General features: G+C 44.6%; 1 protein-coding gene across 2 annotated transcripts; it reads left to right on the top strand.

Moving 5' to 3' along the window:
- Window positions 1–13,874: 13,874 nt before the first annotated feature.
- On the top strand, window positions 13,875–42,450 carry EIF3L (eukaryotic translation initiation factor 3 subunit L). Of its 2 annotated transcripts, XM_040407104.1 has the most exons (15): window positions 13,875–13,995; window positions 14,201–14,249; window positions 16,196–16,406; window positions 18,908–18,987; window positions 19,302–19,363; window positions 19,444–19,513; window positions 21,655–21,728; window positions 21,849–22,020; window positions 23,145–23,299; window positions 28,283–28,453; window positions 28,537–28,670; window positions 32,337–32,510; window positions 32,759–32,948; window positions 34,029–34,109; window positions 42,293–42,450. In XM_040407104.1, exons 1-15 carry the CDS (start codon window positions 13,975–13,977, stop codon window positions 42,329–42,331), a joined length of 1,683 nt encoding a protein of 560 aa, XP_040263038.1. In that variant the 5' UTR covers window positions 13,875–13,974; the 3' UTR covers window positions 42,332–42,450. The 2 variants fall into 2 exon arrangements, with proteins under 2 accessions (XP_040263038.1, XP_040263039.1); XM_040407105.1 differs by lacking the exons at window positions 13,875–13,995; window positions 14,201–14,249; window positions 18,908–18,987 and having other exon boundaries at window positions 16,328–16,406.
- The last annotated feature ends 29,639 nt before the right edge of the window (window positions 42,451–72,089 follow it).

Raw genomic sequence — 72,089 nt, 5'->3', positions numbered from 1 at the left:
GTATAGAACCCCTGTTTATTTGAATAACATTTTTCCAGAAGTTTCCCCTGCATGTTGGAGGTGTGGTCACGTTTTTGGATCATATCTTCACATGTGGTGGGACTGTCCAACAGTAAGGTGTTTGTGGAACACACAGGTTTAATGAGACGCACAGGACTGAGGAAAAATTAGGACGAGGTGCTGCCAGTAAAAGAGGATCCGCCCTTCCTCTAAAGTGAATAAATAATGTTAAAAAATATACTGGGCACACTCACTTATGTAGAATCATATATTTTATTCAAGGACATGTAAGGTAAAGTAAAATCAATTATTTTAAAAAACACATATAAAATACAGTCAAGCAATATAAGAACACATGGATACAATAAAATATATAGATATAGAATAAATACTAGGACCAGTGGTGGATAGGCTAGGGATGGTAAAAAATCAGTCCATACGAAAATCAGAACAAATAGAAGTATAGCCCAGCTGGTGGCTTGAGCTAATATAGTGGCTAGCTTCACAAAGTACTATAAGGTTCACAGTCCTGATTCACTGCAAGAGGATAATGTAACTGTGGTACAACAGAATTCACTTAAGTGAGTATACTTGCGGCGTCCCGCTAATACTCACTGTTCCTTATGCGGTTCCTTATGCAGGTAAACTTGGAAACAAAATTGTCGTTATCAGCTGCTGCTGTAGCAACTGAAGGATACTGTGTCTTTTCTCTGTGCCCTTGCGATCCTCTGGCTGCCGCTCCGTAGTAGCAGGAAGCCGGTCAGCGCTGGGACTCAAGATGCTTTGCCCCTCGTCGGTATGTTATGCGACACACTCCTCGTGTGTTTGCGCTTGTAGGTCCCGGCGTATCAGGGGTTTAGTAAGGCACAGAGTTCTCAAAGACTTTGAATTGCCGCACGGCTCTGGATAGTTCAAGCACGTACTCCTTGGGGTTGTTCCGGGGGGCTCCTCACCAAACGCGTTTCGGGGTACTTGCCCCTTCTTCAGTGGCAAGTACCCCGAAACGCGTTTGGTGAGGAGCCCCCCGGAACAACCCCAAGGAGTACGTGCTTGAACTATCCAGAGCCGTGCGGCAATTCAAAGTCTTTGAGAACTCTGTGCCTTACTAAACCCCTGATACGCCGGGACCTACAAGCGCAAACACACGAGGAGTGTGTCGCATAACATACCGACGAGGGGCAAAGCATCTTGAGTCCCAGCGCTGACCGGCTTCCTGCTACTACGGAGCGGCAGCCAGAGGATCGCAAGGGCACAGAGAAAAGACACAGTATCCTTCAGTTGCTACAGCAGCAGCTGATAACGACAATTTTGTTTCCAAGTTTACCTGTATAAGGAACCGCATAAGGAACAGTGAGTATTAGCGGGACGCCGCAAGTATACTCACTTAAGTGAATTCTGTTGTACCACAGTTACATTATCCTCTTGCAGTGAATCAGGACTGTGAACCTTATAGTACTTTGTGAAGCTAGCCACTATATTAGCTCAAGCCACCAGCTGGGCTATACTTCTATTTGTTCTGATTTTCGTATGGACTGATTTTTTACCATCCCTAGCCTATCCACCACTGGTCCTAGTATTTATTCTATATCTATATATTTTATTGTATCCATGTGTTCTTATATTGCTTGACTGTATTTTATATGTGTTTTTTAAAATAATTGATTTTACTTTACCTTACATGTCCTTGAATAAAATATATGATTCTACATAAGTTTGTGGAACACAGTCTTTGAGTTCATATCAACTCTAGCATGTTATGATATAGATCCTTCTCCTAAGATGGCTTTATTATCGATAGGCCTTATAGACCTTCCTTATCACTATAGAGTCATTGCCAGTCATTTAATATTTGTTACTCGTTTGAAAATTGCTGCTTGCTGGAAATCTGGTACCCTTCCTAATATTAATAGAATATTTAGAACGCTTGATAATAATTGCTTATATGAGGGCCTGTGGGCATCGGCTAGGAACTCAAAGACTGTCTTTCTAAAAAATTGGGACGTTTGGCTAGCTAACAATAAATGCAACATTCCTCCTAATGCATCTATTAGATTGTGATCTTCTTTGCTCTCTAATCCGTTACCTGTATGCTAGTATAACTTCTAGTATTTATGTACCTGTTTTGACCTTTTCTATTTTTAGTATTACTTTATCTGTTTTATGAAGTGTAATTATCTACTTCATTAGTAGTTTTCACAAGTGCCTCAATTTTTCCACTATTACAACTTTGTACATGTGATTGAATCCATTCAATTGTAGCCTATTTTTGAAAATGTTAATAAAACTATTGTTCAAAAAAAAAAAAAAAAGAAATTTGCAATTTTTTTTAAAAAAATGGTAAATTTGGTATTTTTTTTATAAATAAAAATTTTTTTTTTTGACTACATTTTACCACTGTGATGAAGTACAATATGTGACGAAAAAACTGTCTCAGAATGGCCTAGATAAGTCAAAGCGTTTTAAAGTTATCAGCACTTAAACTGACACTGGTCAGATTTGCAAAAAATGGCCAAGTCCTTAAGGTGAAATAGGGCTGAGTCCTTAAGGGGTTAAGGACCAGTTCAGGTCTGAAGTCACTTTGTGAGGCTTACATAATAGAAACCACCCAAAAATGACCCCATTTTAGAAACTACACCCCTCAAGGTATACAAAACTGATTTTACAAACTTTGTTAACCCTTTAGGTGTTCCACAAGAATTAATGGAAAATGGAGATGAAATTTCAGAATTTCACTTTTTTGGTAGATTTTACATTTTAATCAATTTTTTCCAGTAGCAAAAGAAGGGTTAACAGCCAAATAAAAATCTATATTTATTAGCCTGATTCTGCGGTTTACAGAAACACCCCACATGTGATTGTAAACTGCTGTACGGGCACACGGCAGGGTGCAGTAGGAAAGGAACGCCATATGGTTTTTGGAAGGCAGATTTAGCTGAACTGGTTTTTAGATGCCATGTCCCATTTGAAGCCCCTCTGATGCACCCCTACAGTAGAAACTAAAAAAAGTGACCACATTTTGGAAACTTCGGGATAAGGTGCCAGTTTTATTGGTACTATTTTGGGGTACATATGATTTTTAATTGCTCTATATTACGTTTTTTTTGTGAGACAAATGGATGTTTTGGCACAATTTTTATTTTTATAGCATTTACCTGAGGGATTAGGTCAAGTGACTTTTTTATAGAGTAGATCATTACGAACGCGGCAATACCTAATATGTCTACTTTTTCTTATTTATTTAAGTTTTACACAATAATAGCATTGTAACCGAAATAATGATATTTTAGTGTATCCATAGTCTGAGAGCCATAGCTTTTTTATTTTTTGACCGATTCTCTTAGGTAGGATCTGATTTTTTGCGGGATGAGATGACAGTCTGATTGGTACCATTTTGGGGGGCATATGTCTTTTTGATCACTTGCTGTTGCAATTTTTGTGATGTAATGTGACAAAAATTGCTTTTTTTTTTTTTTTTTTACGGTGTTCACCTGAGGGGTTAGGTCATGTGATATTTGTATAGAGCTGGTTGTTACAGACGTGGCGATACCTAATATGTATATATTTTTTTAGGTATTTCACTTTAGCACAATAATAGCAGTTTTGAAACAAAAAAAAAACTAATTACGTACCGGTAATTCCCTTTTCATGAATCCTCCATGACGGCATACCATGAGAGATGACCCGCCTCCAACCAGGTAGGGACAGGAAGTATAAATTTGACTCTCCTCTGGCTCCGCCTCAGTGTCTTTCTGGATCGACAGCCTAGAGAGTGTTCTTTCGAATCTTTTCATTTATTCCTTTTTTTTTTTTTTGCACACCATCACCTATGTGTAGTCCTATCATCGCTACTTCTATATTATATATACATATATATTCTTAGATTCTTATATATTTCTTTTGATAAATGTATTAGGGCTAGACCAAGTGGCCGCCCTACAGATCTGTTCTAGTGAAGCATTAGCTTTTTCTGCCCAGGAGGCAGAAACTGATCTTGTAGAATGGGCTGTAAAGGCTTCAGGAGGTGATTTCCCTAGAGTTTTATATGAATCTAAAATAGCCGTTTTTATCCATCTGGAAACAGTATTTCTTGTCGCTCTCTGCCCCTTATTTGTACCAACAAACTGAACAAATAAAGCGTTCGTCTTTCTGAAGGTTTTCGTAGCTTCTAAATATATTAGAACTGCTCTGCGTACATCCAATTTATGAAACCTTTCCTCTCCTTCTGTTTTCGGGTCGTCACAAAACGAGGGAACCAATATTTCTTCTTGCCCTGCGAGCTGACGTAATTGCCACTAAGAACAGGGTTTTTAGCGTTATATACACTGTGTACAGAATTATTAGGCAAATGAGTATTTTGACCACATCATCCTCTTTATGCATGTTGTCTTACTCCAAGCTGTATAGGCTCGAAAGCCTACTACCAATTAAGCATATTAGGTGATGTGCATCTCTGTAATGAGAAGGGGTGTGGTCTAATGACATCAACACCCCCTATATTAGGTGTGCATAATTATTAGGCAACTTCATTTCCTTTGGCAAAATGGGTCAAAAGAAGGACTTGACAGGCTCAGAAAAGTCAAAAATTGTGAGATATCTTGCAGAGGGATGCAGCACTCTTAAAATTGCAAAGCTTCTGAAGCGTGATCATCGAACAATCAAGCGTTTCATTCAAAATAGTCAACAGAGAGTCGCAAGAAGCGTGTGGAAAAACCAAGGAGCAAAATAACTGCCCATGAACTGAGAAAAGTCAAGCGTGCAGCTGCCAAGATGCCACTTGCCACCAGTTTGGCCATATTTCAGAGCTGCAACATCACTCGAGTGCCCAAAAGCACAAGGTGTGCAATACTCAGAGACATGGCCAAGGTAAGAAAGGCTGAAAGACGACCACCACTGAACAAGACACACAAGCTGAAACGTCAAGACTGGGCCAAGAAATATCTCAAGACTGATTTTTCTAAGGTTTTATGGACTGATGAAATGAGAGTGAGTCTTGATGGGCCAGATGGATGGGCCCATGGCTGGATTGGTAAAGGGCAGAGAGCTCCAGTCCGACTCAGACGCCAGCAAGGTGGAGGTGGAGTACTGGTTTGGGCTGGTATCATCAAAGATGAGCTTGTGGGGCCTTTTCGGGTTGAGGATGGAGTCAAGCTCAACTCCCAGTCCTACTGCCAGTTTCTGGAAGACACCTTCTTCAAGCAGTGGTACAGGAAGAAGTCTGCATCCTTCAAGAAAAACATGATTTTCATGCAGGACAATGCTCCATCACACGCGTCCAAGTACTCCACAGCGTGGCTGGCAAGAAAGGGTATAAAAGAAGAAAATCTAATGACATGGCCTCCTTGTTCACCTGATCTGAACCGCATTGAGAACCTGTGGTCCATCATCAAATGTGAGATTTACAAGGAGGGAAAACAGTACACCTCTCTGAACAGTGTCTGGGAGGCTGTGGTTGCTGCTGCACGCAATGTTGATGGTGAACAGATCAAAACACTGACAGAATCCATGGATGGCAGGCTTTTAAATGTGTCCTTGCAAAGAAAGGTGGCTATATTGGTGACTGATTTGTTTTTGTTTTGTTTTTGAATGTCAGAAATGTATATTTGTGAATGTTGAGATGTTATATTGGTTTCACTGGTAAAAATAAATAATTGAAATGGGTATATATTTGTTTTTTGTTAAGTTGCCTAATAATTATGCACAGTAATAGTCACCTGCACACACAGATATCCCCCTAAAATAGCTAAAACTAAAAACTACTTCCAAAAATATTCAGCTTTGATATTAATGAGTTTTTTGGGCTTATTGAGAACATGGTTGTTGTTCAATAATAAAATTAATCCTCAAAAATACAACTTGCCTAATAATTCTGCACTCCCTGTATTTTACTGGGACATTTGACAAGGGTTTAAAAGGACTTTCTATTAGGCCTGATAAAACCACATTGAGATCCCAAGGGGGAATCGTGGATCTCAACGATGGTCTCAGTCTGTCTGCCCCTTTTAGGAATCTGGTAATCCAAGAATGATTGGCAATTTTCTCATCAAAAACTGCACTAAGAGCCGACAGGTGAACCCTTAGTGTATTGGGACGTAGACCTTTCTCCAGTCCGGATTGTAAAAAACCTAGAACTGAAAGAACGGAAAATTTTTCAGGAGATACTTTTTCTTTCATACACCAGGTATTAAAAGTTCTCCATACTTTACCATAGATTTTTGAGGTTATCTCCTTTCTACTGGCCGTCATAGTATTGATGACAGAATCTGACAAGCCTCTAGCTTTTAGAATCATCCTTTCAGGTTCCAGGCTGCCAAATGCAGCCTTTCCACCTCGGGATGGTGAACTGGTCCCTGCGACATTAAATCCTGATCCCAAGGAAGAATCCACGGACTCTGAATGGACATGATCTTTAACTGTGGATAACGTGAGCCTTGTCTTGCCGTATCTTTATCACTCGAGATATTAGTTGCAAAGGGGAAAAAGGCGTAAGCCAGATGAAAATCCCATTTTATTGATAAGGCATCTATCCCTTTATTTCCATCTTTTGGATTGAGGGAAAAAAAAGCGATTCACCTTTGCGTTTGCGGCTGACGCAAAGAGATCTATCTGGGGAACCCCCCACTTTTTTGTTATTTGGCGAAAAACTTGCTCCTTCAAACTCCATTCTGTTTGTATTATCTCGACCCTGCTTAGGAAGTCTGCTTTTACATTTAAGCTTCCTTTTAAATGGACTGATGAAAGGGATTTTATATTTTCTTCTGCCCAGGAAAAAAATATTTCTGTTATCTGGCTCATGAATTGGCTCCTTGTTCCACCGTGATGATTTAAGTATGCCACCACTGTTTCTCCTCCTCAAATGCGCCACCAGCTCCAGCATCACCTTCGTGAAGATCCTGGGGGCTGAGGTTATGCCAAACAGTAATACCTGGAATTGAAAATGGAGAAGATCTTTCCCCAAATAGACTGCTATCTGCAGGAATTTTTGAGACTGTTGGCATACCGGAATATGGTAATATGCGTCTCTTAGGTCTATGGAGGCCAAAAAGTCTCCCTTTTTTAGCAGATTCACAGTTGATCTTATCGTTTCCATTTTGAACCTGTTGTAGTCTATGAACTTGTTCAAGTTTTTTAGGTTTATTATTAACCGAAATTTGCCGTCTGGCTTTTTTACTAGAAATACGGTTGAATAATATCCCTGACCTTGTTGGGAAGGGGGAACCGGAATTATGGCCTTTTGAGCCAGCAACTTCCGAATCCCTTCTTCCAGATTTCCTTGAAGCACGGTTGTTCTTTGGACTGGAGTAATCCTGGAAATATTTGAGGGAGGAGGAAGACGGAACACAATTTTGTAGCCTTCTGATACTATATCTAAGACCCAAGGGTTTGTTGTAATCATTGCCCAATAGTCTAGAAAAAAGCTTAATCTTCCTCCTACCTGACATCTGGCATCATTGCTTTGACGATTCCGTATTCTTTGTAGTGAAGTATCCTCTACTCTTTTGTTTTTTTCCCCTTGACCAGCCAGAATCTCTATTCGTTTTCTTCGTTTGAAAGGGAGCTCCTTTTTTAACTTTCCGAAAGGGAAATTTCCTTTTCCCGGAGTCCCTGAGAAAGGTTTTCTTTGAGTCGGAAGCCTTTTCTAGGATAGATTCTAAATCCTCTCCAAATAACAAATTCCCATGAAAAGGCAATGTACATAATTTCAGTTTTGAACTGACCTCTCCAGACCAGGATTTTAACCAGAGAGAGCTCCTTGCTACGACCGCTAACCCAGTTGCCTTTGCGGCCATTCTGACTGATTCTGCAGTAGAATCAGACAGAAAATCCACAGCTTTAATTAATAGTGGAAAGGAATCTTTTAGACTATCATATGTATTCCCGTTTTTCAGCAAGGATTCTAATTGTATGAGCCATTTCTTTAAAGACCTGGATACTGATGTTGCAGCTAGGTTTGGTTTAAACAGGGCCGCACAAGCTTCCTATGTCTTTTTGAGAGTTTGATGCGTCTTTTTATCCATGGGATCCCTTAAAGATCCCATATCCTCAAACGGTAAGGCATTGGGACCTTTCACCAATTTGGATAGGGATACGTCTATCTTAGGACAAGTCGTTAATAGCTTCATCTTCACTAGTAAATGGAAACCGTCGTCTTATTGTTTTAGGAATGAACAATTTCCTATCCGGGGTCCTCCATTCTCTTTTAACTAGCTCATGCATATTTTTATGTACTGGAAACCCTCGGTTAGACCTCTGTTCAAAGCCACTAAACATTTCATCATGGACTGATCTGCGGACCTTTTCCTCAGAAAGATCCATAGTGGCCCTAACAGCTTTAATTAATTCTCTGGTATCCTCAGAGGAAAAAAGATAGTTTTTAAATTCTGAATCAGAACCAGAAGAGTCTCTGGAAGATAATTCTCCTGATTCCGAATCTTCATCTAAATCCGAATCAGAGGTTTTTGCTTTGATTAATTCTCTGGTATCCTCAGTCGCCTGTTTTGAGCAAGAAGGAAATACCGAGGGATCTGACATGGCAGAGCTGATTTCTTCCCTGATCGCATTTTTAAGTTCTTCTTTTAAAGACGGAACCAAATCTTTAGTAATATTGTCAGTACATTTTACACAAACTTTCCTAATATAGGAATCTGAAAGTTTTACAGAACAAATACTGCACTTTTTTGACCGCTGACTAGTTTTAACTTTCTGAGCAACCTCTTTCTCACTCTGCAAACATACAGAAAGAAAGAGAAACACATATGGGTTAATTACAGCATATACCGTTTAACCCTTGTCCCGGTAACGTTACTCACAAGTGTAGATCCCTGAGTGGTCTCCATAACTCCACTTGGATCCAACATGTTTAGGGTAGACAGCCACGCTTTTTCCCCCTTTTTAAATAACTTTTACCTTAAGACCTCAGATCAGAGGACGACCTCCGTCATAATCATGCGCGATTTTCAAATCTCCCGCCATGCGATCCACCGCCGGAAGTGCCCTCAGGCCCCGGACCGGAAGTAAGCCGTGGAACGCATCGTGCGCGTCCACTTCCGGTGACGACACTGTGAGCGCCAGCCATGCCGGATCGCAGTGTGGAGCTTGATGACTGACCGGAGAGACTCCATGAGTGTCCGGCCCCACGTGGACCTGTCTGCCCGCGCCTAGCAGCAGGTAAGAGACACATTCTCAGCACCCGTTACCCAACTAGGGCTCGGACTCTGCTGCCTCCTCACATGGTGATTTCTTCTTCCATTCTTTGTAGTCCGCGACCAAGCGAAAAACCTATCTCCTACCTGGAGGGACAGGAAGACACTGAGGAGGAGCCAGAGGAGAGTCAAATTTATACTTCCTGTCCCTCCAGGGCGGGTCATCTCTCATGGTATGCCATCATGGAGGATGAAAGGGAAAAATGATGTTTTAGTGTCTACATGTTCTGAGAGCTATAGTCTTTTTTATTTTTTGGGCAATTGTCTTAGGCAGGGGCCTATTTTTTGCAAGATGAGGTGACGGTTTTATTGATACCATTTTGTGGGACAAACGCCTTTTTGATCGCTTGGTGTTGCACTTTTTGTGATGTAAGGTGACAAAAATTGCTTTTTTTTTTACATTTTTTATTTTTATGGTGTTTATCGGACAGGGTGGATCTTAGTGGATATATTTATAGAGCCGGTCATTACGGACGCGGCGATACCTAATATGTGTGGGTTTTGTTTGTTTTTTCTGTTTTTTATTATAAATTTTTATAAATTTTATTAAAAACACTTTTTTTTCTTTACTTTATTTCTGATGTTCACTTTTGGGGGTCCGATCCCCTCTGCAATGCATTACAATACATCTGTATTGTAATCCATTGCCTGTTAGTCTATTACACCGAGTAATACACTAACAGGTTGCCTAGGAGACCCAGCCTGAGGCTGGATCTCCTCGGCTCCCGTAGAAGGCAGGTCCCGATGCCGTGTAAGGCATCGGGCAGCCTCTGCACGGGTTCGGGCTGCTTTATGATGCATCGGGTCCCCGCCACAGCAGCGCGGGGACTCAATGCGATCACTCACCCGACACAAACCCCTTCTAGATAAGATAAGATGCCCTTATTGTCACTGTACAATACAATGTACAATACAATGAAATGTTGTTTGGAGCAATCCTAGATGCCATGGACAGAGGAACAAGAACTGACATTTAAACTAAAGCATTACACTAGAAAAAACAAACAAACATTGCACTAGAAAGCATTACTATTCACAGTTCACAGCATATACTGTATATATATAGCAAGAGCAAAGTAGGAAGTGCTTATGAGTATACAGTACAGACCAAAAGTTTGGACACACCTTCTCATTCAAAGAGTTTTCTTTATTTTCATGACTATGAAGGCATCAAAACTATGAATTAACATATGTGGAATTATATACATAACAAACAAGTGTGAAACAACTGAAAATAGGTCATATTCTAGGTTCTTCAAAGTAGCCACCTTTTGCTTTGATTACTGCTTTGCACACTCTTGATGAGCTTCAAGAGGTAGTCCCCTGAAATGGTCTTCCAAAAGTCTTGAAGGAGTTCCCAGAGATGCTTAGCACTTGTTGGCCCTTTTGCCTTCACTCTGCGGTCCAGCTCACCCCAAACCATCTCGATTAGGTTCAGGTCCGGTGACTGTGGAGGCCAGGTCATCTGGCGCAGCACCCCATCACTCTCCTTCATGGTCAAATAGCCCTTACTTTCAAAGTTTTCCCAATTTTTCGGCTGACTGACTGACCTTCATTTCTTAAAGTAATGATGGCCACTAGTTTTTCTTTATTTAGCTGCTTTTTCCTGCCATAATACCAATTCTAACAGTCTATTCAGTAGGACTATCAGCTGTGTATCCACCTGACTTCTGCTCAATGCAACTGATGGTCCCAACCCCATTTATAAGGCAAGAAATCCCACTTATTAAACCTGACAGGGCACACCTGTGAAGTGAAAACCATTTCAGGGGACTACCTCTTGAAGCTCATCAAGAGAATGCCAAGAGTGTGCAAAGCAGTAATCAAAGCAAAAGGTGGCTACTTTGAAGAACCTAGAATATGACATATTTTCAGTTGTTTCACACTTGTTTGTTATGTATATAATTCCACATGTGGTAATTCATAGTTTTGATGCCTTCAGTGTGAATCTACAATTTTCATAGTCATGAAAATAAAGAAAACTCTTTGAATGAGAAGGTGTGTCCAAACTTTTGGTCTGTACTGTATATACACACTGATTCAGACACCACTGCAGACAAGAGATCATCATGGGTTCACGAATGCAGCAGTGTGGTAGTTTCTATCCTAGGAAGGGGCAATAGTCTCTGAGCATTTAAGAGACTGATTGCTTTGGGGTAAAAGCTGTTCTTCAGCCTAGTGGTGCGGGCATGTAGGGCTCTAAGACGCCTTCCAGAGGGTAGGGGAATGAAAAGGCTGTGGCCTGGGTGAGTTGGATCCCCGCAGATAATTCTATGTCCCGGTCAGTGCGGACCGCGGCATAGAAGGGGTTAATCCGCCGGCATCAGCTTTTACAGCGATGCCGGCGGATACAGCAGGGGCCCGGCTACCACGGACTGCCAGGCCCCTGCAATGCCCGTGCGATCACCATGATGTACTATTACATCAAATTAGGGGAACGCAGTGGTTCCCATGACGTAGTAGTACGTCAAAGGTCGGCAAGGGGTTAAAGATCTCGGACAAGCCCCTTAATTGTCTGAAATAAAAAAGGGTTACAACCACACATCATTGTTTAGTCAGTCTGTATTGTTAATGGCCGCATAGTACTCACAATACTGCACAGCCATTAAAGAAACCTGTCACACTAAACATGGTGTCTGAGCTGAAGGCAGCATGATATAGAGAAGAGGCTGAGCAGATTAATATATAGCAGGGATCAGCAACCTCCGACACTGTAACTGGTCTGAAACTACAACCCCCAGAATCCTCCTTTCACTTTTTTATAAATTAAAAGAACAGCAAAGTAAGTGTGAATGCTGGAAGTTGTAGTTTCATAGCAGCTGGAGTGCTGATCCCTGGTATATGAGAAAAGATTCAGAATAACAGAATTTCATTAATTTTAGTTCCTGCTCATTGTGGGCTTTGAGGTGAAGCAGGCGTCCTATCAGTGACTGACAGCTATCTCTGTGTTCACAGTCATAGAGAGAAGGCTGTCAATCACTGAAAGGACTGCCATGACACTACAACTCCCAGCATGCACCTTTTCCTACAAAACTATATATCAATCTGTTCAGCTCCTCCTGGTCTATAACATGGTGCCTGTCATTTATGATGCATTTTCATGGTGACAGGTTCCCTTTAACCCCTTCCCAACATCCGCTGTAAGGCTACGTCTACACGACGACAATAAGTCGCGCGACAGATAGGGCACAACTACACTGCAACATTTGTAGCGCAACATTTTTTATAATGGCAGTCTAGGGTGTCGCACTGCAACATGCTGCGACAGTCGCAGAAAAATCCATCTCGTCGTGTAGACGTAGCCTAATAATATAGCAGATAGGGGATCTTTAAAGATGGCGCCCTCACAGGAATGGAGCAAGCCCAATAGCAACTGAATGAAAATGTGACCAAGGCATCTGAGAGGCAGAAAACCTGGAAGCGTGCGCTTGCTGGGCAGGAACGCCTCCCTGGGTGGAGATCTGGAAAGGTATTCCACTGTAGTAATGAGCTTCTAAGTATACTTTCACACTAGCGTTTTTTGAGGATCCGTCATGGATCTGCAAAAACCCTCCCGTTACGATAATACAACCGCATGCATCTGTCATGATTGGATCTGGTTGTATTATGTCTTCTTTAGGCTACTTTCACACTAGCGTTCGGGTGTCCGCTTGTGAGCTCCGTTTGAAGGGGCTCACAAGCGGCCTCGAACGCATCCGTACTGCCCTAATGCATTCTGAGTGGACACGGATCCGCTCAGAATGCATCAGTCTGGCGGCGTTCAGCCTCCGCTCAGCAAACGGACACCTGAGCGCTGCTTGCAGCATTCGGGTGTCCGCCTGGCCGTGCGGAGGCAAACGGATCCGTCCAGACTTGCTATAAGTCAATGGGAACGGATCCGTTTGAATATGACACAATATGGCTCAATCTTCAAACGGATCCGTCCCCCATTGACTTTCAATGTAAAGTCTGGACGGATCCGTCTGAAGCTACTTTCACACTTAGAATTTTTTCTACAATATAATGCAGACGGATCCGTTCTGAACGGTAGTGTGAAAGTAACCTTAGCCATGATGGATCCGTCCTGAACACCATGGAAAGTTAATGGGGGACGGATCCGTTTTCTGTGTCCTAGCGATATGCCCCCAAGCCTAAGATGGTACAACCCCTTTAATGGCTCATGCACAGAGCAGTAGCCGTTTTCACAGTCTGCAAAACACGGTACGGGCCGAGAGCCTGACGCCATTTTTTTTTTACTTCTTCACAAATGTCCTATCCCTGTCTGCAAAACTGACAATAGGACATATTCTATTTTTATTTCTTTTTTGCTGGGCCGCAGAACGGACCCATGTGCTGTCCACATCTTTTGCAGCCACATTGAGATGAATGAGTCAAAAAAAAAAATGTGGATTTGATGCAGACCAAAACCGCGGTTGTGTACACAAGCCCTAAAGCAACTGAAACTAAGCCGATCCCACGTCAGAACGGTTTTCTGGACCGTCGTCATGATCTAGCGTACAAATAATACTACTACAGGCACGAAGATAACAACCACCAACATGTGCTAAACTCATAAACACGCGAGAACGGCATTAAGGCGCGCGACCACCAACAGCCAATCAACCGGAGGATAACAAAGAATCGCGAGATAGCAGGAACGTAAGAGCTGCGCTGATTGGATGAGCGCGGCGCCGGAAGAGCGTCACTTGTACGTCGCCGGAAGTTGCTCTCTCCTTTTCTGCCTGTACTCGCTGCAGTTGCCGGTAATCGGTCCGGGGAGACTGCAGAGCTCATCATGTCGTACGAGGAATTAGAGGTGAGTAGTTAGCGATGACCGTGCCTCAGCAGCCGGTGTATGGTGAAGGAGTCACACTTTGTAGGATGTTGCTGCGTCCATGCCTGGGCAATAGAGCGGACGAGCCCGGTGTGATGGTTCTCGTGAGAGCTGTCATCACCCCCCAGGCATTGTGTGGACGGATCGTTATAACTGACATGTGTCCCTCTGTTCTGTTCCTCTCTAGACCCCATATGATCCATACAGCTACCAGACAGACTTTGACACTCACACAGGTATGTGACCTCATCGCGCCAGGGAGCAGCTCTCGGTGGGTATAGTGGCCCTGGGCCACCGTGACAAGGCGTAGTCACTACACGGTGCCCAGGGCTGCGCCTGCTGATGGCGGGGGTATCGGGAGTCTGCCGATCATCGGGTATTGGAAACCTAATCGGTATTTCAGGCTGTGGACACTTTCAGATACATTCTTTACATTTTACTCATTTTGGGCTAAACATATTTTTCAATTGAATTTAATTTAAAGTTTTAAACAGTTTTTCCTATACAGCTTTCACTTTCCTTGCATCTGTAGACTGGCTCTCTATCTAACGGCCCATAAAACTCATTGTAGCGAAATTCTTATCAGTTTGATAAGAATTTAACTTGGAGGACCTTTCATCAGTATTAACTTAGGCTTCGTTCACATCACCGTTCAGCCTTTCCGTTCCCTAAACGGGGCAGGAGAATGGAAAGGCTGAACAGTGATGTGAGCGAAGCCTCAGGCTAATTATGGTATTACTTTGTAGGGCGGCCCCCACTGATGCCATGGATGTTTTTTTTTTTTTTTTTCCATTAGCCTATGTTAAAAACTGATGAAAGGTCCTCTTTAAATGAGTGTTTATGAGCTGTCAGGAGTTCAGGTGTACAGAGTAATCTGGATTCACAGTAAAGCAGAAGTAAACACCCCGCAGAGGCACTGAAAGTGAATTATTAATACAAATTTTAGCCCAAAATGAGTAGAATGCAAAAAATATATAAAAAATGTCCTGAAAGATGTACATAGCCAGGTGCTGGATTGTAAACTGTAGGATATTTTTCGTGGGATAGCCCCTTTAAGCCAAATTCTTATCAGTGTAGCAAGAATTGAGCTGTAATGAATATATTAGCTGTCAAGAGTTTTAAGAACAGGACTACAGACTGAGCAGGGCGCTTTGCTGAATGACAGGACTCGGGTTAATAGAAACGGACAGTCTGCAGATACTCTGCTAACCCCTGTAGTACAAGAACTGCTGGAGATTTTTAATAGACCTATTGAAAAAAAAAAAACTTTTAGCCCAAAATGCGTAGAATACAATAATAATAATAAAAAATTGCAGTCGAAAGTGTCTGTAGCCTTTGAGATAAGAAGTCTGTTTTACAATATGGCAATGCTGGAGGGTGTTAGGACATGTTCTATTTTTTTTGCGGAACCGCGGCACGGAAGTTCGGGGCCGCGCTCCGGAAATGCGGAGGCAGTGGAGAGCACATAGTGTGCTCTCCGCATCCCGTTCTGCCCCATTGAAAATGAATGGGTCCGTTCCCGATATTGCGGAACGGATGCAGACCCGTTTGCGGACATCTGAATGGACCCTTAGGGTGCGTTTGTATCTGCTTTACAAATCCTTCAGAGGAACAGCCTGATAGAATTGACCGGATCTGGCCTAGCTGGATAATGCCGGGCATTGCCGGATCCCCATTAACTTTAATAGGATCCAGCCTCTTTCCGGCAAAATGACATCTGTGCTCATAATACAAAAGTCACACTTAGGCCTCATGCACATGCAGTCCGCAAAATATGGAAACAGTTCATGTGCAGTCCTCGCTTTCTTTGCGGACCCCTTGTTTTCATTGAGTACGTTGTCCACAATTTGCAGACATATTGTATATTTTTGCGGAAGGGACATATAGCTGCAGAAAGGACACAGATGATCAGTGCGCTTTCTGCATCCGTATGTTCGTTCTGTAAAAAGTTAGAACATGTCCTGTACTTAGTTGTAAAATATGGACCCAGTGAAGTCGATGGGCCAGCAAACAATGCAGCATGCACAGTATCCATATTTTGCAGATCCACGGTTTGCAGACCCCAAAATACATACGGCTGTGTGCATGAGGCCTTACAGACATGTCATGCAGCAGTATTGGTATATTCTATTGGGTGTCTTTTTTAGTGGAAAAAACAGTGTTTTTTTGCCTACTGTCTCAGGTGACCCCAAGCAGGACCTGGCATATGAACGCCAGTATGAGCAGCAGACCTATCAAGTCATCCCTGAAGTGATTAAGAACTTTATCCAGTATTTCCACAAGACTGTGTCTGACCTGATTGATCAGAAGGTATATGAGCTCCAAGCCAGCAGAGTATCTAGTGATGTCATTGACCAGAAGGTTTACGAGATCCAAGATATCTATGAAAACAGGTAATGATGCTCTCGGCATGGAGGTCCCTATTGCAGATTATGCACAGGACATACTCATGTGCTCTTTGCAGCTACTACACTCTTGAGCTGAAATGCTAGAAATTGCCTTACTACATTTCCCTCAAGTCCAAATTTTTAATGTGTGCCTGGCAAATTTGCGTCCTGACTTAAAGGGAACCTGTCACCAGTTTTATGGTGTCCTAACTAAGGGCAACATAAATAACTGACTGATTCTCTTAGCACAATGCTGGGTCACTTTCTTTAATTGACCCAGTCAATCTGCCAACATCTTGTATTGAAAAGCTCCAGCTCATAATGATGAGTCCTGAATATTCATGAGCTCCTGACTCTCCCCGCTCACCTGCTGCTGATTGACAGTTATTTTCCATATGAATCAGCAGCAGGTGGACAGGGGAGTGGCTATAGCTCTGAATTAAAAAAACGCTGGACTTAATGACATCACGCTGGACTCAAATCAGCTCATTAGCATGCGGCATCTTTGTGTGTATATTATGAGGTAACCATCTGTCACACCAGTAAGTGAATACATCTAAGGTACTTTTTAGTAGTTAATGATTGTACACTGCTCAAAAAAATAAAGGGAACACACAAATAACACATCCTAGATCTGAATTAATTAAATATTCTTCTGAAATACTTTGTTCTTTACATGGTTGAATGTGCTGACAACAAAATCACACAAAAAAAAAAAATGGAAATCAAATTTTTTAACCCATGGAGGTCTGAATTTGGAGTCACCCTCAAAATTAAAGTGGAAAAACACACTACAGGCTGATCTAAATTTGATGTAATGTCCTTAAAACAAGTCAAAATGAGGCTCAGTAGTGTTTGTGGCCTGCACGTGCCTGTATGACCTCCCTACAACGCCTGTGCATGCTCCTGATGAGGTGGCGGACGGTCTCCTGAGGGATCTCCTCCCAGACCTGGACTAAAGCATCTGCCAACTCCTGGACAGTCTGTGGTGCAACGTGACGTTGGTGGATAGAGCGAGACGTGATGTCCCAGATGTGCTCAATTGGATTCAGGTCTGGGGAACGGGCGGGCCAGTCCATAGCATCAATGCCTTCGTCTTGCAGGAACTGCTGACACACTCCAGCCACATGAGGTCTAGCATTGTCTTGCATTAGGAGGAACCCAGGGCCAACCGCACCAGCATATGGTCTCACAAGGGGTCTGAGGATCTCATCTCTGTACCTAATGGCAGTCAGGCTACCTCTGGCGAGCACATGGAGGGCTGTGCGGCCCTCCAAAGAAATGCCACCCCACACCATTACTGACCCAATGCCAAACCGGTCATGCTGGAGGATGTTGCAGGCAGCAGAACGTTCTCCACGGCGTCTCCAGACTCTGTCACGTCTGTCACATGTGCTCAGTGTGAACCTGCTTTCATCTGTGAAGCGCACAGGGCGCCAGTGGCAAATTTGCCAATCTTGGTGTTTTCTGGCAAATGCCAAACGTCCTGCACGGTGTTGGGCTGTAAGCACAACCCCCAACTGTGGACGTCGGGCCCTCATATCACCCTCATGGAGTCTGTTTCTGACCATTTGAGCAGACACATGCATATTTGTGGCCTGCTGGAGGTCATTTTGCAGGGCTCTGGCAGTGCTCCTCCTGTTCCTCCTTGCACAAAGGCGGAGGTAGCGGTCCTGCTGCTGGGTTTTTGCCCTCTTACGGCCTCCTCCACGTCTCCTGATGTACTGGGCTGTCTCCTGGTAGCGCCTCCATGCTCTGGACACTACGCTGACAGACACAGCAAACCTTCTTGCCACAGCTCGCATTGATGTGCCATCCTGGATAAGCTGCACTACCTGAGCCACTTGTGTGGGTTGTAGACTCCGTCTCATGCTACCACTAGAGTGAAAGCACCGCCAGCATTCAAAAGTGACCAAAACATCAGCCAGGAAGCATAGGAACTGAGAAGTGGTCTGTGGTCACCACCTGCAGAACCACTCCTTTATTGGGGGTGTCTTGCTAATTGCCTAAAATTTCCACCTGTTGTCTATCCCATTTGCACAACAGCATGTGAAATTGATTGTCACTCAGTGTTGCTTCCTAAGTGGACAGTTTGATTTCACAGAAGTGTGATTGACTTGGAGTTACATTGTGTTTAAGTGTTCCCTTTATTTTTTTGAGCAGTGTATATAATTAGTTAGATTATAATCAAATATCCACATGACAGGTTCCCTTTAACTTTCTTCACCATTTAAAGAGAATGTTGTATGGCTTTTGCTATGTTCACCCCTCATTTGGGCTGTATGTTGGAAGTATTCCGTAACATATACCTCTAATGTATGCCACCGTATAGCCATACAGTCCCATATGTTGACTTAGTACCTTGACACTTTCGCCATCGATTTGGTTAATGGTGGGGGCAAAGTTTTCATTTGAATGTGGTTGTGAACATAACCTTTTACTGCCACAGGTTTCTCATGAGGGACATGTGAACAGAAAATTTAGAGAATTCTCTCTTCTCATTGCAGCTGGACAAAGTTAACTGAACGTTTCTTCAAGAATTCTCCATGGCCTGAAGCAGAAGCTATTGCTCCTCAAGTTGGGAATGGTAGGTGTGGGCATTTACTGAATGTTGTGAAGGTAGCTGCTCTCGTTTAGGGGCTGTAGTGTCCATGTCTTATCACAGTCCGGGAGATTTATAAAATCTAGTAGAAGGGAAAAGTGAAGCAGATGTCCATAGGTAGCACTAACTTTCTAAAGGGCCTTCAGTAAAAATGAACCCTGAGATTGGCTTAGTCCGTATAAGTAGCTTTTCCCTTGTGTTAGTTTTGATAAAAACATATTTCTGGCATTGTTCTAATTATAATTTGACCTTCTAAAATAGATGTGTGGCTGTTATGACCAGTTTCCTTCTCTTTTTAGATGCAGTGTTCTTGATTCTCTATAAGGAGCTATATTATAGACACATCTACGCCAAAGTTAGCGTAAGTATCTATTCTGCATGTCTATCAGTCTTGGTGTTTGATGTGATACAGTAACCCTGTGATTCTTGCGCTTCTTGTAGGGAGGACCCACACTGGAGCAGCGTTTTGAATCCTACTATAACTACTGCAATCTCTTCAACTACATTCTCAGTAAGTTTGTCTTGCCATTACTTAATGTTTGGGAATCTGTCACCAATTTTATGCTGCCATGGCATGTCTGAGTCCTCATGTTCCCGAGCTCCTGGCTCTCTTCGCCCCTCCATTGCACTGATTGACCCTTTTTCCCAATTCAATCAGCAGCAAGGGGAAGAGAAATCCAGGCGCCGGAAATGTTCAATACAAGATTTTAGAACATAAGCTCGGTCAGTTAACCTCTTAATGACTAAGCACTGCATGGATCCCCCGTGCAGCGGGAACCCGGCTCTCACATGAGAGCCGCGGCCCTGCTCTAGCAGCCCGAACCGGCAGGAGAGCCGATCCTGGCTGTTTAACACTTTACATGCCTCGGGCAATGGCGCCCGCCGCATGTAAAGCGTTGACAGAGGGAGTGGACTCCCTCGGTCTCGCATTTGCTGGGTGCCAATGTGTTTGAAGGCTACCTGGCATCTGTTGTAGGCCCTGGTCCCGGCTGTAGTAATTTCCAGCAGGCTGCACCCCTCTGGCGCAGCCTGCTGGTCAATGTTAAAATAGCATTGCTATTAAAATGCAATGCATTATAGGGATAATGCATTGCATTTTAAAAGCAATCAAAATACTGTCTGTTATAGTCCCCTTGTGGGACTATTAAGTGGTAAAGAAAAGAAAGAAAAAACATTTATTAAAAGAATTCCATTAAAAAAAATTACTTTTCTTTTTTCCATTGAAAATACGCTTTTCAATGAATAAATTTGCAAAAAAAAAAATCTTTCCCGTATATTTGGTATTGCCGCATCCGTAACGACCTGGACTACATAAATATCACATAAATTATCCCCTACGGTGAACGCGGGGGAAAAAACCCAGAATTGCTCATTTATTCTTAGTTGTCACTGAAAAAAACGTAATAACAAGTGATCAAAATGCGCCATTTACCCCAAAATGATACCAATGAAAAATACAAGCCTCCCACAAAAATTAAGCCCTCACGCAACTCCATAGAAAGAAAAATAAAAAAAAGTTATGGGTCTTGGGAAGCGGCAAAAACTTTTTTTTTCTTTAAAAAAAAAAGGGGGGGGGGGTTTTATTGCAAAAAAAGTTATAAAACTTAAAAAAACTATATGTATTTGGTATCACTGTAATCGTACTGACCCAGAGAATAAAGATATTATGTTATTTATACCGAAAAATTAACGCTGTAAAATGTATAACTTAAAAACGCAGTGGCAGTATTGCTGTTTTTCCCAACTCCCTCCCAGAAAGTTAATAAAAGTTAATCAGTTATATCTGCCCCAAAATGGCGCCATTAAAAACTACAACTTATCCCTCAAAAAACAAGCCCTCATACAACTATATAGATGGGGAAATTTTATTTTTATAGCTCTTGGAACGCAACGATGAAAAACTAAGGGGTTTAAGAAAGTAACCCAGCATTTTGCCAAGGGGATCTGTCGCTAGTTTAGGCTGCCCATAGGGCTACATAAAACTGGTCACAAATTCCCTTTAAAGGTGTATTCCCAACTCCATTTTATGGCATATCCACTGTATATGCCTTAAAGAGGGTATCCAATTTCAAGAACCCCCCCCCCCCTTCCCCCATGTGCTGGTCCCCGTGCCGCCGCTGCTGCTTCTCCCTGCACACGGATGAAAACATCCGCGGGGGGGGGGGGGGCGGCGGCTTCTCCCAGTGCCCGCCTGCCATTGGCTGCTCCCCCCCCCGACACCGGATATTTTCATCCGTGTGCAGGGAGAAGCAGGAGCGGCGTTGCAGGGACCAGGAGCAGTGCTGGCAGCGGGGTAAGTATATAACCGGTGAGGGGTCCGGCACGTGGGGGGTTTCTTGAAATTGGATAACCCCTTTAACTGTGATATGTGTAGGTTTCTTTATATCTCACAGAACTGAATGGAGATGGTTGTGCGCCACCTCTCCATTCATTCTTGGCTGTCTCTCCGGTGGGGTGGGATTTGGGAGACCTCTTCGAGACGTTTTTCATGTAGTTGCTGCTCAGAGATATGGCCTTCACCTATCACACACTTATGGTGGATATGCCATAAATGTGTGTATTGCCAGTAATCCTTTTAAAAAGCACACAACTGTCTTGTCTGAGGATTGTATTGCTGGTTTGCGTTTATTAACACTGGTGGCTTCCTTGTAGATGCAGATGGTCCAGCACCCCTGGAGCTGCCTAACCAGTGGCTGTGGGATATTATTGATGAATTCATTTACCAGGTATACAAATGTTTTTTTTCTGTGACCTTTTTTCTGCCGTGCCCTGCTTAGACTTTTCTGTGTTTGAACATACAATTGAGTTTAGTTTTTGGTTAAACCTCTTTGTACTTTTTGCTTTAGTTTCAGTCATTCAGCCAGTATCGGTGTAAGACTGCAAAGAAGTCAGAGGAAGAAATCGAATTCCTGCGTTCCAACCCCAAGATCTGGAACGTTCACAGCGTACTTAATGTGTTACATTCTCTAGTGGACAAATCCAACATTAACCGCCAGCTGGAGATTTATACTAGTGGAGGTGAGGAAACTAAAGTTTGCTTCATTTAGGGGTGGGACTAAAGGGATTCTGTCAGCAGTTTTGACCAGCGGCACTGTGGTGACAGCACTAGGTAGTGGTTGGGTAGCACGGTACAAACATACCTTTATCTCACCTGGAGTAGTGTAAATATGAAGTTTTATTCTGCTCCAGCAAGTGCCAGTGACTGCTGTAGTGGAGTAAAGGGGCGGGGCTGTGAAGCTGAAAAGAGCAGTGTGCGCTTCACAGTAAAGCTCCGCCTCCTTGGCACTTGCAGGAACAATCTGGCAGAATAAAACTTTTTCTCACTACCCCTGATAACAAAAGCTCCATAAAATGTATGTTTGTCCTGCTCTTCCCCAGGCCTTACCTAGTTCTGTCAGCAGTTTAGCATAGTCAAAACAGTTGTCAGCCTCTGTTTAATTGCAGAATGTCTTCTTTTGGATGGAACTGTCCATATTTGATGTCTTTGACTCATGTGCATATCATGGAAGGACTGAATCCTTAATGGTTTAAGGTACCATAGACAGCCTTTTAGTATTGGTGGGTTACCTGCTTAGACTTGGACCACTTAGGCCTGTGTTTTTGTTCTTGGACATTTTCATACATTATGAAGTTAGGGATGCTCAGCTTCATTGGCTCTGCATACATTCTTTTGTCTTACCTAACCTAAAGGGAAAATATCAATATGGCCTTAAAAGGCTTGTGTAGTGTCATGATATTGGTGACCTATGACATTAGGATAGGCTCTCAATATCAGACTAGTGGGATCCTGGCTCCAACGATCAGCTGAACGAAGAGGCCACAGTGTTCATGTGACAGATGCGTCTTCTTGAATGTTTACCTACATGCCCTAGATTGTAATGATGGTGCAGTGTAATTACAGCTGTTCGTCCCATTTAAGTTATAGCATGTGAATGCCGTGGCCGCCTCAGACAGCTGATAAATGGGGGTGTTGGACCCCCACTGATCTGATATTGACGACCTATCTTGAGCATATGTCATCAATAGAATGCTACTGAACAAAAGTCTCCTAACCAGCTATATTTTACATTCCACTGTGGGACTCTGTTACTCATACAGTCCGTCATGTGAAGATTTTTTTTTTATTATTCTCTCATCCTTAGGTGACCCTGAAAGTGTAGCTGGAGAATATGGGAGACATTCCCTATATAAGATGCTTGGATACTTCAGCTTGGTTGGACTGCTGCGTCTGCACTCGCTGCTTGGAGATTACTATCAGGCTATAAAAGTGTTGGAAAACATTGAACTTAACAAGAAGGTACCACCTGCCATTATTGTTTTAAGGATACATGACTATTGCCTGCAGAGAAAGTGAAGTCCAATTTGACAGCAACCCTATTATCTTTAAAGGGTATTTTTGGTTCTAATTATATTTTAAGTAATGACTCCCGCCTGCCTCCTGAAACAGAAGATTCATACTTACCTGCTTCATGCAGCACCAGTACTCTGTGCTTCCTCCACTCTCTCTCTCCATGTTCTGGTCCTGGCACTGTTTACGTGCGCTGCTCCAGCCAACGACTGGGGCATTACTTTAAATGTAATTATAACCGTAAAACTCCTTTTTAACTGTGGAAGTATGTTGTATTACATTTTATCTATCTGGTGTAATCCGCTTACATTTTGTTCGCCGTTTTAGACTTGCCCTTTCGGTACTTCTTTAGCTGTACTATAAGAATATGTTTAGGGATGAGCGAATCGACTTCGGATGAAACATCCGAACTCGATTCGTATAAGACTTCGTTCCAATACTGTACAGAGCAGGAGCTCTGTACAGTATTAGAATGTATTGGCTCTGATGAGCTGAAGTTATTGCTTTGAAGTCTCTCGAGACTCTGCGTAATAACATCATAAATTATCTTGTACTGTAAAAAACATTTCCCGAACTTGGATTCTCGCGAGATTTCGCGAAGCAATAACTTCAGCTCATCGGAGCCAATACATTCTAATACTGTATGGAGCTCCTGCTCTGTACAGTATTGGAACGAAGTTTTATGCGAATTCTCTCATCCTTAGTTATATTCATACGTGGAGATTTGTTGTAGTGGACGACTACTTTTTTTTTTTTTTTTCTGCAGTTGCAGAAACCTTTGGTACACATCTATTGTGAACATACTTAGTTGGCACATACTGTAGAGGTCTGTTTGCTGATGAAACTGGTGTTCAGTTAATTGATTATCTTGATATTTTGTACATTATTATGGATGGTCCCTGAGGTGGGACTTAGGGGCTGTTGCTGGAGTTCTATGTCTACACACTGTGGAAGCACTAAGTGAGTGCCGAAATGGGTTGTCCTTCTGTTAGCCAGAGTGCAGAGCCACAGCAGGTCTTTCTCTAGATTACAGTTTTTTAACCTATTTAAGCCAAGTTACCCCCTAGGGACACACAGTTCCCACTGCGTACCATCTCGAGCAAGCGCTCAGAGCCTCCATGCACAGTTCCATCAGATTTCACAGGAAGAATAAGGAAGCGTGCAGTAGTGGGGATGTTGACGCCTGTCGTGAAGAATCTGGTGCTGCATCATGGTTATTGATGGTGAAGTGATGCATGTGTTTATTTGCTGGAAGAAACAGAATCTGTATTTTGACCCACGCCCTACCTCTTCTCCTGACCCTATCTTGCCATGTGAGATCTCTGCCGCAGCTTTACCCTGACACCAGTTAGGTGAACACTGCATGCTACGCCAGCTTTACAGTTCCTGGCTCTGTGTCCCGAGCACCTGCCCACCTATCTCTTCGGCTGATTTTTCCAGCTAGAACACTGGGAAGCAAACAGGCGGTGCTGCAGTAGGGACAAGGATCCTACTGCGGCCTGTTTCCACCTCCTCCTATGAGCTATGGCTTCCTTCTAACACCGGAGAAAGCACATTCCAACAGGCAGTGCTTCCTCGATGGCACACACATTGCGGATTAGTATAGTATTGTCATGTCTGCAATGCTCCAAATCTTAATTTTTAGTCTAGGGGCAAAAGAATGAGAAGACATGACTCATGGTGGTATTTGAGTCTTCCCCTTCTGACCCCACACGGCAGAAGACTTATTTTATTAAAGGGGTTGTCCTGGTTCAGAGCTCTGCAGGCTAGGGCAGCACTAAAGCCTGCCCACCGCTGGGAGGAAGCCTCCGCCTAGCTAACACTATGGAGAGCCTGGTACGTCACCGGAACTGAATCGCACAGGGCAAAGGAGAGCATCGGAGCATGAAATGCTCTTATACTCATTTCAGCAGGGGCCAGAGGGGTAAAGATGGGGATATGTCCGGGTTCAGCTCTGAACAGGGACAACCCCTTTTAAGCAAAGACTTGGGTGCTACCCTTACAACCTAAAAATACAAATGAGCCAATAAGATTGGGACGTCAGTGCTCCAGACTAAAAAAAAAACCTAGTAGCCATTGGCTCCTGAACTGAAAAATTTAGGAGCCAAATCAAATCTTTAGTCGCCAAATCGAAACTGAATCAAAATTTTGCTATCTTGACAACGCTACGCTGATCAGATCGGCGTAGGGTTGTTTTGAAACCAAAATTTTGATTCGCTTTCGTCACCATAAAAAAGTATTGCGAAAAAAAAAAAAACACCAAAAAAAGCCGCGTGCATTTAGCATTTTATGAAACGTTCGGCCCATAATAGAACAGTCCTATGCTATTTTTTGGGGTGACAAGGTGACTAAAAAATGGCGAATGCTCACCGCATAGGAGATACTTTTTAATAATTTAATAGTTTGGACTTTTCGGACGCAGCGCTATGTAATATGTTTATTTAATGTTTATATATTTTATATGCAAAATTGGGAAAGGGGGGATTTAAACTTAATATTTTAGGGTACTTTCACACTAGCGTTTTTCTTTTCCGGCATAGAGTTCCCTCACAGGGGCTCAATACCGGAAAAGAACTGATCGGGCATATCGCCATGCATTCTGAATGGAGAGCAATCCGTTCAGGATGCATCAGGACGTCTTCAGTTCAGTCATTTTGACTGATCAGGCAAAAGATAAAACCACAGCATGCTACGGTTTTATCTCCGGCGAAAAAAACTGAAGACTTGCCTGAATGCCGGATCCAGCATTTTTCCCCATAGGAATGTATTAGTGCCGGATCCGGCATTCAGAATACCGGATTGCACCCGCACTAAATCCGGACCCATTCACTTCTATGGGGCTGTGCACATGAGCGGTGATTTTCACACATCACTTGTGCATTGCGTGAGAATCGCAGCATGCTCTATGTTGTGCGTTTTTCACGCAACGCAGGCCCCATAGAAGTTAATGGGGCTGCGTGAAAATCGCAATCAAGTGCGGATGCGGTGCGATTTTCACGCACGGTTGCTAGGAGATGATTGGGATGGAGACCCGATTATTATTTTCCCTTATAACATGGTTATAAGGGGAAATAATAGCATTCTGAATACAGACTGCTAAGTAGAAGGTCAATATAATAAACATTGGTGGCGCAGTGTGCCCCCCCAACACTCCAGTATAATAAACATTGGTGGCGCAGTGTGCCCCCCCAACACTCCAGTATAATAAACATTGGTGGCGCAGTGTACCCCCCCAACACTCCAGTATAATAAACATTGGTGGCGCAGTGCCCCCCCAACACTCCAGTATAATAAACATTGGTGGCGCAGTGCCCCCCCATCACCCCAATATAATAAACATTGGTGGCGCAGTGCGCCCCCCCATCACCCCAATATAATAAACATTGGTGGCGCAGTGTGCCCCCCCATCACCCAAATATAATAAACATTGGTGGCGCAGTGCGCCCCCCCCCCCCCCCATATAATAAACATTGGTGGCGCAGTGTGCCCCCCCAACACTCCAGTATAATAAACATTGGCGGCGCAGTGCGCCCCCCCTCAATATAATAAACATTGGTGGCGCAGTGTGCCCCCCCCCCCCCCCCCCCCAATATAATAAACATTGGTGGCGCAGTGGGAAGTGCCAATAAGGGTTAAAAAAAAATTACTCGCCTCCTCCAGTTGATCCGTAGCTGCCGGTCTCCTGTACTTACTTCTTTCTTCAGGACCTGTGGTGACATCACTGTGCTCATCACATGATCCATCACCATGGTAATGGGCCATGTGATGAGCTCAGTGACGTCACCACAGGTCCTGAAGAAAGAAGTAAGTACAGGTGACCGGCAGCTACGGATCAACTGGAGGAGGTGAGTAAATTTTCTTTTATTATTTTTAACCCTCATTGGCACTTCCCACTGAGCCACCAATGTTTATTATACTGGGGGGCGCACTGTGCCACCAACGTTTCTTATACAAATACAGGAGGCGGGTGCCGGAATCAAATAGCCGGCACCCGACCTCTGTGACAGGGAGCTGCGATCAGCTACAATTAACCCCTCAGGTACCGCACCTGAAGGGTTAACTCAACTGCAGCTGATCGCAGCTCCCTGTCATAGAGGTCGGGTGTCGGCTATTTGATTCCGGCACCCGCCTCCTGTATTTGTATTACAGGTCAGTTATCTTCATTGGTGGCGTAGTGGCCACAGCCCCTCCCCTCCTCCTCCCGTCTCTTCTTATTGGTGGAGGCGGCAGCAGCAGCACAGGGGGAGGGAGAACTCCTCCTGCGCTGCTGAGAACGATCATCTCCGGTGCCGCCGCTGTATTGACCAGAGCTGCGGGTCTAGTCGCAAATGGCGACAAGACTAAAAAGTCTTGTTGCCATTTGTAAATTCTAAGTCGCATTGGCGACCATTTTGGTCGCCATCTGGAGCCCTGGACGTGTTTAAACGAAGAGCGATGTATATGTCCTCATAGCATGCATCTGGACATAATTAGGATACTGTAGCGCAGCAAAACCAAAGCAAAGAAATTCTCTTGTCTAGATACATTATGTCCCCTCTGTAGCCATCTAGCTTGTATATCAAATATTGCAATCTAGGCATATCCAATTTTTATTAATCCTACTATATCAGTGGGAAGAGGAGTGTTGAAGAGAATTGCGGGTCTAGAGGACCTGGTGTGTCATGTCATGGCATATCGATATTCTATTTGTTACCCCCTTTTGATCTTTACTTTGGCAGTTGCAAGGGTCCTGCTGTCAGAACCTGGGTTTGTAAAGTTGGCCCCATTTTGGAATGATCCCTGATGTTTGCACAGAGGGTAGTTTAAGATTTGAAGTCCAGTGCTCTAAACCAGAGGTTGTACAGTGGAGTTCCTGAAAAAAAGTGGGGTCTCTTTAATAAATTGTCTACTTGGAATGTACATTTTTCAATGATGGTGCTCTTTTGCTTGCAGAGCATGTACTCTCGAGTTCCTGAGTGCCAGGTGACCACATACTATTATGTGGGTTTTGCATACCTCATGATGCGACGATACCAGGATGCCATTCGTGTTTTTGCTAATATCTTGCTATATATCCAGAGAACCAAGAGCATGTTTCAGAGAACCACATACAAGTATGAAATGGTAAGTGGCTTCTCTTTCTTGTGATCTGTTTGAACCTTTATTACGTTACATGAATGAACAAACTTTGTGTCTTTTCTGCATAGATTAACAAGCAGAATGAGCAGATGCATGGACTGCTGGCCATCGCCCTCACCATGTATCCCATGCGCATAGATGAGAGCATTCACACTCAGCTGAGAGAAAAATATGGTGACAAAATGTTGCGTATGCAGAAAGGGTAAGGAAGCTGAAAGTCTCATGCAGGTTTCCTAAATGGTTTCTCTCCATAGTTTGATTAAAGGGATTACTCGGTGGGTAAATCCTGATGACTTGTCCTCAGGATAGGTCAATATCAGACTGGTGGTGGTCTAACTCCAGGTACCCTCACTGATCAGATTTTTGAAGGGTTATTGGTGCTCAAGCGAGTGTTACTTCCTCTGTACAATTGCCTGAGCATTGTTTTCTTTGTAGATGCCGCACAGGGTAATTACAGCTGCTCCATGCCATTCAAGTGAATGCAAAGGGTTAAAGGGGGCTTTCAATCCCATCTGATCCCTGCTGGGCCTTCAAGAGATTACATGTCATTCATCATTCCACTGATTGCTGCTGCCAGTCACCGGCCTCACTGGTCTTGTGCCGTGCACGCACACTTCACTGCTGAGGCCAGTGATTGACTGCATGAGCCATGTGGACGTGACATTTTAAAGATGTTTGTTTTTTTACACCGCCTCTTGCATTCTGCCGAATTGCAAAAAATCTTACGGAATCTTTTTAAAAAATAGACTTCTGAACCCAGCCTTAAAGGATAACTGTCATGTTTTCATAAAAAAAAATCAAGTTTAGCATATGTTATTGCTGCAGCAGCATTATGCATAAAACAATCTTTAGTTTCTTCACATACCACTGTTTTCCTTGAGTTTTTACCTTTTAGTTATTGCTGTTTAAAGGATAACTGTCGTATTTTTTTTTTTTTTTTTTTGGAGTATTCCATTGTGGTGATTAATATCACCTTGTTGGCCCTATTTCAACTTTTCACTGTGTATTCAATTCCCCTTAATTCCACATTTTTGTTCCCTGTACTGCCTACTTTTACCTGTGCTTGAAATAGGGTTGCTAGGCATGGTCCGTCTATCTGTGCAAGGTCACATTACTGACAGACAGGGACTGTAAGTAAATGATTAAAGCCAGGTCCTCCCCAGCAGCTGATAACAGTGCCTGGGCTGTGTGCACTTCTCCCTGTCCCTGCGCTTGGCAGACGCTCCCTCACTCAGCAGAGCTGGAGAATGCAGAGTTGAAGCAGCGCAGACCAGGGAAGGGAGATCTGCCATCTGCTCAGTGTATAAATGAAAGCAACATGTGGTAAGAGGACCCCTTTGTGCTGCAGGAGATTAACCCTTTAGGGGGGGGAGAGCTCTGGTTACTGACACTTTTGGGGGGCTATTGTTACTGGCTAGTGCATGTGAGGAGCTCAATGCATTGTGGGTAGTGAGGGCAGGCCTCAGGGCGAGTGCAGTGGCGGCCATCTTAACTGAATAGTGAAATTGCAGTTTTATGCAGACTGGTTGCTAAGGGCTGAATCTTATTAAATATGGGGTAAGTCAGTCTAATAGAAAGTGATTCTTGAATATCATGTTATTAGTAACTACATATATGAAAATTAAAATTAGGGTCTAAATGTGACAGTTATCCTTTAAACATTTACAATATGAGGACCTTCTCAAGATGGCTCCTCTGCCAGTCCTCTGAGGCCAAAACTGCTTTCCCTCACTTCCCATACACACTTGCTGTAGCCAGCAGCTCCCTGCCAGCCAATCAGATTGGATTACTGAGACACGCCTCCTCACTTTGAAGCCTAATGCAGCCATGCAGTGTGAAGGACCCCCCCCCCCCCCACGTCTTACTGTCTTCTTAGCCAGAGACAGACAAGCCATATCAACTGTCTATTTAAAGGGTTTCTGTCACCAGATTTATCCCTATTAAGCTAGCTGACATTAGCGATGTGCTAATGTCAGTTAAACCTAACTAGCCTATTCCTACTTTTATCTATGCCCCCATTACGCCAGAAATCTAACTTTTTTTATAATTTGCTAATTAGCCTCTAGGAGAAGAGAGGGGGGGGGGGGGGTGTTATTTCTGCTCCTAGAGGCTCCGTTCTCCCACCTTTGTCGCTTCCCTCCAAGTCCTGATTGACAGGGCCAGGCAGTGCTCTCATCTGTTTGCCAGCCCTGTGCTCTGGTGAAAACTCGTGCCGTTCATCATTCGGCGCAGGTGCGGTGAGGAGAAGACGCTCGCAGGCTGCCAGCTTAACGGCGTGAGATTTCCCCAGAGCACAGGGCTGGCAGACAGATGCGAGCGCTGCCTGGCCCTGTCAATCAGGACTTGGAGGGAGGCGACAAAGGTGGGAGAACAGAGCCTCTAGGAGCAGGAACAACGCCCCCCCTGCTCCTAGAAGCTAATTAGCATATTATAAAAGTTAGATTTCTGGCGTAACAGGGTCATAGATAAAAGTAGGAATAGGCTAGTTAGGTTCAGCTGACATTAGCACATCGCTAATGTCAGCGAGCTTAAAGAGGACCTTTCACCGATTCTTACCCTATGAACTAAGTATACAGACATGTGGAGCGGCGCCCGGGGATCTCACTGCACTTACTATTATCCCCGGGCGCCGCTCCGTTCTCCTGCTATGTCCTCCGATATCTCCGTTCCCTAAGTTATGGTAGGCGGAGTCTGCCCTAGCGCTGGCCAATCGCATTGCAGAGCTCACAGCCTGGGAGAAAATAACCTCCCAGGCTGTGAGCTCTGCGCTGCGATTGGCCAGCGCTAGGGCAGACTCCGCCTACCATAACTTAAGGACTGGTATCTCCGCCTACTATAACTTAGTGAGCGGAGATACCGGAGGGCATAGCAGGAGAACGGAGCGGCGCCCGGGGATAATAGTAAGTGCAGTGAGATCCCCGGGCGCCGCTCTACATATCTGTATAGTTAGTTCATAGGGTAAGAATCGGTGAAAGGTCCTCTTTAAAGGGGTTATCCCATCTTTTAAAGTCTGCCCAATTGTGTAGTTTTTGACACCAGTATCAACTTACCCAATAGAAGTTATTAGAGATTCGTCCTCCCTTCTTATATATTTGACCTTCTTTTGTAGCCTTGTTTACTGCCGGTCGTTATATGTTACGCCCACCACAGCGACATCTGAGCATTGGCCGTGCTTGCGCGCTATCCTCTTCTTTTTTACGCAGCCCGACCTGACTCTTGGGCTTGCGCATTTTCGCGCCTGCGCGGTGGATTCCTTTCGTTCGTCCTGTGTTTTTTTTGCAGAGAACTCTCTGCGCCTGCGTGCTTGTTAATTCTCCTGCGCTTGTAGCTGCAGCGGCTGAGCGAATGATTTCCTGCTCACACGGGAGCGTGCACGCCAAGCAAGGAGGCGGAGTCAGTAGATCAGCAGACCGCTGATCCTGCTGTCAGTCAATAGAAATGTAAACGCCCCCTGACTGAGCACTTTCTCGAACATGAGAGCAGCCACGGCATGGAAATCAGAAGGTGGGATAACCCCTTTAATGAGGTTAAATCTGTTGACAGAAACCCTTTAAGGGAGCAGTGGAAAGGGACAGAGGACATTAATGAAAGCTGTTATTATAAGGTAATTACAGATCTTTTGACAATCATTGAAAGACTAACTCAGGTATACATGCCTAGCTCTAATAAACTAGCAAATGAACGTTACCCTTTAAATTAGTTTAATTGACCACTTGCTACACACTTCAAATGTGTGCCCCATGGTTCAGATGACGTTTTATGGTATTGGTATTTTGCGCCTAGACTAGTCTGGGATTACATGTAGATGGGTAAATATTGTGTTTTCTAGTTCTAACTTTGGAATTTCTGACTTTGTTCTACTCGACAGTGATGCACAGATTTATGAAGAACTTTTTAATTATGCCTGCCCTAAGTTCCTGTCACCAGTCGTCCCCAACTATGACAATGTGCACCCCAACTACCACAAAGAACCGTATCTTCAACAACTCAAGGTCTTTCTTGATGAAGTTCAGCAGCAGGCACAACTGTCCACAATCCGCAGGTACGTCTCCCTTCAAGGCATGAGCATGGAAGGAGTTGCAGATTCTGCCGCAACATGACGTGCAACAAATTCTGTGCCAGATATACGCCACAAAAGTGGCGTATATCTGTTTGTAAATGACCCCCTAAACTCACAAGAGAGAAATTGCAGAACAATTTGAACAAGGCATCAAGGGGAGAAGAGGTGTAGAGGGGTACCCCACAGACTGAGTGAGGCCATATTTTTACTTGCAGTTCTTTTTCTTTTAGTTTCCTGAAGTTATATACTACTATGCCTGTGGCAAAGTTGGCAGGATTCTTGGATTTGCCTGAACAGGAATTCCGCATTCAGCTGCTTGTTTTCAAGCATAAGATGAAGAACCTTGTGTGGACTAGTGGCATTTCTGCCCTGGAGGGAGAATTCCAGTCTGCATCAGAAGTGGATTTCTATATAGATAAGGTACTGCATTCAGCCTTGTGCTTCACCTTTTTAAAACCATTCAATATTACTTAAAGGTGGTATATGACTAGAATATGCCACCATTGACTGACAGGTCCAAGTCCCAACTCTAGGACCTGCAGCTATCTCTAGAATGGGCCCCCAAAGTGAAGGAGAGAACACCGCTCAAACCCGGCCACCTTTCTGTTCACCTCTGTGGGAGTTCCAGAAATGGCCAGACTCCCGTAAAAGTGAATGGAAGGTGGCTGCCCTTGCACGGGGGACCCTGTTCTAGAGGTAGGTGGAGGGCCCACCTCTGGGACCTGCACTTATCTTTTGGTGGCATATCCTAGCAATATGACACCAGTGTGTGAGATTGTTTGTTTGTTTTTTTCCATTTCAAGAACTTTTACCCTATTCTGTTGATAGGGGATAAGTTTTTGATCACCAGGAGTCCCCTGGAGTGTCAGAATTTCTTATTTCATAGGGAATGCAATTATTTACTAAAACACTCTCTGGAGTGGTGACAGATCCAGCTTGGTTTCTGAGATAATTAAAAATCTCGAACAATCCCCTACAATGTCACTCTTTTCTCTAGACCCGTTCTCTGCCGTAGTTTGTTTGGGCACATCTGCTGCAGCCAATGGTTTGTACAGGTCTACAGTTGAGGACAATGTTGGCTGGTGAGGTTCCAAATCCATAAACTACTGTGACATGCAGGCATGTGTAACCTGACCGCTGCAGCCAATCGCAGTCCTCAGCTGTAGACCACTGAGGTGAGTGGCTGCAGCGGTTACATGCTGTATTCAGGCCAATCACCACTGCTGTTTGAAAGCAAACAGCGGGAGGTGTACCGGACCAGCAAGAATGGTGCTGGAGAAACGAGTATACAATGTTTTTTGTTTTTGTTTTGTTTTTTTAAGGCATTGTAGGGGTTGTCCTAGATTTGTACTAATCTTGGGCAACTCCAATATTAAACTGGAAGACATTAATGTTTTTGTTTTATATATTCATGTTCATATTTCTGTGGATGAAGTATGATATAACAATATTATGTGTGACTGACCTTTCACAACTAATATTTATTGCATTCTTCTTCAGGACATGATTCACATTGCGGATACCAAAGTTGCCCGACGTTATGGAGACTTCTTTATACGACAGATACACAAGTTTGAAGAGGTGAGAGTGCCCATCAGATTCACTATTTTATTGCCTTAACCCTTTCGTTACCAGCGCCGTACATGTACGGTGCTGGAGCGATGTGCGAACATGGCGCCTGCTCGCACGTGCCGTGGGCGGCATGGCCGGCAGATCTCTGCTGTTTCACACAGCAGAGACCTGCGGCTAATTACCGTGACCGGCAATAATGCCGATCGCGGTAATTAAATGCTTTTACATGCTGTGATCAAGTGAGATCACGGCACCGTGTGGCCAATTCGGGCATCGGTGGTTGGGCTGAACACTCTCAGCCTTGCTGATGAGGCCGAAAGTGTTCATACTGCAGTTCTTATTTTCTCGTTCATTCCATTGGGGGACACAGACCATGGGTATAGCTTAGAGATATTACTAGGAGGGACACTATGCAAAAAAAGAAGCTCCTCCTCCTCGGGCTATACCCCCAGGCACCTCCAGGAGAACTTCAGTCTTTGCTTAGTGTCCGTTCAAGGAGGTTGACATTTATTCTTCTCCTGTTTGTTATTTTTTTCTGGTTTCAGATGGGGACGCAGGTCAGCATTGCGCTTTCCTGGCCCCTGTGGAGGGTCTGCCACGGTCTTCTGAAGGTTCCTGGCTACCTCCCATTCCCCCACAGAAGAAAAGTGGATCCAGGCTCGACATGTTAGCTCTGGCATCCCACCAGCTGCTGGGACACCTGCTGCCTACCCTCCACCAGAGCACTGCTCTCCTTGATTGGAGTCAGACGTCTGAAGAGGTGAATCCCTGCTGGTCTGGACATCGAGGGAGCATGCTGTGCAGATAAGTATTGCCTGCTTCAATCTCCCTCCTTTCCCCCCCCTCCCCCCACCCCTTCATGTCGTCTGTCTGGCGCTCTGTGACCTGAGGTGAGCTCGAGAAGGACCGGCTGGGGGCATTTTTTCCCGTTGGGAGGGGGCCCTTCTGGGGAGGGCTGGTGATTCCACTGATACCTGCCTGCAGCTCAGACTATGGCCGCACCGGCGGCAATCTTGGCACTGAAGGAGTGTATTTTATCTTATGGCCGCTGCGCTCTCTGCAGCTCCCGCCGGCCTGCTCCTCCCGATATTAACCCCCGCTGCGCCGTTTCTGGCGAAGGGGTGTATTTGAAGTGCGCGCGCGCTTATTTCGCGCGCTTATTTCGCACCGCAATGACGCGTCCAAGGGGGCGGAGCCTCGGCGTCCAGCTCTGTCTCTCCCTACGCCGGAGACTCTGCTGGATTGCGGCCGTGCAGCTCCTCAGTTCTCGGTGACCGGAGACTTCTGCTGTTGCCTGGGTGGTAGGAATTGCAGCAACCTGGTAGGAAATCTTTTTTGGAATACCATCATGCCTAAACCTGGGGCCCCTAAGCCTTCCAAGGCTTCCTCTCAGGCTCCACTGGAGTCATGTAAAATATGCCTTAGGCCTTTTTCTGTCACTGGTTCCTGTGACTCATGCCCTGCTCCCGGACAGGATCAGCCTCCTTCTCTTGCTCAGCCCGGTCCTCCCTCTGCCCCTGCGGATCCAGCGGTACCCGCCTGGGCCTCCGCCATGTCTAATGCGGCAGCTGATCTGGCCTTAGTTGCCAAGGCAGCCATGTCCTTCATGGAGCGCATGGCGGCTACTACTCCAGTGGCATCCACCACTCCATCCCCTCTCAGCGACTCTCACAGAGGGCGTCTGACTTCTAAAAGGCAGCGTGAGCGGCAGCATTCCTCCTCGGATGACTCCGCTTCTCCCCCTCGCCTTGAGGCATGCCCGGTTGACTCTCCCCCTCGCAGGGAGCGCAAATCCGATGGGGAATTGTCCGGATCGGACGAAGTCACGGAGCGGGAACCCCTGCCTAAGCTTTCCACCATGGTAACCGAGTTGGTGGCAGCTGTCCGTGACACTTTTAATATACAAGGGGATTCTCCTCCCTCCACTAGTCGGGAGTTCTCCCTTTTTCCACCCAAGAAACAGGAGTCCGCCGTGTTCCCTATTCACGAGGAATTCACTGCGGTCCTATCAAAAGCTTGGGATCGACCTAATCAAAAATTTTCGGCCACCAAGCGTATGGATACGCTTTATCCTTTTCCAGCTGACACAGTGGAAAAGTGGACTTCTTCCCCTAAGGTAGATCCTCCGGTGGCCAGGTTAGCCAAGAACACGGCCCTTCCCGTCCTAGACGGTTCCTCTCTGCAGGATGCGGTGGACAGACGTTTGGATTCACTTTCCAAGTCCATCTTCTCGCTGGCGGGCGCTTCCCTGCGACCGGCCTTTGCGTCGGCTTGGGTCGCCAGAGCCCTTACAACGTGGTTGCAGCGCCACCACCAGGATCTGTCAGAGCAGGACGCCTCTGCAGATACTCTGGATTTTATCATCCAGATGTCTCAAGCGTCTAAATATCTCTGTGAGGCTTCAATGGACATCGGCTCCCTCTTTGCCCGTATTTCGGCCCTCTCTGTCATTCAGCGCAGGGAGGTCTGGCTGAAGGTGTGGGATGCTGATGCCTCATCCAAGCGATCCCTCGCTAACCTTCCCTTTGAAGGGTCCAGGCTCTTTGGGGCTCAACTAGATGAATTCATTTCTGCCGCAACAGGGGGCAAGAGCACTCATCTACCCCAGCCCAGGACCAAGCGTCCCTTTCGGTCTCGGCCTTCAGGTTTCCGGGGCCAGTCCTTTCGTCGCTTCTCCACTGCCAGGACGCCGTCATCCTCATCGGCAGGGGGGTCCCAGGACTCCCGCAAGAAGCCTTTCTTCAAGCCCCAGCCTTCTTGGCGGCCTCGGGCGCAGTCAGCCCGTCCTCCTGCTCCCAAGCAACCCTCCGCATGAAGGGGTGCCCCCACCCCTCGTGGTGGGGGGCCGTCTGCTCTCCTTTCAACAGGTCTGGAGGGCTCACGTTCAGGACGCCTGGGCTCTGGAAGTGGTGACGTCCGGCTACAAGTTGGAGTTCGCGTCCAGCCCGCCGGAACGTTTTTTCCCTTCTCGCGTTCCGGGGGATCCAGCCAGGGCCTCGGACCTCTTTTTTGCGGTCTCCTCTCTTCTGGACCGTGGTGTCATTTCCCCCGTTCCCCCAGAAGAGCAAGGGACAGGTTTTTACTCAAACCTGTTCGTTGTTCCAAAGAAAGAGGGGTCAGTGCGTCCAATCTTGGATCTAAAACTTCTCAACAAGTTTCTACGGGTGCGGAAGTTTCGCATGGAGTCCCTTCGCTCCGTTATTGCTTCTCTGAGTCCAGGAGAATTTCTCGCGTCTGTGGACATTCAAGACGCCTACTTGCACGTCCCTATTGCAGAGTCCCACCATCGCTTTCTGCGCTTTGCCATAGGGGGGCGTCATTACCAGTTCGTCGCCCTACCTTTTGGGTTGGCAACCGCCCCTCGAGTTTTTACGAAGATTCTGGCGCCTCTCATGGCGCTTCTTCGCACCAGGGGCATCTCTTTGTTACCATACCTAGACGACATCTTGATAAAAGCTCCGTCTCTTCCACAGGCCGAGGACAGCATCCGAATCACGGTTCAATCCCTGGAACGGTTCGGATGGCTGATCAATCTCCCCAAGTCCTCTCTGCACCCCTCCCAGAGACTTTCGTTCCTGGGGATGATCTTGGACACCTCGATTTCTCGGGTGTTTCTTCCAGATTCCAAGGCTTCCCAGATTCGTCTGGCAATGGTGCTCCTTCTACGCTCTCCACGTCCCACCATTCGGGAGTGCATGCGGGTGCTGGGCCTTATGGTCTCCTCTTTCGAGGCGATTCCGTACGCCCAATTTCACACTCGTCCGCTACAACAGATGATCCTTGCCCTCTGGAACAAGAACCCTCGGGGTCTAGACACTCCTGTTCGTCTGTCCCGGCAAGTTCGAGCGTCTCTCCCTTGGTGGCAGTCTCCCCTGAACCTATCGTCAGGAAAGTCCTTCCTTCCGTTCTCCTGGACGATAGTCACCACCGACGCCAGCCTCATCGGTTGGGGAGGTGTTCTCCGGAACCTCACAGTTCAGGGTGTCTGGTCGACGGAGGAATCCCGTCTCCCGATAAACGTTTGGGAATTGAGGGCGATTTTCCACTCCCTCTCCCATTGGACTCCTCTCCTGGCGACTCGCCCGGTGCGGGTTCAGTCGGACAATGCCACGGCTGTGGCTTATGTCAACCATCAGGGCGGGACTCGCAGTCGGGCAGTAATGCGGGAAGTAGCGAGGATCCTCTTATGGGCGGAGTCTCATGTTCCAGTATTGTCGGCAGTGTACATCCCGGGAGTCGACAATTGGACGGCGGATTTTCTGAGTCGCACCAAGGTGGATCCGGGAGAGTGGTCTCTCCATCCGGAGGTGTTCGAGGACATCTGCCACCGATGGGGCCGTCCGGACGTAGATTTGATGGCTTCCCGGCTCAACCACAAGGTGCCGGTGTATCTTGCCCGCGCTCGAGACCCACGGGCGGACGGGGTGGACGCGCTGGTATTTCCATGGCAGCGGTTCAGCCTCCTTTACGTCTTCCCTCCGATTCCTCTGTTGCCGAAGGTGCTGCGCAAGATCGAGGCGGAGGGGATACCAACCATTCTCGTCGCTCCGGATTGGCCTCGTCGCGCCTGGTTCTCCAGCGTCGCTCGTATGTTGGCGGACGTTCCGTGGCCTCTGCCCGACAGAGAGGATCTCTTGTCTCAGGGGCCGCTCTTCCACCAGAATTCACGGCAGCTGCGTTTAACGGCGTGGCTGTTGAGACCGCCATCCTGAGGAAGAGAGGCTTCTCTGATGCGGTGGTAAGAACCATGATCAGGGCTCGAAAGCCGGCTTCTTCACGAATCTATTATCGCACCTGGAAGGCCTTCCTGGTGTTTTGTGAGAAATCGGGCTACTCGCCCCTACGTTTCTCTGTCCCAGTGGTGCTGTCTTTTCTCCAGTCCGGCCTCGACATGGGTCTGTCGCTCAGTTCTTTAAAGGGTCAGGTTTCTGCTTTGGCTATCTTTTTTCAGAGGTCCATTGCCTTTTTGAGACCTGTAAAAACCTTCCTGCAGGGGGTGGCGCATTCGGTTCCTCCGTATGTGCCTCCCTTGCCCCCCTGGGATCTCAACTTGGTTCTGCGCGCCCTTCAGGCGGCGCCTTTTGAACCTCTGAGGGAGATCTCTCTGGTTTTACTCACCTGGAAGGTAGTTTTTCTGGTGGCCATAACCTCCATCAGGCGAGTTTCGGAGCTGGCCGCACTTTCCTGCCGGGAACCTTTTCTGGTCTTTCACCAGGATAAGGTGGTGCTCAGGCCGGTGCCTTCTTTTTTGCCCAAGGTGGTTTCTCCCTTCCACCTTAACGAGGATCTTGTCCTGCCCTCTTTTTGTCCTTCTCCGGTGAACCCCAAGGAATGTGCTCTCCACTCCCTGGACGTCGTCAGGGCCCTGAAGGTGTACCTGGGGGCTACCGCTTCCTTCCGGCGTTCAGACTCTCTCTTTGTGATTCCTGAAGGGTCCCGTAAGGGCCTGGCGGCTTCCAAGGTCACCGTGGCGCGGTGGATCCGTTCCGCTATTGCTGCGGCATATCGCGCTCGCGGCCACGTTCCGCCGTCGCGGATTACCGCTCACTCCACAAGGGCAGTGGGTGCTTCCTGGGCTAGACGCAATCGCGCATCCGTTTCCCAGTTGTGTAAGGCGGCCACTTGGTCGTCCTTACATACTTTCACAAAGTTTTATCAGTTACACTCTCTGGCCTCGGCTGATGCTGCTCTTGGGCGCAGGGTATTGCAGGCTGTGGTTCCGGTTTGACTACTGGACGTTTATTCCTGGCGGTGTTGGATTTGTTCTTTTTTCCCACCCCATGGACTGCTTTGGGACGTCCCATGGTCTGTGTCCCCCAATGGAATGAACGAGAAAAGGAGATTTTTGTGAAACTCACCTGTAAAATCTTTTTCTCGTAATTTCCATTGGGGGACACAGCTCCCGCCCCCTTTTTTGGTTTACGCCTTAGGGTGTGCTGTGTGATGGTTTCCATAATGTTTTGTTTCCGTTCTCCTTCTCCTACTGCTTTTGCAACGACTGAAGTTCTCCTGGAGGTGCCTGGGGGTATAGCCCGAGGAGGAGGAGCTTCTTTTTTTGCATAGTGTCCCTCCTAGTAATATCTCTAAGCTATACCCATGGTCTGTGTCCCCCAATGGAAATTACGAGAAAAAGATTTTACAGGTGAGTTTCACAAAAATCTCCTTTTGGCCACCAGATGGCAGGCCTGGATAAGAAATGAGCAAAGTTGACTGTAAATGGCAAATATAAAATTAATAATAAACTCATGAGGCACAAAATGATCACAACATTTAAAAAAAATATATAAGTTTAAATCGCCCCCCTTTCTGTATTAAAAAAATAAATAAAAATTATATATATATATACACTCACCTAAAGAATTATTAGGATCTAGTCAACCAATCACCTGGCAGTTCTTCAATGCATTTAGGGGTGTGGTCCTGGTCAAGACAATCTCCTGAACTCCAAACTGAATGTCAGAATGGGAAAGAAAGGGGATTTAAGCAATTTTGAGCGTGGCATGGTTGTTGGTGCCAGACGGGCCGGTCTGAGTATTTCACAATCTGCTCAGTTACTGGGATTTTCGCACACAACCATTTCTAGGGTTTACAAAGAATGGTGTGAAAAGGGAAAAACATCCAGTATGCGGCAGTCCTGTGGGCAAAAATGCCTTGTGGATGCTAGAGGTCAGAGGAGAATGGGCCGACTGATTCAAGCTGATAGAAGAGCAACGTGTTGCCTGGTCTGATGAGTCTCGATTTCTGTTGAGACATTCAAATGGTAGAGTCTGAATTTGGCGTAAACAGAATGAGAACATGTATCCATCATGCCTTGTTACCACTGTGCAGGCTGGTGGTGGTGGTGTAATGGTGTGGGGGATGTTTTCTGGGCACACTTTAGGCCCCTTAGTGCCAATTGGGCATCATTTAAATGTGACGGGCTACCTGAGCATTGTTTCTGACCATCTCCATCCCTTCATGACCACCATGTACCCATCCTCTGATGGCTGCTTCCAGCAGGATAATGCACCATGTCACAAAGCTCGAATCATTTCAAATTGGTTTCTTGAACATGACAATGAGTTCACTGTACTAAAATGGCCCCCACAGACACCAGATCTCAACCCAATAGAGCATCTTTGGGATGTGGTGGAACGGGAGCTTCGTGCCCTGGATGTGCATCTCTCAAATCTCCATCAACTGCAAGATGCTATCCTATCAATATGGGCCAACATTTCTAAAGAATGCTATCAGCACCTTGTTGAATCAACACAATAATTGTATGGTGTTCCTAATAATTCTTTAGGTGAGTGTATATTCATATACACATACATATATGTGTATATATGTATGTGTATATGTATGTATATATATATATATATATATATATATATATTACAGAAGAAAAATGGCTAAGGGTGCACGTTCATAAGGAAAGAGACTTCTTACCCCAACAATAGATCAGAAAAGAGAACGGCACTCCTATAGATGATAAAAAATGTCTCCTTTATTCACCCGTGCGGTGCAACGTTTCGGCTCAGTAATAGAGCCTTTTTCAAGCAGAGGCTTAACTGAAAAAAAGGGTCAAAATGGCCGATTTGCCATTTTTTCATTGCTTCTCTTACCCAAAAAATGTGATTAAAAAGTCACACACACTTCAAAATTGTATCAATAAGAAGTTGCCATCAGAAGGGGTTATTTGCGGCGGATCGCAGCGCGCAGTCATAGATGCCAGGTATGGGATATGGCCGGCACACGCAAGCTACGTTTGTATTCAGTCCCTCCCCTCCTACTCCTTTCTGTTCTCATTGTTGGTTAGCGGCAGCCGCACACAGTGGGGAGGGAGGGACTCCACTGTGGCGGCTCAGAAAAACATGGTGCGCGCCGAGAGTGGCGCATGCCATGTTGTATTGCGGTAGGGCAAAATAGACAAAATCTATATCGTTGCCCAAATTCATATAGTTTATATCGCCCACTCCTAATTTCAATAGTTATTTTCTGAGTTGCCGTCCGTTCCATTAGGCACTGATGCTTTAGTGTGGACCTAATAGAAATACACTTTACTCTTCCATTTACTGTTAGTGTAAACATAATCATTTATAGAGGTGTACAGATCCACAGACCAAAATGGTTTATTGAACTAGTGTGACTTCAGTACTGTTTAAATGCACCAGGTCTGTTTAATGGGATAGAAATTTATATTTATTTTTCAGCTAAACAAAACTTTGAAGAAGATGAGCCAAAAGCCTTGAAAGGAAATCAAACAGACAAGATATTTATAAGGACTAAAGGGCGACCTACAGCTACCAACACATTGCTGTCATTATCAAACGGACTAAAATATTTTAATAAAACTTCAGAAAACTAGCAATACTGGCTATTTAACTTTTTTCCTAGTAAAAATGATCTTTGCGATTTAGGCTAGGGCTATACAGCGACTTTTGTAGCGCAACTGATTGATTTTTAACTATTGAATGACAGCCGCATTCAACTGAATGCATTCATTTGGACTGCAGCTGTAGTTCAAGAGTTAAAATCAATCAGTAGCGCTACAAAAGGTTGCTGTGTAGCTGTAGCCTTAGACCTCTTGCACAGGGCCGTACTGCTCCTGTGGCCGTATTGCAGGCCACATACGGCGGTTCTGCGATACACAGGGCACCGGCCGCGTGCATTCCGCATCACGGATGCGGACCAATTTACTTGAATGGGTCCGCAAATCCGGAGATGCGGTGTGGAACGGAAGCACTACGGAGTACTTCCGTGGTGTTCTGTGCTTCCATTGCGCAAAAAATATAAAACTTGTTTGGGGGGGCGGAGCCTGGACGCCGTGGTGGATGGCTGTGTGAAGCTTCAGCTCCTCCACACCCAAGCGTCTTAGACCACATTCGCTAGCAGTGACCTGTATCTAGATGGGCAAATTCAGCAAGGAAAGGGGATCTGAAACCCCGAAAAAACTAAAAACCCAGCCAGACGTCCAGAGTTTCTTCAAAAAAAGGAACTTGCAAGTGCAGCGCGCCGGGGCTAAGATGGCGGAGGCGGCAGCGCACACTGCTGACTATGAGGAGTCGGAGGAGGAGAGCATGCAGGGAGAGGAAACAGAGGCCTGCGATAGCTTGCCGGTATCAAAGTCCTTTTTAACCAAGGTACTTAGTTCCAAGCTCTTGAAAGGGCAATCAGACCAGTTCTCACAGAACTATCGGACATGAAGTCTGAGCTCATACATATTGGGCAGCGGGTAGAGGCCACAACTCGAGGGATTATATCGCATTCAGAGGGCTTGGAGGAATGCTTGGAGACATACACTACAGAGCAAAACAAGGAGCTGATAATGTTAGAGCACCAAGAAAATCGCAGCAGAAGGCGAAATGTGTGCATAAAAGGGCTGCCGGAAACCTGGGCGGTGGAATCACTGCGAAAAGTGGGACTCGAATATTTGCTGACCTCTTGGGCCAAGAAGCGGCCTCACAAGTTATTATAGAGAGCCGAGGCCTGCTCCAAAGCCAACAGAAAGACCAAGAGATGTTATATGTGGTATTCTCTTTTGTAGACACCGCACGCATTCTAACTGCGGCCAGAGCAAGGGGCCAGCTATCATACGCAGGAGTGGACATTGCTATATATCAGGACATCGCTGCATCTACCTTGAACAAGCGCCGCATTATGAAGCCTCTCCTGGAGGCCCTGAGGGCGCATAAACTGCCATATTCATGGCTATACCCGTTCGGCATCTCTGTCCTCAAAAATGGGAAAAGGATTGCCATACACACACCGGAAGACCTAGAAATCGCTCCCATAAAGGTTCCCACGTGGATGCCAGTAGTGCACCTGACCGCATGGCCACGACTCCCGCGAGAGGCCTCATGGAGAAAGGCACAGGAAATCAATCATGGCAAGATGACCAGGAATGGCGACTCGGCTAACTTGATTAATCATGCGACCCAACTGTTCTGTTCCATTTTATAAGAAGCGGTCTGCCACAACTTGGGCCTGCGCCCGGGGCTTCCCGCCATCATGAGAGACGCTGACAATTCACCACTACTCCGTACTGTTGATTTGCATTAAGTTGTCCTTGATGCTATAGACAGCTGTGCACCCTTTTTACCCTCCGTGGTGTCCTCTGATGCAATATTGTTTGCCTACTACTGTCACCGCCAGATCTGAGAAGTTCTGACAGACGTTCTTCAGTACCTCTTGCATGATGTTCTTTTTTGTTTTGGTTTCGTTTTGTCATCTCTCCGCCCTCTCCCAGCTGTCATCTATTAGCAGTGATCGCCTCCCTTTATATCCCCTCCCATACTGCTTCACTTTGCGGTTTATACCACTTCCTGGATTGTGCTCACTGCTAGATTCTACAACTGCTGGTTCCTCAGATAAGTCTATTCCTTTATTTGTGTTTTCCTGTTGGCTTGATTCTAGGTGACCCTGAATGCAATATATCAATCAGAAGTCGCACTCACCAGATCTTGCGGTCGACCAGAATGCAACAGCCCACCTGGAGCCCTAGATCCACACAGGCTCCTGAGTATACAGTCCAATGAGCAATAGCGGAGGCAGCATATCCGGTGAAAAAAATCCCTTTAATGGGAACTGCTTACATGTAAAAACGTGGTTACAGGAAAATTGCTACGTTTCGGCTATGACATAGCCTTTGTCAAGCATAAAGTGATCCCCAATTACACTTGCTTAAAAAGTAGAAGCCACACCTCCACAAATGGACGTGGCCAATGACATACTTCAATCATGAATACATTATCCACCCTATAACAGGTCTGTGAATACATAATCACCTCATATACATACAACCATCCTCCCATGTATAGGGTGAATCACTAAGGAACACATACCTCCATGCAGCACGCCAGTATCACGTCCCCCTGCTTCAAGAGCGCATGTCCAGGGAGGCGGAGTCTTGCACTCATGTGTCTGGCTCTGGTCACATGATCGCAAACCAGCCCGTCCTAGCTATCAACAGTGCTCTGTTGCTAGGGACGCAGTATATTGAGAGCGGAGCGATCATACATCAATCTCCAGCGATGGAGCGGGGCAAATTCCTCCACCGCTGCCTTCTGCATCATGGAGCCGTGTTCAGTGTGCAAAACAATGTGACATAAATGTGTATAACTCTACTAAAAACAAGGACGTATTAAAAATCACTAAACTGAGTACATAATTCAGCATTCTGTCACATGGACCACCTATATGTTGCCCACATTAAATTCAATATTCATCCCAAATGGTTGGAGTGCCTTCAATTAAAAATCCACTTCAGTTCCTTCTTGCGCAAAATACGGTCCCTATCACCCCCTCGTCTCATTTTACCGACTGAGTCGATAATCCGGAACCGCAGCTGATTGACCGAGTGTCCACTCTCAAGGAAATGCTTAGCTACAGGTTTATCCACTTGTGCCTGTCTAATGTTGCTCTTATGGGAATTAATGCATTCGCGGGCCTCCATTGTGGTCTCTTTATAAATAATAAATAAGCCTCAAAAAAGTACGTTGCTTAGTGGCGTTGCAGGTCCCAATGGTGAAGTGGGTACAGTTCACACAGGTGAAAGTGTTTCTTTTGATTGGACCGCGCTGCCTCAGAAGTCACAGAAAATCCACAATCAAAGCCAGCAAGATAATCACGGACATGGGGAAGCAAACAGGCCAGTCAAAGCCTCTCCTCCTCTCCTTTCCAGGCTTCTATAGAACACCAAAATTGCATCCAATAGTGAAGTGCCACTATTACACCCGTGTTGAATAGGACCATGGAAGCTGGAGAATTGATAATATGGAGGAGATTTATCGATGATTGTCTGGTTCTGTGGAAGGGGGAGAAACAGGGCCTGCTAGATTTCATCAAGGGGTTAAATGAAAATCAATGGAATTTATTCTTCACTAGTACAGTCAGCGATACCTCCGTTAATTTTTTGGATTTGACACTTTTTGTTGAGGGCAACCAGCTTAAAACCAAAACGTTTTTTTAAAGAGACTGATGTTAAAGGCTATATAGATACCTCCAGCTGCCATTATACACCGTGGCTGAAAAATAAAGAGGGTCTTTAGAAATTGTACCAAAGTGGAGGATTTTAGAACACAAAGCGAGGTCATTAAGGAACGGTTCAGGGAGAAAGGGTATCAGGCAGATGAATTAGCCAAATGTAGCAGGATGATAGAGGAAGAAGATAAAGGAAAGAAGAGAAAGGTGGAGACTGAGAGATTTTCGCTTTTCCTTTTTAACTCAATACAATACGCAGGCAGGTTTGATAAAAGATGCCATTAGGAAAAATTGGTCCACTTTAAAAAATGACCCTGTGCTAGGGAAGGATATTCCACAAAAATAGTTAGGTAGTTATTTTCAAAAAGGCTCCCTGTTTACGTACTAAACTAGTACATAGTTATAATCATCAAGAGAAGACAATAAAAGGGAACAAGTTTAGCTGGTGTGGGTTCTGCTTGCCATGTAAGAATCGGAAAAGGGAAGATAAAAAAAATGCATATTCAATCTGTGCACTCTAATGGAAAAAGTGTGGATATAAAGGTTGAGGGGCAAATTACTTGTGAGAGTGCAGGGGTGGTTTACATGTTGGAGTGCCCATGTGGACTCCAATATGTGGGACGTACACTCAGGAAGCTTAAAATAAGAATTCAGGAGCATGTGAGGAATATCAAGAAGGGGTTGGAAACCCATAGTGTCTCGATGCACTTTAAATTGGTGCACCAAAAAAATCCAAGTGGTTTGTTCTTTGTGGGGTTGGAACAAGTCAAGCCACACTGGCGTGGAGGGGATGGAGTAAAACAGATAAATAAACGTGAGGTGGAATGGATATATAAAATGGGAACGTTACAACCAAAAGGCCTAAATGCCGAATTTGATTTAAAACCTTGTCTTGGGGTCCATTCACACGTCCGTTTTGGTGTTCCGCATCTGTTCCGATTAAAAACGGAATGTTTATGCGGATCCATTCATTTTCAATGGAATTCGCAAATAATCGGACAGCACTCATGGTGCTCTCAGATTCCGTTCCGTGGGTTCAGTTATTCGGATCCTAGAAAAAAAATATACCCTGTCCTACTATTTGTCCGATTTTGCGTTCCGTCATCCCATTCTAGTCAATGGATCCGTCAAAAATGCGGATGACATGCTAAAAGCATCCTCATGTCATCCAGATTCTTGGATCCGCAAAAAAACAGGAACGTTTATCTGGAAAGGTAAAAATACTGACGTCTGAATGCACCCTTACCTGAAGCAATGACGTGTTCTCGGTTGATCTAGGACCTGTGAGTGTGGTGTTGTTTTATCGAGCTAGGACCTTCCAAGGTTGTGGAATTGAATTGGCTGGACAACATCATGTGATATGGGAGAGTTGCCGTTTTTATGAATGAAGGAGAGCGGGCCAAGGCTAATTTGATCTGTGATTGGCCAGGAGATATCATGTGATATGGGGGTGTTGCTGTCTTTATGAATGGAGGAGGAAGGGTTAAGGATAATGTGGTCTGCGATTGGTTAGGAGACTTATTAGAGTAAAGAGGGAGTAGTATGAATGAAACTGACCGTAAAGGAGTAGTCCTAGATCGCTACAGGAGGTTATATACCGATGTATGATAGATCTATTTGAAATGTCCCTGTTTTATGTCTTTTATGTATTTGCTATTTTATGTATTTTACATTGTTTTATTGGACATGTATTTGTGTGATTTGATGTCTAAATTTATAATTGATTGGATCATGTGTGAGTGGGTAGGCGGGTGCAAACCAACCTGACCCGTTATAAGACCGCCCTGGAGTGGGTGGGATGAATACCCCTGACGAAGCTCGACTGAGCGAAACCCGGGTCGGGTGATTGATCGATTGTATACTGCCTGTATATACTTGTACATTGTGAGTATAATAAAACCATTTTTTACTCCAATTTGCATGACGGTACTTCACTATTGGATGCAATTTTGGTGTTCCATAGAAGCCTGGAAAGGAGAGGAGGAGAGGCTTTGACTGGCCTGTTTTCTTCCCCATGTCCGTGATTATCTTGCTGGCTCCATTGTGGTCTCACCTATATAGAAGAGGCCACAAGGGCATGTGATCATATACACCACGTCACGAGACCTACATGTGTAAAACTTTTCTTTTATAGGGTTTACCGCTGTAGGGATGGGCAAAGGTATCACCCTTAACCATATTGCCACAGTTGCAGCACCCAAGGCAGGGATAACAACCCATCCTCCTTGGCGCCAGATACCTTTTGTCCATCCCCCCGGGAATCCCCCATTTCTGTCTTAACCAATTTATCTCATAAATTGGCACCTCTTTTGTACGCCATCATGGGGAAATGCTCAAACTCGCCTATCATAGGCAACCCTTTCTGTAGGATATGCCACTCCTTACGTATAATACGTGCAATCTCCCCACTATGGGCACCATACGTGGAAACAAAGGGAATACGTTTTTGTTCCTTGCTCTTCTTTTTTTTTTTTTTTTTTTTTTTTTTTTTTTTTATATTTTTATTGTAAGTTTTTTTTTTAAAAGAACAAACACGAATACGGGTGTAAGGTTACAAGGTACTGACGTGTAGGCGCGCAGGCCTAGCTATTGTAATTGTCAAAGGTACATACTTTATGCTTATAAATACATGTCAGATGTATGAGAGCGTTTGTTAGAATCATAGTAAGTAGATAGACAAGCAAAGAAAGAAACACACAAGCGAACACAAAAACCTGTGTGAGATTCGGTGTCGTCTAGCATTGTTATCTAGGTCCGGGACAACTTTTCGTGAGGAGGGTAGAAAGTAGTCACTCTATTTATATCAAGAGGTATGATTGGCCTTCTATCAGTATGGCAATATGAAGCCATTGTAAAGGTTGCATGTAGATAGGGCGAATTTTAAGCATTTTTTATATCTATATTCAGTGGCTGTAGATTCAGGACCTCCAGCAGGTTCTGTTAAGGGGTTTAGGGTTTGGGTGTTCTAAAGGTTATCCATAGTGCCCATTTTTTGAGGAAAACCTTGTGTGTACGGGATTCCCATGAGGAGAGTTCCTCGAATCTATGAATCTGGTCTATTTTCTGTGTCCATTGATCTAGGGTTGGAACTGTAGTCTGTAGCCAGAATTTGGGTAATAGGAGGCGAGCCGCTGTAATCAACTGCATAAATACAAACGGTAGTTTATCTTTCCCATTGTCTTGGGAGAATGAAAGAAGAGCTACCTGTGGGGAAGGCTGGAATTTAGTTCCACAGACCTTGTTTGCTGTAGCGAAGATGTCGTCCCACCACTTCTGTATGGGAGGGCATGTCCACCATATATGGAGGAAGGTGCCTCTCTCCCCCAGGCATCTCCAGCACCTATCAGTAGCCGAACCAGCAAATCTTGATATCTTATCTGGGGTGTTATACCACCTTGTGAGTATTTTGTAACTGTTTTCCCGGATCCTGACACAGCGGGAGACACCGTGGGGGGAATCAAGGAACCTGGGCAGTGAATCAAAGGGGATTGTAATATCTAAGTCTAATTCCCATTGCCTGACGAAGGATGGTTTAGCTAGCATTGGTGGTAAACGTAATTTGTTATACAGCCGAGAGATGAGCTTTCTGGGCAATATTTGTGAGACAGATAAAGCTTCAATCCAGACTAAGGGGCGGAGTAGATCTCCTGTTTTGATGTGTTGTTTTAAGTAAGCCCTAAGGTAGGTTACAGGGATAAAGTCACATGGGTGAGGGTTAAGTAGAGCATTCATGTCCCTAGAGTCCATCCATTCTCCAGACGGAAGGGCTAAGGATGTTAATGGTGTCGAAGTGGATAGCAATCCTGGTGAGGTGGCATTCCTTAGTATATGGGGGGCTGTGTTCAATGCATCTGATACTGTAAGTGTGGGCGAAGAGAAAGGGATGGAGCAGTGAGTTTGTGATAACCACTTCCAAGCTTCTAGTGTGGCCCGAATGATTGGGTATGCTGACATATGACGATAAAGAACAGTTACTTGGCCCAATAGTAGTGCCCTAGCTGGTGTGTTCAGTATGTCTATTTCTATTTGTGCCACTGTGGAACATGGGGAAGGACTCAACCAGGCTAGTGCACGAGATAGAAGGATAGCCCTCCCATATAATTCAGGGCTTGGCAGGCCTATCCCTCCTGCATGTCTGGGTTTGATGAGGAGTGAGAGGGGCAGCCTTGCTCTCTTCCCATTCCAGATAAAAGAGCTAAATTTCCTCATTATCGAGGTGTAATATTGCTTAGGAACAGATATGGGGAGAGCTTGTTGCAGATATGTGAGTTTGGGAAGTATCAGGGACAAGAGGATGTTCTTTCGACCAAACCAAGAGAGAGTTGGATTAGCTCGGGCCAAATTATCAATGGAATCGAAGATAGATTTCCTCAGGGGGATATAGTTAAGGGAGAAGAGTTCCGATATGTCGGAGCTGATTTTAACCCCTAGATACGTAATGCTGGGGGATGACCAGTTAAATGGGGAGTCCTTCATTAGGAAAAGTCGGGTTGGTTGGGAGATACCTAGGCAAAGAACCAAAGATTTATTAGCATTGATTTTAAAATCAGATATTGAGCTATACGCCATGAGGTGAGTCTGTAATTTAGGGAGGGATGTTTTGGGGTTAGTTGTCATTACGAGAACATCATCCTTGAAGCGTAGACTCACAGTCAACAGCCGCCACCTTTTTTGTTTCATTTTGTCCACCAATTTGTATGGATAACCCTTATTAAGGAATTTTTTCCCCATCTCGTCAACTCTAGTACCAAACTGTTCATCATTAGACACCACTCGTCTCACTCTCAGGAGTTGACTTCACCATCCGACGGGGATGGTTACTGTCAAATTTCAACAGGTTGTTCCTATCAGTTGGTTTATGATATCGGTAGCAATTTTCCTGTAACTACGTTTTTACATGTAAGCAGTTCCCAATAAAGGGATTTTTTTCACCGGATATGCTGCCTCCGCTATTGCTCATTGGACCGATGCCATAGAAGGCAGCGCGCTGCCTTCCGGTGAAGAGCCTGTGAGATCCAGCCCCCTGGATCTCACAGGCCGGAAGCTGTATGAGTAATACACACAGTATTACTCATACAGCCAATGCATTCCAATACAGAAGTATTGGAATGTATTGTAAAGGATTAGACACACAAAAGTTCAAGTCCCAAAGTGGGACAAAAAAGAAAGTGAAAAAAAAAGTTGAAAAATAAACTTTCCCCCCCCAAAAATGTAAAGTTTCAAGTAAAAATAAACAAAAATGTCATTTTTCCCAAATAAAGTAAAAAAAAATAGGGAAAAAAAAAGTATACATATTAGGTATCGCCGTGTCTGTATCGACTGGCTCTATAAACGTATCACATGACCTAACCCCTCAGATGAACAAAAATGTAAAAAATAAAAACTGTGCTAAATAAAAAAAAAATTGTCACCTTACATCACAAAAAGTACAACAGCAAGCGATCAAAAAGGCGTTTTCCCACCAAAATAGTACCAATCTAACCGTCACCTCATCCCACAAAAAATGAGCCCCTACCTAAGATAATCGCCCGAAAACTGAAAAAACTATGGCTCTCAGAATATGGAGACACTAAAACATGATTTTTTTTTGCTTCAAAAATGAAATCATTGTGTAAAACTTACATTAAAAAAAAGTATACATATTAGGTATCGCCGCGTCCGTATCGACCGGCTCTATAAAAATATCACATGACGTAACCCCTCAGATGAACACCGTAAAAAATGTAAAATAAAAACTGTGCTAAATAAACCATTTTTTGTCACCTTACATCACAAAAAGTGTAATAGCAAGCGATCAAAAAGTCACACGCACCCCAAAATAGTGCCAATAAAACCGTCATCTCATCCCACAAAAATCATACCCTACCCAAGGTAATCGCTGAAAAACTGATGGCTCTCAGACTATGGAAACACTAAAACATTATTTTTTTTTTGCTTCAAAAAAGAAATCATTGTGTAAAACTTACATAAATAAAAAAAAGTATACACATATTAGGTATCACCGCATCCGTGACAACCTGGTCTATAAAAATATCACATGATCTAACCTGTCAGATGAATGTTGTAAATAACAAAAAAATAAAAACTGTGGCAAAACAGCTATTTCTTGTTATCTTGCCTCACAAAAAGTGTAATATAGAGCAAACAAAAATCATATGTACCCTAAACTAGTACCAACAATACTGCCACCCTGTCCCGTAGTTTCTAAAATGGGGCCACTTTTTTAGAGTTTCTACTCTAGGGGTGCATCAGGGGAGCTTCAAATGCGACATGGTGTCAAACAAACCAGTCCAGCAAAATCTGCCTTCCAAAAACCGTATGGCATTTCTTTCCTTCTGCGCCCTGCCGTGTGCCCGTACAGCTGTTTACGACCACATATGGGGTGTTTCTGTAAACGACAATCGGGGCAATAAATATTGTTTGGTTTGGCTGTTAACCCTTGCTTTGTAACTGGAAAAAAAATATTAAAATGGAAAATCTGTCAAAAGTGAAATTTTGAAATTGTATGGGGAATGTAAAGTAATAACTATTTTTGGAGGTATTACTATGTATTATAGAAGTAGAGAAATTGAAACTTGGAAATTTTGCTATTTTTTACAAATTTTTGGTAAATTTGGTATTTTTTTTTATAAATAAAAATTGATTTTTTTTTACTTCATTTTACCAGTGTTATGAAGTACAATATGTGACGAAAAAACAATCTCAGAATGGCCTGGATAAGTCAAAGCGTTTTTAAAGTTATCAGCACTTAAAGTGACACTGGTCAGATTTGCAAAAAATGGCCAAGTCCGTAAGGTGAAATAGGGCCGGGTCCTTTAAGGGGTTAAGGTTACTATAGAACATATTACATAAGGTATAACAGGATGCTTGGGGTGGGCGACCAGGTGAGGTTTTCTGATATCCCTTTGAGTCCTCCCCACATTGACAGAGTATTGTCTTCCCCCCAGAGTAGGATCTGCGTCAGAACAGCTTTGTCTTTCATCCCAATCACTTAGAACTAGTTTTTCTTCAAAGGGTATATACCCTTTTGGGCCTAGTTGTTCAATTGGGAAACTGGCTATTTCTGAGCAATAAGCCTATTTCATTCTAGTTTAATAATATAGCCGAGATTGTTACTTTGTTCATTTTGTACATTGTGCTAAAGCTCACTGGAACACAACTCCTTCTCCTCCTAACTCCTTTCTCCCATATATACACCCCCCTCCCCTACATTTCCTATCTCTCCTTGTCTATGACGCACTTGCGAGGTTTGGGCGACTACACGCCCTGGATTCTGCTGTCTTGTACTTTTCTGTGGTGTAAGTGGTATTGAGACAATATATCTCGGCATGAGGGATATTAAGATCACCACATTCAATGTAAAAGGCATGAACTCCTCATGTAAGCGCAGCCAAGTGATGCTTACGGTACGCAAACTAAACTCAGAAATAGTGTTTTGTTTTTTTTTGGTTTATTTTTTTATTTTTTTTTATTTTTTTACAAGAAACGCATTTCCGCTCTGGCAGAATACCAAAACTACCAGCGCATCCATATAAGCAATGGTTCCATAGTACGCATCCATCCTCTGCATCTAAGGGAGTGTCTATAGCTATTCACCATACAGTATAATTCATATTTGAGCAACAACTCTCGGATGCAGACGGTAGAATGCTCCTGTTGAAAGGGGAACTTGCGCTTCGTAAATTCACACTGGTGAATGTAACGGACCGTTTCAGCAGACAAGGGGTTAAAATCCGTTTAGGCGATATGCCCCTTTCTGAGAGACAGGCACAGCTACTGCAGAACACCAAACCCCCGAACCGGATACAAAATAGCACTCCAAACTGGAACCTCACGAATAGCTGCTAGCAGACGAACAGGAATCAGCTTACACTCCTGGCAATCAGTCTCTAACAGCATACAGCGGATCCCCCCCAATAACAAGACAAGGCTCCGTGTTGAGGGTCAAGCAGTGGTCTGAGGTGCTGGCACACCCAGCCTGGTTTTTATTACAGTTGTTGCAAATACAGGTCTGCCCACAGGGAGGTATAAAACAACCAAGCCCATCTGGTGTACACGCCCCTAGGGGACCAGAATGAAGACTTGTGACATAGGACAGATATGCAGCACTGTAGGATACACAGAGACAATACATCCCCACAATGCATCATGGTTTCCTCCTCTCTGCCCTGGAGACACCCGAGGCGTAATCCAATTATCTCTCAAGACGAAGAGAAGTCACCAATACACATGTGCAGACAATAGGACAGACATCACCCTTTAAACACACAATGGGACAATGGCACAATAGAAACACACCCAGCATTTTCCTCCCAAGCTGACATGTTACACTTATTATAAATTGTTACAACTTTGTGAGTTTATATTGGCCATACATATAACTTACATCAATTTAAACAGTATAACTTGGAGACAAACCTATCCAAAATTCACTTGAATAGGTTCAGGGGTTTAAAGGTTAGTATATGGCCCATAATCCTGGGGCAAGAGTCCAGCAGCCAGGCCTCTCCAAAACCCAGTGGAGAGGTTGGTTTCGCCACACATCGCCCTTCCCCAGGGAAGACTAACCAGATACCTGACCTCACGCCGGTCGGTACCTGAGTTAGTCTGGCAGCCCACCCACAACCCAATACTGGACCTGTTGCATTTGGTAGCCTGTCTCTGTCCAGTGAGTCCACCAAGGTTATGTTGGAAGCTGGTACTCCCGGTCTCCGCGTTGCTCCCTGGCTTAGAGTCTGGTTGTTGGAGGGGGAGACCGACTGTCTCTACCCCCTGTGCTGTAAGTGCAGAGACCACTGTCCCATCTGCACTGTTGTGGGGCTTACTGTCTCCCCCTGGTGCGTTAAGCTGCCGCTGGGGAGAGGGGGTAACAGGCTCCTCTCCCATACATACTTCCAGCCGCTGGGGAGGGCGACCGACCGCCTCCGCTCCCAATACAGTGTCCTGCTGCTGGGGAAAGGAGACTGGGCTCTCTATTCCCTGCTGGACACTCTGCCGCTGGGGAATGGAGACTGGGCTCCCAATTCCCGGCACATCACTCGGCCGCTGGGGAATGGAGACTGGGCTCCCAATTCCCAAAAAATCACTCTGCTGCTGGGGGGCAGGAACAACTACCTCTGCCCCCTGTAACTCAGCCTGCCGCTGGGGAGGGAGGACGCTGCTCTCCTCTCCCTGCACTTCACACTGCCGCTGGGGAATGGAGACTGGACTCCCAATTCCCTGCAGGACCGGTGGAGAGACCTCGGTCCCATCTCTACCGGCCACCTGGGGTCCTTCCCAGTAACACGCTACAATATCTGCCCAGCTGAATGGGTCTGGATCTGGGTCTGTCACCTTACTGTCCTGCTTAGCCTTCTCACTGGCGTGGAACAGCTGCTGGTAGCCCTGTTCCAGCTCCATCTCCCGGGTCACCAGGTGGACCAGGTCCTGCTCAATCTCATGAGTGTCGTCCCAGTCATACCTGCTCTCCCTCCATTCCAAGAGATCATGGAACCGGGCTTATGTAGGGCTCCCAAACTCCAGCTCTGAAAAAGTCTCCCATAACAAGCCAGGACCATCAAACTCCTCTCCCTCCGGCTTGTCATGCTCAGCTGTCCTGGGTAGGTACTGTGCCCCATACCACCAGAGCGCCTGGTAGGCATCTTCCAACCACAGCTCCCGCCATGCTAGGAGTTCCAATTCTTTTACCCATTCCTCCCGGGGCTGCTCTCCCAGGAAGGGCATCCGCAGGGCTACTCTCTTCTGCAACCGCTGGTCTTCCGTGGGGAGTCTCTCGTCCTGCATATACTCCACAATACACAGTACCTGGTACCAGATGCCTTTGCGGACTGCATCTCGGTCATCCATGACACCCTCATCGTACTCCAATGCTGTTTCCATTCTGGTGCTGTCAGGGTCGCTGTACTGGGACATGCGTTGCCCTCAAATTGTAATTCCAGGAAATAATGTTTCTTTGTAGCTGTCCTTCTGGGCTGTGGGAACGATCCCGCTGCTTGCCACCAAGGTTACGGACCGTTTCAGCAGACAAGGGGTTAAAATCCGTTTAGGCGATATGCCCCTTTCTGAGAGACAGGCACAGCTACTGCAGAACACCAACCCCCCGAACCGGATACAAAATAGCACTCCAAACAGGAACCTCACGAATAGCTGCTAGCAGACGAACAGGAATCAGCTTACACTCCTGGCAATCAGTCTCTAACAGCATACAGCGGATCCCCCCCAATAACGAGACAAGGCTCCGTGTTGGGGATCAAGCAGTGGTCTGAGGTGCTGGCACACCCAGCCTGGTTTTTATTACAGTTGTTGCAAATACAGGTCCGCCCACAGGGAGGTATAAAACAACCAAGCCCATCTGGTGTACACGCCCCTAGGGGACCAGAATGAAGACTTGTGACATAGGACAGATATGCAGCACTGTAGGATACACAGAGACAATACATCCCCACAATGCATCATGGTTTCCTCCTCTCTGCCCTGGAGACACCCGAGGCGTAATCCAATTATCTCTCAAGACAAAGAGAAGTCACCAATACACATATGCAGACAATAGGACAGACATCACCCTTTAAACACACAATGTGACAATGGCACAATAGAAACACACCCAGCATTTTTCGCCCAAGCTGACAAGTTACACTTATTATAAATTGTTACAACTTTGTGAGTTTACATTGGCCATACATATAACTTACATCAATTTAAACAGTATAACTTGGCGACAAACCTATCCAAAATTCACTTGAATAGGTTCAGGGGTTTAAAGGTTAGTATATGGCCCATAATCCTGGGGCAAGAGGCCAGCAGCCAGGCCTCTCCAAAACCCAGTGGCGAGGTTGGTTTCGCCACAGTGAATCTCTACGCACCGAACACCTCTACAGTACAGTGGCTTATAAAGGCCTTTCATAAGATCAAACTTTTTGCTGAAGGGACTATTATTGTTGGTGCAGATCTTAACTTAGTCCCTAATCCTACAGTTGACTCCTCTACCTCCAGGTCACATATAGCGCAAAAACATATTAGCTGCACAGTAAACTCCAAGAGCTTCAGCTGATAGATGTGTGGAGATCTCTTAATCCGACAGTGAAGGATTATTCCTTCTATTCCAACCCACATCTGTCTCGCTCTTGCCTTCTTTCAGCACAGCTGGGATAGGAAGCATCACCGTTTCTGATCACGCTCCGTGCACTGCAGCCTTTGCCTTGGACTCCATGACCAGGAGGGACTGGAGCTGGAGACTCAACGAATCTCAGTTAGAGATAGGGGAATATTCATTGCTTTAGGCACCAAAGTCAAAAAAGATCGGCAAAGGATGATTGACTCCCTGCAAGCACAAATAGCTACAGCGGAAAAATGTAATAAGCAATCCGCTAGTAGAGCCTTCCAAGGAGAACTAACAGACCTTATGGTTCAACTACGTAAACTCTTGATACAGAGAATAACGAACCAGATGCTATACTTCCAACATGAAGTATACGCTCACAGTAATAAGGGCAGGAAGCTAATTACCTCGCTTCTCAAAAAAAAAACAAGAGCATGACAAACATAGCCAAGGTGAAGGGACGGAACGGCGCTGTACACAAGGACACTCCAGCGATAGCTAAAACATTCCAGAGTTTCTATACAGCGTTATACAATTTTAAATTTAAATCAAGGCCCAGAGCAGGGAGATCATAGAAAACAAAATATCGCTAAGTATTTAGATGCGCTCAGCTCCCCGCGGTATCACCTGAAATGGCTTCCTGCCTGACTATTCCTGCCACCCACTCGGAAATGAAACAAATAATATACAGCTTTCCCTCGGGTAAAAGTCCAGGCCCTGATGGGGTCCCCCTTCTCTACTATAAAAAGTTTCCAGAAATACTTATCCCTAAATTCACAGCAGTGTGTAATGTACTACTACAGGGTGACACTCTCCCTAGGCAAACGCAGGAATCTCATGTAACCTTGATACACAAAGAAGGCAAGGGCCCGCAAAATTGTGGCAGCTGTAGACCAATATCATTATTGAACCTGGATCTGAAGATTTGGGCGAAATTGTTCGCTACCAGACTGAGTAAGGTACTTCTCTTATTAATACAATGTGAACAGTCAGGATTTGTCAAAGGGAGGGAAGGAAAGGATAACTCTGACTATTCCACTCCATACACATAGCCCACACTAGGAAAATACCTCTAGTACTTTTGGGTATCAACGCCGAAAAGGCGTTCGATAGGGTCAATTGGAGTTATATGAAATCTATTCTGGAGAAATTTGCCATACCAGACTCCTTCATAGAATCAGTATTTACCCTATATGAACAGCCCCACGCAAGACTGAAAGTCAATGGCACACTATCGTGGTTGCAGAAACCCTATTGCAGTCAGTGAGACAAGCACAGGACATATCGGGAATTAAATACGGAACTAGAAAACTTAAATGCACAGCATTTGCAGACTACCTATTTCTCGTCGCAAACCCTGAAAAGGGACTGAGTGCATTGGAGGGACAAATAGATGACTTCAGCAGAGTATAGGATTTTAAAATAAATCACACCAAATCTGAAATCTTAAATATTACTCTTCAGGATTCCTAGGTAACTTTGCTGCAGTCATCATTGCCATTTCACTGGTCCCTTGGCCCCATAAAACATCTTGGTATACAAATTCCGAGACACCTGGAAGACCTATTCAAATACAATTACATTCCCCTCGCAGAAAACATAAAACAGCTATTACAGAAGTACAACATCCCTTTTCTATCATGGATGGGTAGGAAGAACGTCATTAAGGCATTAGGTACTACCCAAGCTCCTATATGTGTTGCAAATGGTTCCTATAAGTCTCCCGCCTAGTTTCCTTGCGACCATAAAAAAGATGTTCTCCAGGTATCTTAATGGAAAGAGGCCTAGACTCTCCTATAAAGTATTGACTAGACATAGAGAAAATGGTGGGCTGGGCTTCCCAGACGTAGATAAATTTTATCAAGCTATACAATTAAACAGATGGTCTGGACTCGCAGAACCTAAGACAAGCTGATGTGAGAGATATCTGTGAGTATAGTGTGGGTTCTTCGTTCCTGAAATACCTTTGGCTGCCGTATAAACATAAGGAAGAGACATCAGACTTGGATCCAATGTTTAGAGGTGTCTGCGACGTATGGAAGATGTTAGGGGAAAAGATAGCTCCCACCCCATCCCCTATGATGCCAGGGTCCCTCCTCCCATACCTGGCGGACATGGCAGGCCAAAATGCCCCTGAGGTATGGAGATCTTTTTCACAAATTAGTACACAGGAATTAGACGGACATGGAGGCTTCTCTGGGGGCAGTATTCCCAGAATCCCTTAGGCATTCATCAACGTTTTTCTTAAAGGAATCTCCGATACGTTCTGTGTGCGGGAGAGTGAAAAAGAAATATATACTCCAGAGACCTTTGACTGAGTTTGAAAAACTGTTGCATACCCCAATAAGTAAGCAAAGAAAAGTCTCCAGGTTCTACCTCCTTCTTGGAGAACAGGGAGAGAACTTGAAACCGACATACTTGTTGGATTGGGAAAAAGAGCTGAAAATGGTACTCGCACAACAAGAAACAAAAAATGTGTTGGCAACGTCACACGACTTTTCGCAATGCGTGAAGCTTCAGGAAAGCCATTTCAAATTGCTCACTAGATGGTATAGAACGCCAGAGTTCCTTTTCAATAGGGGACTGGCGCCTACCCAGAGGTGCTGGAGGTGTGAGAGCGAGACTGGGTCACTTTACCATATTTGGTGGACTTGTACTCAGATACAGACATATTGGTGGGAGATCACTGAAGAGATTAGACAGCTCACCTCACATGATGGTAGTCTTCTCAAAACAGTCAGTATACCCCAGCTAAGAATAATTTGGTGACACATCTTATCGCAGCTGCAAAATCCTTGATACCTTTACATTGGCTGGACAAAAATCCCCCCACGGTCCGGGAATGGAGGGCGAAAGTGAATCAGATCTCTCAATTTGAAGAGATGACTAGTTGGCTGAATAGATCCCATGATAAATACATTAAAATCTGGGACAAGTGGAACACCTCAGGATAAACCCGTACGCTAACGTTGAGAGAGGGAATATGAATGTATATACAGGAGTGTAAAAATCGTATCACCTGACTCCTGTGTTACCATGATTATGTTACTTGTCGAGCCCCTTTGGGGTGCGATAGACGCGTTGTTTAATTCTCACTGTGCTATGGTTTCACTGGAATGTCGCTTTAGAAGTCTCATGTACGCTGTATCTTTATTTTGCTCGTTGTAATATGTATGGTAAAAAAAATATATAGAAAAATAAAGTATATCAAAATATTATTATTTTTTAAATAGAACTTGTTCTATCTTTTGGTGGAACGGACGGATCGCGGACCCAATTCAAGTGAATGGGTCCGCGATCCGCATGTGGCTGCCCCATGGTCGGTGCCCGTGCATTGCGGACTGCAATTTGCCATCCGCAGCACGGGCACGAGCCCTTACGTTCGTGGGCAAGAGGCCTTAGCCAGTTAAATGCATCACATGGTTTCCAGGTAGGGGATAAATGATATTTATTCATGGCATGTTCACAAGATAATCCATACCGTATATTACCATTAACATACTACTGACACTTCCACTAACAAACTATGATAGTTTTTTGACATAGCAAAAATAATAAATGCATCTGTGTTAGGGTCCATTCATGGATCCGCAAAACACGGACACCGGCAATGTGCATTCCGCATTTTGCGGACCCTACTTCGCCGGCACTCTCATAGAAAATGTAATTTCTTGCGGACAAGAATAGGACATGTGCTATTTTTTTGCAGAACGGAAGTGCGGATCGGCAAATGCACAGCACATTCCGGCCCCATTGAAAATGAATGGGTCCGCACCTGTTCCACAAAATTGCAGAACGGATGCGGACCCATTTTGCGGACGTGTGAATGGTCCCTTATTCTCTTAGGACGCTCTGTTATTTTCTGGCCATTCATATTCATCCTTGCGGTGCGAGAACAGGCAGAGTTATCCAGTCTTTGTTAGTTGATCTCCATAAAACATTCACACTTGGTGGATAGTTGACCCTTCACTTTCTAACGGAAGGCTTTGTGGCTTCTCTGAATAGAATAGAATAGATTATTTTTAAAGGGGTTGTCAGAGTTGAATAAAGACTTGGGCAGCAGCTTTAAATGGTCAAAAATAGACATCCGTTTTCTCCCTGCTGCTTCCAGTGTCACTGCTCCTGCGCTGCTCACATCATGTTACTAGCTGCAAGAGTAACTCACCGTGCAGCCAGTCACTGGACTCAGTGGTATATTGGATGTCGCTGTTGAGGCCATTGATTGGCTGCAGCGGTTATATGATGGACATGGAATCCCATCTGTAGCCAGGAAAACAAACAGCAGTGTGTAGAACTGGAGGGTAACAGTGGAGGCAGCAGGGAAGAAAAAGTGCCAATTATCACTTTTAGGCAGTTTACAGCTCTGCCAGAGTTCTCATTAAATGTATGGAGCGTCTGTTCTTGTGACTCTTGCCAGTCTGCAGTAAGGGTACAGAGGAGAAGGGGGGGGGGGGGGGGGGTGTACTTACACAGTCTGAAAATGGCAGCACTGATTGGATAAAGTGAGACTGTGTAGGTACACACCACCAACTGGTTACCACTCCTCTATACCATTACTGCAAACTGCTAGCAATTCATTCATAACTTCTAGTACAAATAATAAAGCAATGTTACAACAGTCATAAGAATAGATGCTCCAGAATTATTACACAGGGAATGCATTTTGTAGCTATTAGAAAAGGCATGTCAGCAGTGGTGACAGGTACTCTAAGCCTTTTTATGTTATGTAAATTAGTCCCCTGGTGCAGTGAGGACGTGGGCATTGCACCCAAGGCTTCACTCACTTTCTCTGCTGGCCGTGCCCCCACTGCTTTGACTGACAGGGCCAGGCAGTAAAGATGTGCTCACGCCTGACCCTGAAGTCTTGTTGCAGAGCATTCAGTACATGGCTGGAGATTGCTGGGCAGATGCAATAAAAAGGCTAATTTCTTCGAATTGTGGGCAAATATCAATACAGGACAAATAGCCTTAGAATACATAAATTACTTTATCCCATAAGAGAAGTCTTGCATCACATGTCAAAGGAACAGGACTCAGCACATTACAGCAAAACAATAAAATAATTGTAGGTGTTGGTAACAGGTTTTGCTGACTCACTTAATTTTCCCTGCCGTTATCAAGTATCAGCAGAGAAAGGATGGGGATACCAAAATATGCAAAGAAAGCATGGAGAAGACAAGCAAATGAGGCTAGGAAGTGTTAGCAAGACCGTACGTGGGGTGGTGGTGGTAGGCCTTCAGGAGACAAAGGAGCCTCATGAGTTCCACAAGGGTGCTAAACTCCATCGAGTGGAACCAAGTTTTGGGAAAGGCTGTCCTGTGTAGTGAGGAGGTCAGACCTTCCTTGCCCATTTATACAACTTGTAAAATGGACCAACTAAGGTTATTAACTCTGGTCTACAACAGTCCATAACGACCACTGCTGCATATTACTTGGCTGTAGAGCCAGATTTGCCAGAAAATACTTTTTCTGTTGCTTCTCTCTGCGGTTCATGGCTGCACCCGAGTATTCGCTCAGACTTCATGCTGTGCTCACTTACTGCATGGATTCTGCACATAATTCTGTCACTGAGAAAATTAAAGGTTTAATTCCCTTGTGGCCTAGAGTAAGGGCTCGTTCACACGACTGGCTTTTTCACTGTTTTGTGGGCCGTTTTTTTGTTTCAGTAGTGTTTCCGGTTCTGTTCCGTTTTACGTATGGCGTATACAGTAATTACATAGAAAAAATTGGGCGGGGCATAAAATTTTCAATAGATGGTTCTGCAAGAACGGATACGGAAAAACTGAACGGATACGGAGTAAGTGTTCCGTTTTTTTGCGGACCTATTGACTTGAATGGAGCCACAGAACGTGATTTGCGGGCAATGGGACATGTTCTATCTTTGAACGTAAATAGGCAAACGGAATGCATACGGAGTACATTCAGTTTTTTTGGCGGAACTATTGAATTGAATGGTTCCGTATACTCCTCATGTATTACTGTAGATAATGGCCCACAATAGGGGTGACACATTCCCTTGAAAGCTAGTGACATTCCCGTTCCTGGCCTCTAGAGATTAATTCAATGAGATCAAGGGCTACACGGACAACTGTCTTTGAGCAGAGCGCTTTATTAGTCACTAAAAGCTGGGACAACCTGCAGAGTTGTAGTGTTTTTGAGTGGAGGCGTTTTGAAACCCTGCAGCCATGTAGCATCTCTGGCGTACAATGTCCGTTTTTGGCAGCGGCCTTTAGAGCAGTACTACCTTGATGAGTCTCCACAGGCATGCAGAGCTGTACAGATGAAAGGCAATAGCCGAAAACCACATATGCTTCCCAGGCTGCTGGTTAACATACATTTAACCCCTTCAGGACCTTGCTATTTTCCCTTTTTGCATTTCCGTTTTTTACTGTCTGCCTTCGCGTAGACATAACTTTATTTATACTTCACATAGCTGTATGAGAGCTTGTTTTTTGCAGGACAAATTGTGCTTTCTAATGGTGCCATTTAACATTGCATATGATGTAGTGGGAAGCTGGAAAAAATTCCAAATGGGGTGAAATTGTGAGGGCTCAATTTTTGCGGGGTGATCTGTAGTTTTTATTGATAGCATTTTGGAGTGTGAATGACTTTGATTGCTTTTTATTCTTATTTTTTAGGGGGGGGAGATGAAATTTTTTTTTTTCTGTTACGACATTCCCTGTATGGGATAATTCTACTTATATTTTAATAGGCATCTGTGTCCCCAAATGTACTATCATCTTTTTATTTTTAAACTGGAGAAAGAGGGTGATTTGAACTGTTATATCTTTAAAAAACTTTTTTTTTTAAAGTCCATTGCAGCCTATGAAAGTTTCATTGTGTTCCAGAAACATTGCTATGGTAAAAGCCTTTTAGCTTCAAACACAGGCTACCACAGAGAACGAACAGCCTCCTCGATTACCGCACAGTGGAGCGGTTTGGGTCCCGGAAGTGCAGCGGTCCTTTTGAAAGCTGCCCCAGATGTTGTGGTCACAACTGAACATGGCATCTAAGGGTGCTGACAGACATTCCGGCTTTTTGATGCAGTTTTTGAAGCCAAAATCAAGTGTGGAACATAGAGAAAGTATTGGTTTTCTGAGATTTTAATACTGATGATGTATCCTCAGAATAGGTCATCAGTATGTGATAAGTTGGGGTCCAACACTGGGGACCCCCGTCAATCAGCTGTTTGAGAAGGCACCATCACTCCTGTGAGCGCCACAGCCTTCTCTCAGCTTTTCCTAGGCCAGTCATGTCACATACATGTTTGAAGAAAGCTCTTGCTAGAGCCGAAACGTGTCACAACTCTGCATCTATGTGACAATAAAAAAAAACTAGATGCAGCTCAGACCCATTGAACTGAATGGGGCTGAGTTGCAACACCAAGCACAGCCACTATATAATGTATAGTTCTGTCCTCCTTAGCGCCTGGATCGCAGCTTTGTAGTCCCCTATCTCGATTTGAGGAGTTGGGTGTAACTACTAGGGATGAGCGAAAAATCCAAAAGCGATTAGAATGTATTGGCTCCAATGAGCCGAAGTTATTACTTCGCAAAGTCTTGCAAGACTTTGGGTAATAACTTCGTAAATTGATTTATACTGTAAAAAAAACATTTCCCGAACTCTGGTTCGGTTCCAAGTGGTACCTTGGAACCGAACCCGAGTTTAGAGGTGTACAGATATATCAATTTTAAGCGCACAGGGAATGGTGTGCTTTGGGAGGGGGGAGTGTATTAAAAATACAAAAAGCATTAATAAAGTATATCAGAAAAAGTGTTACTATGGCATTAGGAACGTTATTAAAATTTTATTTAAAAGTTTAGTTACTCTTTAAAGGCCATGTACTCTTTTTTTATTAGTACATTGTACTCTATGAGCTAAAAATAATATTTTCAATTGGTCTTTATTAAAAAAAATATGGAGTCCTTTTCTCTGTACAGAGCTGTGATGCTCAGAATTTCGCACATTTGGTTGGATTGCCAGGGTGTGGCTCCACCATGGCAGATTTTTTTTCTTTAAATAATTCCCTTTGCCGGTCTTCTGTACCTGCCTCACCTGAGGATGTGTTATTGTCCGTGTTCCCAGGACACATCTCTAAGTTCAAAAAGGGGATTTTGAGGCTTTTTATTTTAGCAAAGTGACAAATATACCCACGCAAGTGGAGGTCTACTAAGACTCTGCACAAGATAACATGCAGAACCTAAAATCGTTGCCTAAGACGATATGGTTCCAGTCTGTAATAGTCTGGGTTTCTAATTCAAGACACTACTGCAAACGAAGGTTATTATGGCTGGCTGTCAATGGCAGGGCACATAACACCACATTTTCTTCTGCTAAGCGCCTGGTAATGGTCTGAGCAGAGACAGGGGTGTGTAATGAAGGTGCTAACTGTGCCGAGATTGTGGATAATGAAACTGTGGGAGCTGCCCGTGCTTGTCGGTGGATCAAACAATCCTCTCTACTGATGGTCTGTCTGGGCCATACAGAGCCTGTTTGCAGTGTGTGCGGGCCCTCACATAAGCATTGCTCCCAACAGACCTGTCACCACTCCTGCCATGGCTGTTTTAAAAGCTTCATGCATCCCCTGTGTAATAACAATTCTGGAGCATCTATTCTTCTGGCTCTGTGTTGTGGCATTCCTTTATTATTTCTATTAGACGTTATGAATTAATTGCTAGCAGTCTTCAGTAAGGGTACAGAGGGGTGGTAACCAGTTGGGGTGTGCAGGTACTCACTCTATTCCATCAGTGCTGCCATTTTCAGACTGTGCAGGTACTCCCCCCTCCCCAACTGGTTTCCACCCCTCTGTACCCTTATTGCAGACTTCTAGTAGAAATAATAGAGGAATGGCACAACATAGAGACATAAGAATAGATGCTCCAGAACTGTTATTACATGGGGGATGCATGAAGCTATTAAGTCAGGCGTGGTGAAAAGTTCTCTTTAACTCCTAGGTCAGAACGGCCTAGATGGCAGGCAATTCTTCAAAACGACCATCCTGCTTCTCTCAGTCCAATGTTGTGCCCCTCTCAAAGACCGTCAACTGGACAAAATGTCTTGAAGCGCATCATGGAGGCTTCTCTAGCAGTCAACAATCTCTCACCAAGAGGTTCACTGCCCAAAAGTAATCTCTGAGAGCCATTTTATAGGACGGCGAGGGAAGCACTTTTGCATCCTCCTGTGGCAAGACCCAGTGTCTAATCAGACCACACCTCTGATCATTTACACATCTGCCTGAGACATAACTCCAAGCTGAGTTTTGTAGCAATCCAACATCTCTGGGTGTATTATTTTTTTTTTTATCATTGAGTGTAACTCATAGTTTTCTGTCCTGTTAAATGTGTTACCTGGGTAATATATCTCTGTATCTTTAGTACAAGGCTCTTGTGTGGTACAGTATCAGATGCTGTTGCAACATTGAGATTTCCACCTTAGAAGTTAAGCATGTTGGTTAGGCACAACCTGTTTTGCATGAACCAATGTTGGTTATTGATTTATTAGCTGCTATATTCTTCTGAATCTTATCTCAAAGTACCTTCAAATATTTGACATACCACAGATGTATCACTTACCTAGTAGTAATGATTCCACCTTTTTATCTTTATTAAAGGCTATGTACAACTTTGTGCACTAAAATCAATAAACTCATATCTTACCGTAATGCAGCACATAATAAAATTGCACTTGTTTGTTTCCTGGTGTCAGCTTTTCTTCACATGCAATTGCTCTTCTATGAGTTTTGCTCAGTGCTGTCATCTCCTGTGAGGCTCTGTGGGCGCTCCTGTTGATTTTACATGCACCAGCACAAGCTCTGCTGCCCCACCCCCACATCCTGTTACATAGCACAGCCATCAGCCACTTACATATAGGCTGCGGGAACTTGCAAGTAACTTGGTAGTAAGATTTCATTCCAATCCACAACATGGCAAGTCTTTCAGTATGCTACAGTCTGTGAGTGAACTTGTGTTTTCAAGTTTGGCGTACAAGGTTCAGGTTGTTATCTAAGAATTCCGTTAAGGATTCCGCTACAACGGACCAAAAGGGTCCATTCAGATGTCCGCAACTGTTTTGCAGTCTGCAAATTGCATATTCGCAAAACAAGGACATTGGCCATGTGCGTTCCGCAGCGCACATGGCCGGCACTATGATAGAAATATCAATTCTTGTCCGTGGCTGCGGACAAGAATAGGACCTGCTAGTAACATAACATAGTGCGGATGCGGACAGTGAAAGTCACTGTTAAAGGGGCGGTCACTGTGAAAATCACTTTTAAAAGGGCGGGCACTGTGGAGATCTCTGTTAAAGGGGCGGGTACTGTGAAAGTCATTGTTAAAGGGCCGGCCACTATGAAGGTCACTGTTAAAAGGGGTGGTCAATGCTAAAGGGGCTGGCACTGTGGAGGTCACTGTTAAAGGGGCGGGCACTGTGAAGGTCATTGTTAAAGGGGAACTTTGTGGAGGTCAATGTTAACCCCTTAAGGACCTAGGACGTACCGGTACGCCCTATTTCCCGAGTCCTTAAGGACCCAGGACGTACCGGTACGTCCTGACTTAAAATCTGTATTCCGGCGCCCCAGGGGTTAATTGGAACGGGATTTCGGCTGAAATCATTCAGCCGGCATCCCGTAACAATGCAGGGGGGGGTCATTTGACCCCCCCGTATCGGCGATCGCAGCAAACCGCAGGTCAATTCAGACCTGCGGTTTGCTGCGCTTTTTGCAGTTTCTGATCGCCGCGGTCCCTGACCGCGGGGATCAGAAACTTTAGAGTGGCTAAAATAAATATTTTTCACCCCCCCCTGCACCCCTGCACGATTTTATGCCGGCGGGTGGTGCGGGGGGGGGGTGTCGCAGGCGGTGGGGGCGTTGCGGGAGGCGGGCGGTGCGGCAGGCGGGATCGCGATCCCCCGCCCGCCTCCCCATGAACGATCGTTGGCTTCTAGTAGTTGTACCAGGGTGCCAGCACATTGCTGGCACCCTGGTATAAACGGCTGACATCTGTGAAGATGTCAGCCGTTTAACCCTTTCCATACCGCGGTCCGTACGGACCGCGGTATGGAAAAAGTTAACTGTCATCGGTCAGGGAGCTCCCTCCCTCTCCATCGGGGGGCTGCTGTGCCTTTGCAGCCCCCCGATGGAGAGGGAGAGAGCCCCCAGAGAGCCCCCCTCAGCCCCGTGCTTACCCTTCCCCGTCTGCGAAGTTCTGAGCAGACGGGGAGGGTTCCCATGGCAACAGGACGCCTGCTCAGGCGTCCTGCTGTCCATGGTGCTGAACAGATCTATGCTAAAAGCACAGATCTGTTCAGTGTAAGTAAAATACAGTACAGAACAATATATATTGTTCTGTACTGTATTATACAGACACCAGACCCACTGGATCTTCAAGAACCAAGTGGGTCTGGGTCACAAAAATGTAAAAAAAAGTGAAAAAAGTTAAGATAAAAAAAAAAAACATTTATCACTGAATAAAAATTAAAAAAATAAAATAAACTACACATATTAGGTATCGCCGCGTCCGTAACGACCTGATCTATAAAATGGTCATGTTACTTTCCCCGCACGGTGAACGCCATAAAAATAAAAAAATAAAAACTATGAGAAAATTGAAATTTTGCCCACCTTACTTCCCAAAAAAGGTAATAAAAGTGATCAAAAAAGTCGCATGTACGCCAAAATAGTACCAATCAAACCGTCATCTCATCCCGCAAAAAATGAGACCCTACTCAAGATAATCGCCCAAAAGCTGAAAAAACTATGGCTCTTAGACTATGGAGACACTAAAACATGATTTATTTTTTTTCAAAAATGAACTCATTCTGTAAAACTTACATAAATAAAAAAATAGTATACATATTAGGTATCGCCGCGTCCGTATCGACCGGCTCTATAAAAATATCACATGACCTAACCCCTCAGATGACCACCGTAAAAAAATAAAAATAAAAACAGTGTAAAAAAAGCCATTTTTTGCCATCTTACGTCACAAAAAGTGTAATAGCAAGCGATCAAAAAGTCATATGCACCCCAAAATAGTGCCAATCAAACCGTCATCTCATCCCGCAAAAAATGAGACCCTACTCAAGATAATCGCCCAAAAACTGAAAAAACTATGGCTCTTAGAATATGGAGACACTAAAACATTTTTTTGGTTTTAAAAATGAAGTTATTGTATAAAACTTACATAAATAAAAAAAAATGTATACATATTAGGTATCGCCGCGTCCGCGACAACCTGCTCTATAAAAATACCACATGATCTAACCTGTCAGATGAATGTTGTAAATAACAAAAAAAAAAAACGTGCCAAAAAAGCTATTTCTTGTTACCTTGCTGCACAAAAAGTGTAATATAGAGCAACCAAAAATCATATGTACCCTAAACTAGTACCAACAAAACTGACACCCTATCCCGTAGTTTCTAAAATGGAGTCACTTTTTTGGAGTTTTTACTCTAGGGGTGCATCAGGGGGGCTTCAAATGGGACATGGTGTAAAAAAAAACAGTCCAGCAAAACCTGCCTTCCAAAAACCGTATGGAATTCCTTTCCTTCTGCGCCCTGCCGTGTGCCCGTACAGCAGTTTATGACCACATATGGGGTGTTTCTGTAAACTACAGAATAAGGGCCATAAATATTGAGTTTTGTTTGGCTGTTAACCCTTGCTTTGTAACTGGAAAAAAAAATATTAAAATGGAAAATCTGCCAAAAATGTGAAATTTTGAAATTGTGTCTCTATTTTCCATTAAATCTTGTGCAATACCTAAAGGGTTAACAAAGTTTGTAAAATCAGTTTTGAATAGCTTGAGGGGTGTAGTTTCTTAGATGGGGTCACTTTTATGGAATTTCTAATCTAGGGGTTCATCAGGGGGGCTTCAAATGGGACATGGTGTCAAAAAACCAGTCCAGCAAAATCTGGCTTCCAAAAACCAAACCGCGCACCTTTCACTCTACGCCCTACTGTGTGCCCGTACAGTAGTTTACGACCACATATGGGGTGTTTCTGTAAACGGCAGAGTCAGGACAATAAAGATACAATCTTGTTTGGCTGTTAACCCTTGCTTTGTTAGTGGAAAAAATAGGTTAAAATTGAAAATTAGGCAAAAAAATGAAATTCTCAAATTTCATCCCCATTTGCCAATAACTCTTGTGCAACACCTAAAGGGTTAACGACGTATGTAAAATCAGTTTTGAATAGCTTGAGGGGTGTAGTTTCTTAGATGGGGTCACTTTTATGGAATTTCTAATCTAGGGGTTCATCAGGGGGGCTTCAAATGGGACATGGTGTCAAAAAACCAGTCCATAAAAATCAGCCTTCCAAAAACCAAACGGCGCACCTTTCCCTCTACGCCCCGCTGTGTGGCCGTACAGTAGTTTACGGCCACATATTGGGTGTTTCTGTAAACGGCAGAGTCAGGGCAATAAAGATACAATCTTGTTTGGCTGTTAACCCTTGCTTTGTTAGTGGAAAAAATGGGTTAAAATGAAAAATTTGACAAAAATATGAAATTCTCAAATTTCCTCCCCATTTGCCAATAACTCTTGTGCAACACCTAAAGGGTTAACAATGTATGCAAAATCAGTTTTGAATACCTTGAGGGGTGTAGTTTCTTAGATGGGGTCATTTTTGGGTGGTTTCTATTATGTAAGCCTCGCAAAGTGACTTCAGACCTGAACTGGTCGCTAAAAATTGAGTTTTTGTAAATTTCTGAAAAATTTCAAGATTTGCTTCTAAACTTCTAAGCCTTATAACATCCCCAAAAAATAAAATATCATTCCCAAAACAATTCAAACATGAAGTAGACATATGGGGAATGTAAAGTCATCACAATTTTTTGGGGTATTACTATGTATTACAGAAGTAGAGAAACTGAAACTTTGAAATTTGCTAATTTTTTTCAAATTTTTGGTAAATTAGGTATTTTTTTGTGTAAAAAAAATAATTTTTTTGACTTCATTTTACCAGTGTCATGAAGTACAATATGTGACGAAAAAACAATCTCAGAATGGCCTGGATAAGTCAAAGCGTTTTAAAGTTATGAGCACTTAAAGTGACACTGGTCAGATTTGCAAAAAATGGCCTGGTCCTTAAGGTGAAAATGAGCCCGGTCCTTAAGGGGTTAAAGGGGCGGGCACTGTGGAGGTCACAGTTATGGGGGAAATTGTTGATATCTTTTTATGACACACAGAAACATAAAATGAAATAGATGAAATATACCCGTGCGAAGCCGGGTCCTTCTGCTAGTTATATATATATATATATATATATATATAAAAAGAGTTTCTGTCTGTCTGTTCTTTATGTGGGACCAAACAACTGGACCGATCTTCACCAAATTTGGCACACAGGTACATCAGGTGTCCAGAAAGATTTTAGACCGTGGCTCAGCTCTCTAGGACGTACCGTTCCTGAGAGATTTCCAAAAAATTACCCACATTAGTCAATACAAGCCTGCAAGTCTTTCTCTTCAAATACCAACTGCCATAAACACAGTTTTACTCCAGGTTTCCATAACAACCCAGCCATTTTTCTTTACTGCTTAAAGGGGCGGGCACTGTGGAGGTCACTGTTATTAAATGGGCGGGTGCTATGAAGGTCCCTGTTAAAGGGGCGGTCACTGTGAAAGTCACGGTTAAAGGGGAGGTCACTGTGAAAGTCACTGTTAAAGGGGCGGTCACTGAAAGTTACTGTTAAAGGGGCGGCCACTGTGAAAGTCACGGTTAAAGGGGCAGTCACTGTGAAAGTCACTGTTAAAGGGGCAGGCACTGTTAAAAGGGCGGGCACTGTGAAGGTCATTGTTAAAGGGGTGCTTTGTGGAGGTCAATGTTAAAGGGTCCGGCACTGTGGAGATCACTGTTATGGGGGAAACTGTTGATATCTTTTTATGACACACAGAAACATAAAATGAAATAGATGAAATATACCCGTGCGAAGCCG

Source organism: Bufo bufo, chromosome 9 (genome assembly GCF_905171765.1).
Source record: "Bufo bufo chromosome 9, aBufBuf1.1, whole genome shotgun sequence".
Classification (NCBI taxonomy): domain Eukaryota; kingdom Metazoa; phylum Chordata; class Amphibia; order Anura; family Bufonidae; genus Bufo; species Bufo bufo.
Note: the sequence above shows the minus strand (reverse complement) of the source record. Positions and strands in the feature narration are given on the sequence as shown.

What these genes read in the sequence shown, in the direction of transcription:
- EIF3L (XM_040407104.1), top strand. Translation starts at nt 13,975, where the DNA reads ATGTCGTACGAGGAATTAGAG. An exon ending in TTGATGAATTCATTTACCAG is followed by an intron (nt 21,729 to 21,848) that starts GTATACAAATGT and finishes TTTTTGCTTTAG; the next exon opens with TTTCAGTCATTCAGCCAGTA. An exon ending in TGGATTTCTATATAGATAAG is followed by an intron (nt 32,949 to 34,028) that starts GTACTGCATTCA and finishes ATTCTTCTTCAG; the next exon opens with GACATGATTCACATTGCGGA.